The following is a 59,463-nucleotide window of genomic DNA, read 5'->3' as shown; positions in this document are numbered from 1 at the left end:
TAAAGCAAGCAGAATATTATAATAATTGTTAAATTAATATCTAGAATTATATATTTTAATATAATAATTTAAACATTCCAGAAGCAGTAATTTTCTTGCTCCTAATATATACCAAATAATTTATTGATAAGTATGATCTTTCTAAAAAAATAGTCACAAGAATAAGACACATTAATGCAGTCTTTTATAAAAATATTTTTATGGTTTTTCATGGACCTAATTATAATAGTTTTATTATTATATGAACTGTTGATTTTGAAAGTGAGGAAAGTTCACTCTAAAGAAAAATATAGGGAAATAAATCCATCATATCTTTATGTACTACCCATTCATCATCAATACTTTAAAAATTTTCATCATCTAAACTAAGAAATATAATTATATGCATGCAACTTATTACTGAATATTTTTTTCTTATTTTATCCTATAAAAATAAATTTATTTTTTGTTTTATTGTAGCTTTTAGAAAGAAGTATGAAATGTTGAAATAAAATAAATATGTAAATGAATATAATAACGAAAAATTAAATATTTTAATTACATTTCATTTAAAGAAAATCGACGTTTTCAACAAATCATTGCTTTTGAAAGTGAGGAAAGTCCATTGACGCATACCAAAATCATGATTTCTTCACCTAACACAGATAACCATTATTGCATATTAAATTTACATGAAATAACACACACACAAAAAAATAAGTCCATTACTGCTTAAGAATATTTTTAAACTTATTCAAATGCAAGCCATTAAATATCTAGCAATAGCATAAAATAGCTTTTAAAATCAATGGCTCATATTTTTCTCTTAATAAATTATCATTTTCATTAATATATTTCTTTAAAAATGTTTTCCTAATATACATGAAATTACAGTACAAAATCTTTGTAGTATTAAATTCAACTTTAATTATAGCTTAATTATCTTTTCATACAAAGCATATCAAATGGTACATAAAATATAGAAAACATTTTGTAATATTTAAATTTTTATTTTTTCTTTAAAAATTTGTTATATTTAAAATAATTATACTATAATTTAAATCCCCCAAATATATCAAATTCAAGAATAATTAATAGACACGTATAACCAATATCCAGCAAGAATGTGCAGCGTCTTAATGTATATCCAGTTTTGAGTAGTTGAATCAATAATAATTAATATAAATATTTTGATACACATCATTATTTTTGTGGTACTATGTTAAATACAAAATAATAGTAAGACACTAAAGAAACTACAATACTTCAGTTTATTTTAATACCAGCTTTAGAAATAAATGAATGAAAATAGATCTGAAACAGTTTTGAAATGATTAGATCAAACAAGCTACGGAAAATGTGATTGTTATTTGTCATTTTTTTTTCTTTTAACTCTTTTTGCACTGTGGACACTATGAGGTTTTTCTATACCCATTGAGAGTTTGGCCAGGCCTATAATGGGGCAGCAGCTACGTGGTAAGGGATGGGTCTAGGCATATATCTATGACTGTCATGAAAACTTCCAAGGGAGGTCCTGCAGAGTAGACAGATGGCCAAGGCAATTAAGGAATCAGCCTTATCTGCCTTGGCCATCTATCTCACTTTTGGAAGACTGAACTCATGTATATGTATATTTTGAGATTTACATTTAACTTAATATTTTAAATTCAGATTTAAAATTTCAATGAATTAAATAAATAATAAGATAAAGTTAACAAATAAAATAAAAAAAAATATAACATAAAAATAAAACACATATTTCAGAACATAGACTAATACCTATGCTCTGAAATATACATCATTCATATATGTGATTTAAAATATATGGTACGAAGACTCATACACATATACAACATTCATTATATCATTTTATTTTAACTTCAGAATTTTATAAAGTAAATTTATAATAGTTATATAGTAAATTAATTAATTTTATTTTTTATACAGAAATTACTATGAATGAATACAGGATTTCGTCTGTCTTGGAACAAAAATGTACCATTTTTGTAAACTAACTAATTTATTAAAATCACACTCTTAGTAAAACTAGAAACAAACTTCTTTAATCTTCTACTTTCTTTATGAAAGCAAAAGCTCCAACTACCCTATACAATATGCAAAAATAGTGCAGTGCCTGCTTACAGCTTAAAGGAGAACTAGAGGAACCAACACATTGCATGCACATTGTAATTACTCACTGTAACAATTTAACACAGAGAAAGCAAACTATTAACAACAAATTTACTTCCACAAAAATGACATTGCTTTCTCATTTTTTGAATAAAGCAAATCTTGGAAGGGAAATTGCTCTTCCAAGGCCCACAGGGAGAGATCGAGGAGGCAATTCTTGCATGTTACATTTATAAAGTTCATTTTTGTTCTGTGTACCTTTCATTTACATTACATAATTCTAATTAATAAAACAATTTCTTGTTCAATCCTAGAACATTTTGGAAAGAAGATCCAATGTTTTCAAATTTGAATTTACAAATCTTGAAATAAGCAAACATTAGTGAAATCCTACTATGCTATATATTGGGTCACCAAACTACAGGCCGGGTGCTGACATCGCAAGCTGGATCTGGCCTGCAAGGTCAGTTCATCCGGTGCACTGTGCCACAAATGAGCTAAAATATAATTTATATGGTAATATCAGAGATTGTAGATGAACTTACACTTATTTTTTCTACATAAGACCAATTTTGGCATTTTTACTTACTTTCTGATTTTTGCATCTGACAGTAATATAATTTTTGGCTTTTTGCGACTTTGGATATCAGTGCACTTTTTGTGTACCTGCAATGAAGTTTCTCAGAAAAGTAATTACGAGCTTGCTGTAGTGATCGTGTTTGTGTATTGGTAAATAAATATGTTGGTTGTCTTTATCTTTTGTGTATTCAGTGTGTTGTATTGAACAAAATGGTTATCACGCTCATCATTCTTTATCATCTAGCCCACTGTAAACAAAGTTTGGTGACCCTTGCTATATATGATAGTAGTTGTAAGCAGTCCAAGACTGCTTATTTCTATTTTATTATTTTCCTAATGAATTGATGGGCAATTGGATCTTCTAGAGTTAAGCTTAATATACTCTTAAAATGTTTCAAGTTCCAGATGACCAAGGCAGTAAAGCTATTAGTTTGTGCTCTGCTGTTAACAATGGTACTGAATAATAATATATTTATTTTTTAATATATATACATATATATAAATTTAAAAGTATATTAATTATTTTCAGATTAAAATAATAAATAATACTTATTTAAAAATCTTAAAAAAATTATCCTTTCATTGTTGTTTTAAATCATATAGTAACATTATAAATACTATCAAATATGCAATATCATGTTTACATTCTTTTTAACTTAAATATGGCATTCAAGTTCTATATGACTCCAAACAAAATTCTAGTAATATATATAAGTATTTAAAGAGTTCTAACTATTGATATTTTAGATTACACACTCAAATTTTCAATAGTTTGCAAGATCTGTTTAGTACAATCTGTTGAAACTAATAGTGTTTTAGATATTATTTATTGCTTTTAATCATGATTTATGTAAAATATACAAGAAAATGGTATAAAAAATATTTAAAAAAACATATATACAAATTTTAAATTTAATAACAATTACAGTGCAATCATGATTTATACAGAGATTATATTTTTGGAGTGTGTGTGTAGAGATTCATGCAAACTGAAATGAATTATACTGAGAAGAAACACATTTATAAATTTTAGTCATAAACATAATTTTTAAGCATATTTTCTGTAAATATGTTAGTTATCAATAAAATATAAAATAAAAATGGAATTTGTAACTAAAATTTACATGTTTAAAAAGAAAATTTTTTCCCTCATATAAAGTTAAAATTGTATTTTACTACTTTAGAAATAAATCAACTGCAAATGTAAAGTGTGAATTTTGAGTAATAAAATTAACTGCTAAGATTTTATGCCTATATGAAAAGTTAGTCAATTATTTCCTTGTTTTTTTTGTGCAATGAGAATTATCAAAATTTTCTATTAAAAAGATCATTTACTTTTGAAAACACTAAGATTGCATAAATCACAACCGTACTGTATATCAATGATTTAATCATTTATATAAATTAAATTGTACATAAAGACTTATTTTAAAAAAATCAATTACAAAATTTGTAAACAAACACAATTTTGATAAATAAAGTTTCAAAAATCAAATTTTAACTGTTTCTTTCTTCTGGTTTCTTGTAAGGATAATTTATATATTCAAAAATATCTCTCTCACAAGTAACAGGTAATGGTTCACCAGGAACACCTAGTGTAGAAATTAAAGATTATAAAATATTATAAGCATATTTAAAAATAATTTTTTTTAATTACCTGTGGAACCAACAGGTCTTATTGTATATTCATTTAATGTAAAGCCTTCTGCAAGAGCTTTTGCACGCATATCCTGATTGAACAAGTCACTTCCAGTAAAATATAGCACTCCACAATAATACTGATCATGAGGAATAAACCTGCAAAAATTTTATTTCATAAAATAATACTGTTTTATAAGAAAACAAATTCAATTAAATAGATTTTCTTTAATCTTCAAACTTCACGAGAATGGAAAAGAAAAGAGAATGTCTCTTCCAAATAATTTTCAAATTTTTATTATTATTTTCAAATAAGCATCCATACTTAAAAGATAGAGAAAAAGAAAAAAAGAGAAATGCAGATACACTTTCAGTACCTACAGTTAGGTATGCTTTCAAGGCTTTTTAGTGTCACAAAATTCTTAATTAACCACATATAATCTTGTTTTTTTAATTCAAGAAAGAATGGCAAATATTATAACCTTATAAAAGAGATTATTTCAGGTAAGTTTTAAATATACTATACACACAAAGAATATCTATTTGGATTTGATTAACTAAAAATATATACAGTAGAGCGTCATTTATCCGAAAGAATTCCAGTCGGCAAGTTTAAATTTTTGCCAGTGCTGTGGCACTGCAATCTTTGGCTATGTCTTGGGCTACTGAAATATTTTACGTTTTTGATACTAAATTAACTTCTGAAGTATAGCCTAACTTCTGTGTAGCCTAAAAAGGAAGGTCCAGCTGTCTGTACTTTTTTCTAGAACACACTGTAAAAATGGTAATCGTCTGAAAAAAATATATTTTTAGAACGACTTTGTCTTTTAATTTGTAAAAAATAATTTATTCATCTGACGGAAATTCAAATATATCGTTAAAATTCGACACCAGAGGGATATCGGCATAATCTACATTTGTCAGCGCTAATCCACAGTAGATAAAGAGCCAGAAACCCAATGGATAAAGATGAAGCAACAAGACGTCGAACTTTTTAAATATAGGCAGTTGTGTAGCCTAAAAAGGAAGGTCCAGCTGTCTGTACTTTGTTCTAGAACACTCTGTAAAAATGGTAATCGTCTGAAATAAATATATTTTTAGAACAACTTTGTCTTTTAATTTGTAAAAAATAATTTATTCATCTGACGGAAATTCAAATATATCGTTAAAATTCGACACCAGAGGGATATCGGCATAATCTACATTTGTCAGCGCTAATCCACAGTAGATAAAGAGCCAGAAACCCAATGGATAAAGATGAAGCAACAAGACGTCGAACTTTTTAAATATAGGCAGTTGTGTAGCCTAAAAAGGAAGGTCCAGCTGTCTGTACTTTGTTCTAGAACACTCTGTAAAAATGGTAATCGTCTGAAATAAATATATTTTTNCGGTTATCCGAAATATCGATTTTCCGAACAACCCCAGTCCCCAATTGATTCGGATAAACGACGCTCTACTGTATAAGTGATAAATTGTTACTTAGGAAATGAGACTTGTGAATAATGATTTATGTTCTTAAATCTTTAAAAATTAGCTTTATTTCTTGCTGTATAGAAATTAATACTGAAACATTTTTTTTTTGTTGTTAATTTCAGATGGTAGATTGATTAGTTAATAAAATTTTTTGTTATTTTAAAAATAAAATTTTCAATATCCAAAATCAGTAAAATAAATCAAAATAAATACTTCAATGATGATTTCAGATCTAAAAATTCTAACAATTTACAGAAAATTCTGTTACAGTATTTAAAATAGCATTTTATTTTATATTACTATATCAAAACAGTCATTAATAAGTTCATTAATAAATTTGAGATGACAATGAAATATTATTTATATTTATGGTTTATAATTATTTGTTAACTTTATTATTATTATTAAAAAATTTTAGGGGTTTGATTTTTTAATGCTAAACTAATTATTCAACATTTCCCATCTTTACTATTTTTTTTACAATTGTGAAGATAATGGAGTTTTATTTAAATTATTAACAAAATTTAGACAAACTTATTATTAAACTAGAAATCAATAAACCTGATATCAATTCTTCTGTGAAGCTGATTTTCATCTTTACTTTTTAACTGACACACAGCCTAAAAAAAATTAGTAAACAAAAACTAATAGTTTAGTAAATTTTAGCAATAAGCTATAAAATAACAAGCTATTTATTTATACTTACAGTACTTTTAGTTTTTCCTTGATGTATAATATCTGTAATAAACTTGTATTCTTCTAATCTATCAGTAACTGCTTTCAGATAATTATTCTTTAAATAATAATATTTATTAAGAATATTTAAAATATCTAATATAAATATCAATATACAGGTATCCCTCATATAACACAGTACAGTAGTTATGTTCTAAAAAAGTTTAATGTTATGTGAATATGTGCTATACGAAACAAAGGACTAATATAAAGCACAGGGTTATGTTCCAGAAATTAACAAAAGTATACTATTCTTTTTCGTTACTAAAAGAAATATGTTTATTTAAAGCAATTGATAATTTATTTCCAATCAATAATTAACTAAAAATCAGAATTAAAAGTACTATATTACACGTTAATATTAATTTTAGTTAAACGAGAGAATTTACTTTTACAGATGTATTGTCGTCATTTCAGCATTTTGTTGATCTTGATCAGAAGTTTCAGCAACATTTTTATATTTTTTATTTTTATCATAAAAAAATTTTTATGGATGACAAAATAAAAATATATTAATCGAAAATTTGTTCTAAAGGATTGTGTTTGCTCGATCGAGTACCAAGTGACTTTTTCCAGAATTTGTGTTTGAATACCGAATTGTTCAAGTACTGAAATACTGTTGTATTTTGTTTGTTATTTTTACGAATGAAGTAATTATTCAGAGGTAAAAAATTTAATAACACTTACCTAAAAATGTTTAAATAAACTTTACTAAATACAAAGATTAATCTATAAAAAGAAAACACAGTGACAGTCTTAAGGGATAAAGTAAACCTGACAAAAAGCACAAAATAATTTGAAAATTTCAATATTTTAAAATCTGTGGGCAAGTTGAGACAACAAGCGTGCTTACTCAAATAAAAAAAAATATCGAATAACAAAGTTTACACTTAAAAATGATAAAATTTTGTACCGAGGATTTTCAAACAGTGTTAGAGCAAAACTGTATTGTATAAGGCACACCTGTATTTATGTGAAATTTATATAATGATACCAAATATTTACTTCTTGTTTTGATTTTGAAGTAAAATCTGTGTGGGTCAATAAAACATCTACATCTCCACTTTTAGGTGCTCCTATAAATAAAGTAAAAGTATTTTTAATTGAAAATTTACAAAACTTAATTATCTTATGAATAAAATTTGTATATTACCTCTACGATAACTTCCACAGACTGTTACAACATATTTATCATCTAACCGCATTATCTCCTTTTTAACTTTTTTCTAAAATTAATGTTAAATTTTAAATATGTATACCTATTTAAATTATAATAATTTCAATTATCAGTCATAAATACCTCCATCTTCTCCATTTCGGCTCGTGGAATGGATTGTTGAAATTCTTCAAGGTATCTAAAATAAAATTATCAGGCCAACTGAAAGCTATTATAAATATAATACTAATTCTTTAATTACAAGTATTTAGTAAAAAATACTAAAAGATTATTTTCTTACAACTTACTTTAGCCCAATTTTCTGGTGCTTATTTAATTTATGTTCATTTTTTCTTAAATCTAAATAAGAAAAAAAATTATTAGAAAGTACAGACTCCTTCAAAAGCTGGAACTGTTCCACTAACAAACAAGAGACTACGTTCCTTACTTTTACCTGCAAATTTTTATTACATCACAAATGTTTATGGCCTCCTTTAGCAGCCTGCTTCATGTTACCATACAAAAAAAACTAAAAGACAAAACAATTGAGCATTTCAAATTATAATGGCCTAAGTTAAAACATCATTTGAAGCTATATAAATTGCAAATGGTTTAACCATTGCTACATGTGGTATCATATTCATTTTATTCTATCAATATAAGGAAATTATATGAAATTTCCTGTTTAATTTATATGTACAATTTTTAAAGATGTTTTATTTATTTGTGTTGTAATTGCAATTTAATTTTTAAAAGACATCAGTTAAAAATAAAATGTTCTGTAGTTTTGAACAATGTTTTAACTTAGAACATTATAATTTGGAATGCTGAAATTTTTGTCTTATAGTTTTTTGTTCAATAACCTGAAACAAGCTGCTAAAAGAGGCCAAATATGTTTGTGTCGTAAAAAAAAGTCTTCTGGAAAAAGTGAGGAAGGTGGTCTCTTGTTTGTTATTAGAATTATATGATTAAATTTATCATTGTTAATTTTTTACCGTCAATGTTTCTTATTCCTTCATCAACAAATTTCTTTGCTGCTGATGGTCTGGAATATAAATTTTGATAACTATAAACAGCACTATACATATAATTAAATAGCTACAATATATTTTTACTTTAATAAATTTTGTATATTACCCAATTCCTGATACTTTAGTTAATTCAGCAATTGCCTTGTTATCATCATTTGCACGTATCTGGAAATTTAAAGTTTAGAATTAAAATCGGTTAACATGATTTTTGAAGCAAATTCATAAAAAATAGTATTTTACACAATATCACAATAAATTTTATGTATTACACAACTGACAAGGTTTTAAATAAATTTAAACAGGAACATAAAAAGTTTTAATGGCTTTTTAGAAATATCTAACTAATAATATATTTTTTTGTGTATTCTCAAATTATAATAATTTAATTGCCTATATCTTCTATCAAAGATTAAATAAAACAAATTTATATTGAAGAAAGGAAAAATTATTTAAGTAACTGAAAATTGAAATCAATGACACAAACTAATCAATAAGAAACAAAAATCAAATTCATCTATTATCTGTTTTAACTTATAATTTAATTATAATTCTTTTAATTTTAAATTTATTGTGGATATAAATAATATATACTAAGTTACTATATATATAATAAAGAAAGAGTAAAATCTCTCATATCAATTTTTTATTCTACAATTTCTGGAAAAAATAATAGAAATTTTAAAGAATGCCATTTTTAAATTGATGTAATCATAAAACATGCTTACGTCACAATTTAAAATTGTGATTTAATTTAACTTTTATATAATCAAATAATTAATATTAAGTAAAATATAAAAAATGATGATTAACTATTTTATTTTTGATGTTATATTTAATATTCATTTATTTTAATTTAACCTTTTTAAATATTAAATGTTAAAAAATAAGTTTGTTTAATAGAAATACCTTCTCTAGTTTTCGGAGTTTTCCTGTTTCAAGAAATTCATCAATTTTCTTAGCTATTTTACTTCCAATACCATCCTGTAATATGTACTACTAATTAACTTTTTATGTCAAAAGTTGTCAAAGCATTTTGTCAGAAACTTTATTTATTTATTTATACACTTTAAAAAACTTGTCTTAATGGTTATTGTTTAAGAGGAGGTTGCAACATGAAATTAAGAATTTAGTATTTGGTTTATGAGAGTGCAAAGACAGCATTCGAACATGTCTTGATTATAATATTCATAATGTGTTCTCAGGACATTTGTGAAGTGTTATTGTAAGTTATTTGTTAGATTCAAACAATTTAAACCTCTTTACATTAGATATTTTTATACAAAACAGTATTCTCAGGAACACCTCAGCCATTGTAATTGCTTTTTTGATTATGGGCTGCAAACCTATAAATTTCCATTGTCATCCATCTGTCTGTCTTTCCTTAATCTTGAAAACAAAGTTAGATAAATGAAAGATGAGACCAGATATGGAAACCTTAGGGACAGGAGCCCCCAATTAATTATATACGAACTTCTGATGCAAACCGGAAGTCATGTTATTTCAATTCAAAAATTTCCCCCAAAAGGTGTTAGATAGATGATTGGTACAACTCTATTGTTAAAGGAAAAGCATGATGTACAGGGACAAGCCACTACTAATTTCAGGTTGAGAGCATATATTTTAAATTAAATAAATAAAAAATATGATTAAAAATTGTAGTCCAGCATTGTGACGATGTCACAATAAATAACTGGTCATTTGTATAACAGGAATCCTTTACATCATATTGTACATCTAACAAAAGTAGATAGCCAAAATATGACTTCCAAGACTCTAAATGAATATTTTAGAAATATTTTGGTGTTATGCTATAGTACAATGCTTTTCAACTGAGTGCCAAGGCACACTAAGACGCTGCAACAACATTTTAGGAGCATCACAAAATTAATTGATAGAAGAAGGCAATGCAACACTTGGAAAATTTGCTAAGAAAGAGTATCCAGGAGGGCTTTTTATGGTAAAAGGACCTTTAGGGGCTGTCCATAAATTATGTCTGCAGTTTTCTTTCCATAAATTTTTACTCCCCTCTCCCTCTTGTCCCAGTTTCCGTAACCCCCCTCTTTGGAAGTCCAACAAAACTTGATCCCTCTTAAAACCTTTATCACTCTATGAATGATAGATACCATAAGTAGAAATGAAACATACAAGAAATTTTGAAATAAATATAAAAAAATGCATAAAAGGTATAAAATGTAATAAAATAAATGGATGTCCATTGAAACTCAACCCTTTCCCCTTGTCTGACTTGTTGTAACCCCCTCCCTCCCTCCCAGTGTGGATGTCATTTATGGACAGCCCTTTATTTAGGTTTTAGATATGTGAAGAAAACCTGGAACATAACTGGTGAGATGCAAACCAACTAACTACCAGTTGTGGGTTTATTTTTTTACAACAGAAGTGTGGGTTTACTCAAGCCTACAAGGTAATTTAAATATGGGTCTACCTAAGTGCATACAGTATATAATTTTTTAAGACTATACTAAATCTATGTCATCATCATTTTGAATGTTTCTAAAATACATTAAAGAAAAACATTCAAAATGATCATGAGCAATGTAATCTGTATTATATTCAGTCTTAGTAAATGTATTTCATTATTATTATTACCATAGTTAATCAAATATTGCCAAATTATTTAGTTTCTATTTATTATTTTTTAATATCACATGCACATTGACATTAATGCCTATTTTTTAAATATCAATATATCAACTTTTAGTGATTTTTATTATTATTCTTTTTAAGTTTACTATGATCTCTCAGTTAGAATCCACAGTTGAGGTGATACACACTTTGTCATCTTTGCAAACTACTTTGGCCTTGTCCAGCCACTCCTGACCAGGAGTTCCAACTGCCAGAACATGAGCTGAGCACAGACAGGATGGTGGCACCCATGCCATATAAGCGCCCATCCCACCCAGCAGGACCATCGGTCTCAGTCCACCTTCAAAAAAAAGAAAAAAGAACTGTAATATCGTCCAGCGGTCACATAACCACGTCCAACAAGGACAAGCCGCCATCAGATATGGACCTATCCTACCCTATCGGCTCATCCAGAGCGATCTCCTTAGATGACCTCTGTGCTACAACTCCAGCCGAACAGGTCAAATTTCATAGAAGTCTGTCGANATATATAAACATACACACACAACAAAGTTCTTATTTTTTTTAATATACCTTATTACTACAAATTTAAGCAATACTTTTTATTCCAATTTTTAACACAAAATTAGGGTACAACTTAAATTCAAAGCAAATATTTTAACTTCTTATTTCTGCTGATCTCTCACTCCCCAACAATTGGGTCTTTGCTTTATGCTATAAGCATGCGCATAGTATTACAATCATTGATAGCAGTTTATTCGGTGGTTCCCTGTTCGCAATTTTCTGATTTAATCCAGTAGTTGTTTGATAGCAGCTGTGTAGAATCAAATTTTAAATTTTTTTATTACCTATACTCATTAATAATGGAAAAATGTTTTACATATAATTATGAATTCAAAAGAAAAGTTATATTGTGCACTTCAAAAATTGGAAATCGTGCCACCGGTAAAAGATTTGCAATTGACAAAAAGAATGCGCATTGTTGGAGAACCATTGTGGGGGTCGGGGAGCTGTCAAAAATTAGATTACGCAAGTTTGGGATAGGGTCCTACAAAGGAATAGTATTCCTTTGTAGGACCCTATCCCAAGGAATACTACATGCAAGGAATACTATTCCATCCAATCCTGACAATCCTAATTTTGTTTTTGCTTTTTTATACCAGTCCTTATTCCGTTTTGAGTAAATGGATTAGTGATTTTGGATTTTTTCGCCTCCATAAGTCAGAAAGGATAGGAGAATTATTTTTCTGTGTACTGCTTAATAGTACAAATAAGTAAAGACTGATTATATGATTCCATTGGTTTTTTAAATATTGAATTTTTATTAAAAAAATATCTTATTTAATTATCTATGAGTATAAAATTTTTCTTTCAGTCTAATTTGAAAACATATATCAAAAGAATTATCCTCTTGACTAATTTTAAATCAAATACACAAATTTTTTAATCATATAATCAAAAATGTCATCAATTATTTAAAAATTAAATTATTAAATTCTACTGTGCTATCCCAAAAAGCACAAACTTTACCACTGACATAGATGAAATATTGTGTGCAACTCTTCCTTCTTCACCTTTGATGAATATACATATATGAGATCTGTCAGGAAAGTTCATGAACTTTGCAAATAGAAGTCCTTTGTTATTACCTAGAAGCTAGTCAGTTTTGTTGCCTTCAAAGTAGGCCTCTCCTGAGTCTACATACCAAATCCAGTGTTTCTGCCATGAAAAGAATGCTTCCTGAAATGCTTCTTTTGGGATGATGCACACTCATCTAATGAATATCCCTTAATGACATCAAATGATTTAAAATAGTAACTTTTGAGAGAGAGCAGATCTTAATTTAGGAAACAAAAGTAAGTATTCTGGGCCTTAATCTGATGAATATGAAAGTTAGGGAACAGGTGGCGTTGAGTTCTTGGCCAAAAATTCTGTTATCAGCAGTGCATTGTCATAACACTGTTCTCTCCAAGCAGTTGGTCTTTTCTTCCTCACTAAGACATTTCATCACTTCCAGATAGTATTCATGGTGAACAACACCTTCAGAATTGAACAAAACAGTGAGAAAGACACACATGATCTTCACATTCGGCCAAACTTGTCATGCATTTTTGGATCACAGTAAAGATGTTCTCACCCACTCCGATGACTTATGTTTTGTTTCCACATTGTACCCATTAACCTATGTCTCATCCTCAGTAATGATGTTTTCCATGAAATTTTCATCAGACTAGCTCTTCACTCACTTGCACTCACTGAAAGAAAATGATATAACACAATCAACATGTGTTTACATAAATGAATGTAAAACAACAACAAATGAAGACAGAACAAACTGTTTCTGACAGATAGTACATAAAACTTGTCTCTAGAGAGCTGTGCAAGCTGCATTCAGATTCAATTATTGGTTGGGACGTAATTTAAAAAGTTCATGAACTTTCCAGACAGACCTCCTATAGACAAACAAGAAGAGTACCTATGAGCAGTCTATAGTTTGAATCTTGTGCAAATTGATTGTAGTGAAGTTAGAAAAATCTATATTACTGAATTTTATCAACAATTTTATCCTATATAAATGCTATGTAGATAATATATTAAATAAGGAATTATTTGGAATAAGGATAGTAGAAATAAACTTAGCACTATCAATAACAACACATATTGCCTTATCTGAAAAGCAGGGCTGTGGAGTCAGTAAAAAAAAACACTCAACTCTGACTCCAGCAAAATTAAATACTAAATCATTTTATAGGGGGCAGAGGCATTCATAGGGGTTACCCTACTCTGAACTCTGAAAGGAGCCCTGTATTTCAAATACTTTTATAGTTAGTATTTTTAATATCCAACTTACATTAATATTTATTTGTATAAAAAGAATTAATTTTTAACAAACATTTAATAAGAGGAGAAAGGGGAGATATAATTCTACATCTACATATCTTTATTCTACAGCATTTGCACTTCAATTTCACCCTTCAAGAAAAGTTAGTCCAACTAAAAGGTGTGCAATCTAGCTACTCCAGCCCCTTGTTCAGAAAAGAAAAATATATAATCTGATCAATTAGTCTGGCTCATCCAGTAAAATAGAGTACTTATTTAGAGCAGGGATAATAAAGGAATGATTCAAAAATATTCAAATTCAATTGGGTTAATTAAATAAAAAAACTAAATTAAATTTAAAGTGTCTGAGTCGGCACATTTTTCCCGACTCCACAGCCCTGCTGAAAAGCAAACAAAAAAGCTGCAGCTCCATCAACGTACGCTTCCTAGACACAACACACACACACACCCCTAACTGACTTTCCATCCATTATACATCCCAGCAATTTACACAATCCATTTTGCCAGAAACTTTCCATCTTCAGGGCTTTGATCCAAAGGGTACACACACTGTCTCTACCAGATATAGGGAATTGGAGATTAACAGAAACATGATCATAGCATCCTGCCTGGGTTATTACAGAAAAATGCTTATCAACATTATCCACTCACATCAATCTGAAATAAAGAATACAGCTAATAAGAGTTTTACTAAATTTACTTTCTGAACTTTGCATAAAATATTCAATGAATTGGTCAAAACAAAAAAAATCAAGAACTGTATAAAAACAAAATCCAACATTATACAGATTCCTAGGAAATGATAAAGATTATGTACAGTACCAGAGAAGTGAAACGTTGGGATATACAGTATATGATACCTGCTAAACTGAGAACAACTTGCACAGGTTACACTAGCTGGAATTTGGAAAAACATATTTATAAACATTAAATACTGTACAGCACACAACAGGCTTATCAAGAAAGCCATAACAAGCTTCACTAACTAGGATGATGCCAAAATCTTATGAAACCAGGCTAAGGTTATAGGAAAGATCACCTCTTGTTCAAAGACACATACGGCAGAACAGGTAGAGATATTTAAGAAAAAACATTAGGATCATGCTTAAATGCCAGAGATTTAAGCACACTTTCTTCTGCCTGGAAATTTGCTGTAATTTATAATTTATGAATGTATGTATTTTTTATTTTATTTCAAGTTTATGTAAAAATTGCCTTCATTTTATATTTATGTGAAACTGTTTTCAAATTACAGTGGGTGATCGGTTAACGAACAGATCGAATAACGAACAAATCGGATAACAAACACTTTAGCAAAAGATTTTTATGTTCGGACAATGAACACATGATCAGATAACGAACACCTCACAGAACAAACACAAGAAGAAGCGATGTAAAATAATGAATACCGATTGGTCTTCCCATGTCTTCAGGAAACAATTCGAAACTTTTCAGAGTGTGGGAAACATCGACATCAACGCTCAAGCCGGTATACACCAATCGGATAGTATTCCTCCGAACTTTGAAACTCTCCCTTGTAATTCCAGCCTTTTATTTTTCTGACAAAATAATTCTTTTATGTATTCGTTAGACTGTCGGGTAGGCACTCGTTAATTTAAGTTTTGCATCTGTTTTTCTTTTCGAAAGGTGAGAGTATAATAGCAAAGGTGGAGAGTGGGCAGAAGATGCCTAATGTTGCTGGGCAGTATGGCATGAACAGGTCTATTGTAGGCAGCAGTTCAATCTTATTTAAGAAAAATACTGTATAATCCAGAAGACTCAAGCAGCTAAAGGAGTAACAAAAATCAAATCTGAGAAATAAAGAACATCGAAGAGTTCATAATGGAACCCGAAACGGATCTGACGATAGAAGAACGCTAACTCTTGAATGAAGAACACCAAGAATCTCGGCGAGGTATGTTTTCTTCTGAAAAAGAGGATTAATGCCGATACCTGTTATTAAAGATCGTTTGAAGTGGGAGGATGTCAGAACAACGGTCTTAGAATGGCATCTAAACCAGGTTGAGGCTTGAGGATTTCTACAATTGCAATGCTATTAATTACTTATGAAAAATCCTAAAGAAGAGGGAAAAGCAATCGACATTAGACAGATTCTTTAACCATTTCAAACGGAAAAAAAAAATGACTAATAAAAATGCAAGACTGTGTGTATATGTATTTTTATTATTACATATAAATAAACGTAGTAAGAAAGTATATATTTTTTATTTTTGGGGGTCTCCAGAACGAATTAATTAAATTCCCATAGAAACCTATGGTAAATCGATAATCGGTAAACGAACAAAGTCTTGGAACGGATTATGTTCGTTAACCGATCACCCACTGTACTTTTGTGCATTTGAATTTAAACACAAGTTAAATTTGTTCTTTGAATTTCATTGTTCTGTCAATTAAACAATAAGATTCAAGCTCTAAATAAGGGGTTTTGTACTCCCTAAAAATTGTAGACCCCTATATGAGCAGTAAAGTCAAAGGAACTATACCTGTACATGCAACCTTTTGCAAGATACTTGCCTCCAAAGGTCAGTTTTAACATGTATCAGTATACCTCTTCTCTGTGCTCCATGTTGTCAAGACAAGCAATAGTGAGTCTTGACCAATGTGCCTGGATGGGGAGAGCCCCAGTACTGTATAACATCAAGTACTCCATGAACAGTCAAATGGGCTACTCGAAAATGAAATTCAAGTAGGTGTTTAGACAAATGAATTCCGGAGAACAGTTGTGATTGGGTGTGCAGGCAAGTTGTGAGTCTACCTAGGTGATCTTCATCCCGGTCTTTGGCTTCCAGCGGTGTTTTTATTGCCTTTTCCTGCCCTCCCATAGGGATAACTGCATCTGCTTCTTCTCTCTTGGTTCCCTTACTGGCTTCTTTACTTCTCAGGTAGGAGTATTGTTTGATTTTTCTTCTGGTGTGGAGGTCCCTCTAAGCTTGGGGGTGGCATCACCTTTGCGTGGACATTGTTGGCCATAGCCGCCGGGTTCAGTGGCATGCTCATTCTCTGATGAGCTTTGTTTCCTTTCTCTCTTGATGGAATTGGAAAAATTGTGCTCCATCCGCCAGTCTCTTCCCTCAGACCATGTCTACATGGTCTTTTTGGAAGGACAGGGCCCCTCCACCATCTTCATCCAGCCAAACTTTACATGGTCTTCCAACTGCACTTCCCCCATCTGGACCAACTGCAGGATGTCCACTACTTCCGTGCCGGTCTTCTCATTGTGAAATCCCAGGACTCACAGTCTATGGAGTCAGCCCTCTGCATCACAGCCCTAGTGAGGATCCTGGTCCATGGTTGTTTGGTGCCAGACTGTGCTCTAACCACTTACCTCCTGTGCAATGTGGACACGTCCATTGCTGTCCAGCATATATATGCAATCCTTTCAGACACTAATATTCTGGTGATAGAAATATGCCAATTTATGTAGAAGGACAGGGAAACCGTTGTTCCTAGTTCCACTGTTTACTTCTTAGTAGTCAGCGCCGCCCCATTGGAGACAGTCACCCTCTATTACCAGCGATTTTGATGCAAACAGTTTATCCCCCATCTGCATCAGTGCAGCTGCTGTCTTTCCTTCGGTCACTCAGCCATGTCATGCCTTGGCTGCCATAAGTGTATCAAATGTGGTGCAGACAACAATCCCACCAACTGTACTGCCACATTTGGCAGCTGCGTTTGCAGTGGTGGGGACCATAAAGCAGACTCCCTCCGCTGCCCAGCTTACCAGCAAGAGGCTTGCTTGTTAAAACTGAGCATCATACAATGCCGTTTCTACCTAGACACGAAGTGCTCACAAGGTGGCCTACTCAAATCATATGCCCGAGTGACTTCTCTATCCAAGCCAAAACTCAACGAGGCAGCCCCTCGCCATCCCCCTCAGCAAGAGTGTGAGACTGCCTGCATGCTCCCAGGGTCAACTGATGACCTGGACTCTAACTGGATTCTAACTGAGAGATCTGGTGTGACAAGGCTGGAAGCCTTGTCACACCAGATCTCTCAGTTAGAATCCACAGTTGAGGTGATACACACTTTGTCATCTTTGCAAACTACTTTGGCCTTGTCCAGCCACTCCTGACCAGGAGTTCCAACTGCCAGAACATGAGCTGAGCACAGACAGGATGGTGGCACCCATGCCATATAAGCGCCCATCCCACCCAGCAGGACCATCGGTCTCAGTCCACCTTCAAAAAAAAGAAAAAAGAACTGTAATATCGTCCAGCGGTCACATAACCACGTCCAACAAGGACAAGCCGCCATCAGATATGGACCTATCCTACCCTATCGGCTCATCCAGAGCGATCTCCTTAGATGACCTCTGTGCTACAACTCCAGCCGAACAGGTCAAATTTCATAGAAGTCTGTCGACGACCCTACCTACTAATGCCTAACTTCTCTGGAGGCCAGAATACCTTCTGCATAGTGCAATGGAATGCTAGAGGTCTCTAATCCAAATGAGATCTCCTCTTGGCGGCATTTTGGCTCCACAAGACAGATGTTCTCCTCATACAGGAGATGTGGTTGGCACCAGACGCAGCTTTTGCTATACCAGGGTTCTCTCTGTTCCGCCAGGACTCCCCTCAGTCCAGGGCAGGAACCTTCTAACGGTAATTGCCTACCGGTGGCCTGCTTGTCACGTAACACCTAGTGCCGATATCACAGGCACTAAGGTTCAGGAAACCCAGGTTTACATTACAGGGTCCCTCCTCTCCCTCGTTAATGTTTGTGCCTCTCACAGTGTTCTGCCAAGGGTTTCGCTGGATGCTTTCTTATCAGTCGATCGCTGCCTTTGCCTTTGTGGGGATTGGAATGAAGATGGTGGAATGAATGAGAAAATATGAATATTAAATACATATTGAAAATTAAAGCAGACATTACTTTTAGATATGTTGTACATATATAAATAAACAATGAGAAATTTACTTCTACCAAAATAAATTTGACATTTCTCCTTATAAAACTAATTATTAATGAATTATCTATTAAACGTATAATAACAACCTAAAAGAAATTCACAGAAATCCTTATTAGGATAATCTCCTTGAGGAAGCTTTCTGCTCATTTTCCCTTTAATTCTAGCGAATTACTTTAAAAACTCATACAAGCGGCATGACAGGTTCCATTTTTAAAATGTTAACTAACGTTGCCACCTTAATACAAAATTAAATTAAAACACATTTAGATTACTCCTTTTTATTAATATTATTATTTAAATATAAAATTTCCGCGTACTTTTATAATTTATTAATATTTCTGTACACGAGTTTGAAAAATTATTATTGACACGTCTTTATTACAACGAAGAGAAATTGCCGAGAGAGGTCAGTGAGAAGGTCCACGCAACACAAAATGGAGTACGTCAAAACACTGTTCGGTTCCCAAGCTAACGCTAATCAACCAACTGGAGCAGAAACAGTACGTTGAAAATATATTTTGTGTTAATTTAAACAATAATAAAAACCCAACTGATAAATAATATGTAATTTATATACAATGCTCTATTTATTTTTTTAATATTTGCACTTATGATTTAGCATTCTTCACTTTATTTTATATTTTTAGACCGCTTTAAAATGTTTTTTAAGGTAGACCCATATTTTTATGGGTCTACCTTAAAAATTAAATTAAATATCTTTACTAATAGTAAAGTGCTTCATATTCCTTTATATTAAGAGTGAAAAACATTTAAAGAATATTAAAATGAAAATCTGTAGATTACTTGGTAAGTTTTGAACTTTTTAAGACTCTAGATGCAGCTGATAAAATCCTTCAACATTTTGTAACAGTCATATCACTCTGGTAAGTATCGCCATTAAATCGCATGTTGTAAGAATATCAAGCTCAAATTCCCAACCTGTTTCTAATTTTCAAGAAAAAATATATCTAAAATTTCTTAAGCAACAAAAGGGCTCATCAGTGGCCAAGCGGTTATGTCCACGAACACTGGGAGTTCAATCGTGGGTTTGCAATGCACTCAGACGGGCTGGCCACGTGGAGTTTTCCGGGTTTTCTCCACATATGTAATGACTAAATAGGGGCCAGTTTCCCTTAACAAGAAGGTGTCCCCCAGGCAAATCACCCAAGTATTGTGTTGGTATAACAAACAAGCAACGAAAAAGTGGTGTTGGATCTATAATTATTATTCAATTGTTATTTGAGCCTCTTGGACTGTTAACTGCTGGAACAACCTCCTTACATTTTTCCATCTTGTGCCTCTTGCAGCCACCTAAGCAGTACATCCACTCTGTAGATCTCTCTCCAGTGGGATCTATAATTATTAGCAAAAAATTATATAAGTAATAAATATAACATTTCAATATTTTATATTATTGTATGGATACAAGTGATAGAATTAAAATTCTTTGAAAGTTTTCTCTAAATCAGTTTTTATAGAACAAAATTTATTTCATTTGGTTGATACATTTTTATTTTATAAAAATATTTAGCAATCATTAGTTAGCTATTGAATTAAAGTAAATAGTGAAAGTAGTATCTGAAATGAATTATATATTTTAACCTTCTAAAATTCATATGTAATACTTAATATATAAGCTGTAGCTAGTCACAAATTGTTGCCTAAAATGTAACAGTAAAATAAATCAACTCTCCAAGCAAAAAGCAAAATGTACTGAAGAATGAGATATCATGTTACTGTTATTTCATCACCGTTACAAAATGATCACTAGTAATTTCTGTTACTAAATGAATGAAAGAATAGTAATTAAGATTTGATCACCTTAATCACATGTGATAAGATTAAACCATAGAAATTATATGTGATAAAACTACATATTAGTTTTCAAACAAAGATATGTTGGGTAAATAGCATTACATTTTGGTTTAGTTCATCCAAGTGTGAATACATAAAATGTGTTTTTGCTTCTCTTTTATTATTTTAGAGAATACTCATACTTGAAATTTCTTTGACTGAATCTTTGCAAATTTGAGGTATTTAAACACAAGCTTAAAAACAAATGCATAAATTCTAGAGATGTGGAAACTTTCAACAATATGGTGATATGCCATTAAAAAAGGAATTAGAACAAATTAAAAGAAAATGCAACTACTAATTTGCTGCAATGATACATAATTTGACTGCAAAGTTTAATATTTTCAGAAATTTGATTTGAAAGCATTCAGAGAATTTGGGTTATTCTAAAATGAAAGATATAACGCCTGACAAGAGCTCATAAATAGGGTTAAAAAACATAGTGTGATGATTATAAATAAAATTTTCAGTGTAAAGGTGAAAGTTTTGATACTATAGAATGAGCTGGACAAGAACGAATAAAATAAAATGCAATGCAGTGAACTTATAAGAACTATCCTTTTGTGAAATAGAAATATATGAACTTCTGTTAAAAAATTTATGATAAATTTAGATTTAGAACTTAATTTTTATTATTATTCTTTTTAAGTTTACTATAAAGGTTTTCAGTGCACAGCCTACTTAATAAAATATCTGTGCACTGGATGATCATATAAAATTATGTTAATAAGCTAAACGTGACAAAAAGACAATGTGAATGCTGATGTATTCTGGAGAAATCATTAAATTAAGAGTTTATCAAGTAATACTAGATAATACTACTTTTCAATAGCAGAAAGTGTAACAAGATCATATTAGTTCATGGGAATTGATAAAGCCTGTTTCATAATTTCTTTCCATCACAGAAAATAGATGAAAATATGCATTGCAATCACAATTTTTTTTATCAGTAATCATTTATTTAAAATTGTTTTGATAATATACTAAAACTGATTTCTGGATAGATTTTTCCATTTAAAATATGTCAATCAACTGTGCTTTCAGCATATTTCAGCCACTTAGATGATAGTAAAGTCACAAGTTTATTCTGATAATTTATGTTTTAATGTAGCTAACCGAATAAAGTATTAGCAATAGTATAAAGTCTTTTATGAGAGACTTTATTGCCAAAATTTAAAACATATTACAAAATAAAAATAGAACAAAATATCTAAGGATTAAATAGTTAATTTTTTTAATGATTATCATCAAAGAATTCTGTAAGAATTCAATTTAAAATATATTTTGTCAAGTCAGTTTTATAGAATGTAAAAAATAAAACTTAATTTATTAATTTTTATCAGTTGGTTTATTAGCCCAGGAAATATCCATTATTCAAAAAAATTTTTGCTTTAAATACAACCTCACCATAAACTGGAACCATAGAGTCGCAAATCACACCTAAATTCAAACTTTCCAGCAAATAAAAGTCATAAATTATAAAGATCAAACGTTTTCGGCCACTAAATTTATTGGCCTTCCTCAGGAAATACAAACTGAAGAAAACTGTTTTATTTATAGAACATTTTTTCTGTTTGTATTTTAAAGGCTGAAAACGTTCAATCTTTCTAATTTATGACTTTTATTTGCTGGAAAGTTTGAATTTAGGTGTGATTTGCGAATTTTTGCTTTTTAAATACCTATGTAAAAAACACCTGTACTCGAAATTATTCAGTCTCTTGAGATTTCTATCCTTTATTTTATATAAACACATATATTACAAGATCATACACATGCCATAACAAAGCTGACAGAAACTGTATATATAACCCAAAAACAGACAAAGTACATATAATCATTAGCAGTTCATGGTATGTTAAAAAAATTCATCCATCTCAATTTACTGTGATGATGTGATGTTTCTGGGCTTTTGGTGGCTTCATTAGTACAAGTTGTTACTGTTGTGTGAGCACAATTTCAAGGTGCAATATTCCTGAACACGTGTCTGAAAGTTTTAAGCTAGAAGTAGTTTTCTTCCACTAATCAACATGCCACAGGAGAGCACTAATGCATGGCTGTAACTTTAGCAGTGAGAATCATGACAATCACATGCTTAGTTTGCACAGCATGCAATGTATTTTTTTAAATTTAGTATCCAGAAACATCCAATTATTAATTAAAGGTTGAAAAGAATATGATTACGGAAGATGGAACTAGAAAAAAATCCTTTATTCCGAGTTATGGATCTGCTAAAAAGAGGTAAAATTTCATTGATTTGGTGGGACCCAGAGAAAAGATCTGTTGTTCCATGATCTGTTAAAATGAGTTTCTACTGTAATTGTTTTCATATTAAAAAATTTCTTAAAGTATTAGTTTATTCTGTGTTATACTATTTCTGTATTCTGTTTTACAAAAATTTTATAAAATTACAATGTTCAGTTTTATATCTTAATAAAACAGAGATATGCTTTCTAATTTTTAGATATACAACTTCTGCCAAACATAATGAAATTTATTTTATTGTTTACTAGTCTACTTTAGAACTTCGTCATAAAGTTTATCTCTGTATGGAGATGATGACAAATAATGGACAGTCAATGAATGTATATCAATGCAGCTAAATCAAGTGCATTCAAAGATATAATACAACCTTGCCCAAACATGGTACGACTTTAACAAAATTTTACTACATTGCATGCAACATTGTACATTGTATGTTGCCTCAAATGGTTATTTGAGACAATGTACATTGCAAATTTTTATGCAATCTCAGAGACATTTTCCTCTAGTTTCTATTGTGAGAGTTGCATGTAGCTTTGTTAAACCAGCCAATGATGATCTGGTATTGACTGACAACATGCATGACGTCATCTTTGGTTGAAAATGAAGTGAAAACAAACTATTCCTGCATCCATATCGACCAAATTTTCATATATAGTTTTTATCCTCTTCATTTTCTTCATTGATTAAACACATTACAATAATTGCTACTGAGTTGTTTTTCAATCTGAGTCAAAAAGCATGTCTGCCACGATGACAAGTGCACGATTCACAAGAATAAAAACTGGTCATAGTTGGCAGATAATAACACATAAACACCAAAAATCAATTATGAAATGAAAATGTTAGTAATAGTAAAGGTTCAGTATTTCATAACTGCTTTTTGGTGTTGTATGATATGTAAAATTGTGAAACTGTATTGACTAGATGTAAACAACCTGAGTGTTCAATCTAAATCAAATGTAGTATAGGTATCCCTCATATAGCATGATAGTTACATTCTGAAAAAAGTGTCATGTTATATGAATTCATGCTATATAAAACAAAGGACTAATGCATGGGGTTAGGTTCCAAAAATTTAACAAAAATATATATTATATTTTGTTACTAAGAGAAATATGTAGGTATATGAAAGCAATCAATAAAATCACACTTACTAAACCTTTATTGTCCGGTACTTGTAAACTATTCGTAAAAACAAACGTTTTTGGCCTCAGACGAGGTCTTCTTCAGGTTAAAATAATTGGATTCCATTCTTAGAATGAATGTTTAGTTTTAAAATATAATCGAATTCATGTGCATGTTACGTATCATCATCGTTTTGTTGTTCTTCGCATACGTAATGCGAAGAACAACAAAACGATGACGATACGTAACACACGCATTCGATTTTATTCGATTATATTTTAAAACTAAACATTCATTCTAAGAATGGAATCCAATTATTTTAACCTGAAGAAGACCTCGTCTGAGGCCAAAAACATTTGTTTTTACGAATAGTTTACAAGTACCGGACAATAAAGGTTTAGTAAGTGCGATTTTATCAGAATAACGGTATTCAGATTAGAAGATTTTTGAAAGCAATCAATAATTAACTAACAATTACAAATAAAAGTACTGTTAAATGAGAGCATTTTTTTTATTTTAGAGAGTATCATCATCATCTCAGCATTTTGTTGATCTTGATCAGAAACATCAGCAACTAATTCATTTTTTTTAATTATAATTTATGATCATATAATTTAATCATATTTTATGGATGACAAAATAAAAATGTTGTTAATCGAAAATTTGTTCTAGAGGATCATGTTTGTTTAGTCGCATACTGAGCGACTTTTTTCAGAATTTGTGTTTTAATACTGAATTGTTCAAGTTAGGAACTGTTCAAATACTGAGATACTGAGATAATGCTGTATTTCGTTCATCATTTTTACATATGAAGTAATACCTACAGTTAAAAAAAAAAAAGTTAATAACACTTACCTAAAAATGTCTAAATAAACTTTACTAAGTACGAAGATTAATGTATAAAAAGAAAACACAGTGACAGTCTTAAGGGCTAAAGTCTGAAAGCAATGACACCTAGTTGATAGGAAACCTAGGACAAGGAAGAAAAAATTCTATTGGTTTTCATTAAAGTAAACCTTACAAAAGACACAAAACAAATTGAAAATTTTAATATTCTAAAATCTGTTAGCAAATTTGAGACATGTGCTTGCTTGAATTTTAAAAAATATTGAATAACAAAGTTTATACTTTGTTACTCTAGACTTTTTCTTAATTCAAGAAAAATTGTGAAATTTTGTGTGAAGGCTTTCCAAAACTGTGTTGGAGTGAAACTGGAAGTTGTGTTGTATGGAGTATCTTCAATTTTCAAACTGTGTTAGAGCTAAACTGTGTTGAAGTGCTATGTTGTACAAGGGATACCTGTACCTTATAATTTTTGCATGTGAGGCAAATTTCAAATACAGTAGAGCGTCAATTATCCGAAAGAATTCCAGTCGGCAAATTTAAATTTTTGCTAGTGCTGTGGCACTGAAATCTTTGGCTATATCTTGGGCTACTCAAATATTTTACGTTTTTGATACTAAATTAACTCCTGAAGTATAATTTTTTATTGTTTTTATATTTTTCAATATATTTATTTTGTTTGTACAAAATAAAAAACTAATTTTTAACGATACAATAGTCTTTGTTAAGCTTAACATTGATGAAAATTCAACGCAAAGCGACATGCAACGAAGAAAAATTTCAACATTGGATACGTTAAACTATTTTTTCGTACATAATTGATTATTTGAAATATCAGTTATCCGAACAACCCCAGTCCCCAATTGATTCGGATAATTGACGCTCTACTGTACTATTATTATTTCAAAAATGTTGCAGCATGTTCGGGGCCTAATAACAGTTTCAGAAATAGGATAATAGTTACTTAGCATAATAAAACAAGTAAGAACAGACTAGTTATTTCTTCAAAGAATGAAACATGTTTAAATATTTTGTGAGAGATTCCAAGTATACTTGTGCTTCCATTCAACATTGAGAAAAATTTTTTATAATGTATCATTTGACTAAACATTTTTTTAAAGGATAAATAAGTTTATAAGATGTGCATTTTAATAGAATATAGAAATTATAACTGTTATATTTTTTTCAACAAAAATTTTTATCTTTGAGAATCAATTTCAATTTATAGAAAATAATATAAGATAATAGATGTAAGAAACTTTCTGGAGGTGAGTTGAGTTAAACAACTAATCTCCAGAACCAACATTGTAACCAATAAATCAAAAAATTTGGTAATCTGATTAAAAAATGGGCATTTTGAATTTGTTTCAAATTTTCAATTGGTCAACATTTAAATGAAAATGGAAGAATTAATCGAGATAGTGAGTCAGTTCTAGACAATAACTGAATGCACAGTATAATTTTGTGATCTTGCATCAGTTAATCTAGGAAATATATTTGTCAGTACTTTATCTGTCTTGTTCTCTAGATATTTAAAACTTTGAAGTCATGAAATCAAAATCCTAAATTTAATGTAAATGCATGAGAATATGGAAATATATTCTCAATTATTTAGTCATGATTACATTTACTAAGCAGAATTGAAGTGTTTTGTATTATCTCTTAGAAATATTTAATATTAAAATGCACTAATTATAACTTAACAATAATTTTCATAAATAATTAAACTAACCTAATTTTAAATCTAGAACTATATTTTATAATATATATATATCAAATGTTTCATTTTTACATTGTGTATTTTTTTTCAATATAATAATAATAATAATTTTTTTCTTATCATTAAAGATGTCTGAAATAAAAATTTTAAAAAGTAATTTATATTTGAAGTAAAGTAATACAGTATTTGTTAAATTATTAATGCTCTTTTCTATATAACAAAATAACAAATATTTATTATTTAACAACATATTAAATTTATCACTAATCACTAAACAGTATTAAATAATTAAAATTTTAATACAAACAGTAACTTTAATATTTTTACTTTGAAATAAAATTCTAAATTTACATCAGTATTTTTATGTAAACTTGTACTTTGAGATTTTTAAATCATTAAGTTAATTTAAAACAATTTTTTATTTAAACACTTACTCGACTTGCTTATAATCTAAATTGATTTCTAGTTATTTTATTGTCTGTATCACATTTTATATTGAATTTTTATTTTCTGTTATGAATGCATTGGGATTGTTACACAATAGATTATACATAAATCAAATATCATTGTATGATTTTAAAATCTAAAATTAATACAACAAAAGCATCGTGAGATATTTTTGTTCTTTATAATTAAAAATTTTTTTTGTTTCTTTAGGTGGAAAGATTAGTGGAGAGAGTGCAGACTTCTGTATTATTGGAAGATCGACGAGATGCGTGTCGTGCATTGAAAGCACTTTCAAAAGTAAATTTCATAAGTTAAATTTATATTTAAAAAAATTTAGTGTTATTTATATATATATATATATACATAAGTGATTAATATATATTATTGTATATACTTAATCATGTAGTTATTTATATGTTACAACCAGATTGTTAATTTAGCCACTTTACAAAGCATGTGGTCGTTTGATTAAATGTTTCATTTTGTAATAAAGCTAACTAATGTTGTTCAGCTGGATTGTTGTTACATTGCATTTTATAATGTGGCAGGCTACATTTAGCTGTAAAGTGGCAGAAATCTCAGCTTCTTTACTAAAATGTGAATTATTCACTAAGGTTAGGGACAAAAATATTAGGAAGTAAAAAAAACATTGCATAATTGAAATTATCTATGTATAAAGTTGAAAATTGTAAAAAGAGTACAGTATTTGTATTATTTCCTGTTTTTAGGAAATAATTAATTGTTATAAATACTTATATTAACTGTTTATTGGCCATTTAAAATCTTTAAAATCTACTAAGTATTTTTAATATTTCGGTACATTATTATAATTAAAGAATAACTTTTGTAAAATCATTACATAAATAAAGAGAGGTAGTTTGACATACTAAACAGTGCAAAGTTAAATTATAAAAGTGAAAAAACACTTTAAAGTTGCTAAATTCCTTCAATAGTTACAAAATAATATTAAATGTATCAAATGGATACATTATTTATTAATGCAAGATAAACTAGAATGACATTTAGATCCTCAAAGAATTTTTTTTTTAAACATGCTCATCTATTATTGTGACACTGATTTTTCACAGGTTTGCATTAGCATTTTTGCAATTCTTGATCACCAAATAATAATTGATTAATCACACATTCTCCAAGATTTCTTTCTGGTATTTCATCATCATAATGACATTTGATGACTTGTAATTCATACTGACAACCAATTTTTAATCATTTTGGATTTAGTGCCTCTCTTGTAAACTCCATTTCTGAAATCAATAATTTTTCCCTTAATATTTTTGGTATCTAAAGAACCATGATCTATTTTTTGGTACATTAAGAAAAATGCTTTTTCCAATATCTAATAGGGGAAGTTTCTTAGTGGTATCATCAATCATCTTCTCTGCATCCTAGTTAACTCCTTTATGTGATGCTTATGCTTGCTTTTGCATATAAATAAAATTATGTCTAAAGATGACATGAAGAGAGATAGGTATTGTTGTTCTAGATCAAAACAAACAAAATTTATGTAGTCAAGTCAAATTTTTGTAGCCCAAAAAGTAGGCAATACACCAAATGATTTTTTTATGCAAAACTAAAACAAGAGTGGTCCATTTTGGTAGTCAAATCTGGTAACATTCCTTAGTGCTCGAGTGTAAGAATCAGAAGTAAATGTGACAATTAAGTTTATCTAATGGAAATGTTATTCAGTCCTGCAGGATTTGGTTTAGCCTCTTTGTAAAGTATCTGAATGTTAGCTTTATTACAAACAGCACCATTTAATCAGACAGCTAGGTGCTTTGTAAAGCAGCTAAATTAACGATCTTGCTATGGCATGATTACATATATACATCTACATGATTAAGTATATACAATAATAATTAAGAATGCCAAAATAAAATCAATGTTCAAATTTTTAACTTAAAAATTCAAGGACAATAAACCAATAAACTAAAACTAAAATATTCTCAAGCTCCTTAGAAGAAAAATCAGCTCTAGTATCCAAATGTGCTTGAAAAAGTTTTTTGTTTTGGTTGTGTTTATGTCCACTAAAACAGAATATTTTTTATTTAATTTTAGCTTGAACATTGATTAACACTGATTAAAACCTTGGGTTTTAATCAGTGTTAATACTAGAACTGATTACATTTATTATTTAATTTATTACACTTTTTTAATAGCTTTTAATTTAAAATTGGAATTGCTAATATGATGATTAAAAATATATTGATTGGTTTTAATTCTAATTTTATTTCTTAAAATTAAATATAATCAATTCAAACATTTTAATGAAATTTATTTAAGTTGTTACGACATATAAAATTGTCAATAGTGGATATTCACTCACTTCACACATAACTTGACAGACAGCATTAAGATACAAGGACTTTATTATTATTTTATTTTTTAATTATTTTTTTGAACTTGAAATACTTTGTTAATTAAAGCTCTATTGTTTTATATTATCAAATTCACTTTTTATCATTAATTTTGTTACATTGATAGTTTTTAATCCTTCAAATATACTAATTCAAAATCATTGCAATAACTATAAAGAAATCAGAAAATATTGCTATAAAATTTGCTTATTGATTTTTTAATCATTTATATATTCCTTTATTTAATTAGTTTTTATTCTTTTGCATTATGTTTTGTTATTTTTATTATAATAGCAATAATTATTGTGATAAACAACAATATTATTTATTATTATTTTTTCCCTAAATTTCTTATTGTGATAAAGAAAATATAATTTGATAAAGAATTTTAATCAATACAGACATCTGCTTTTTGCCACTCTAATGTAATTTAAAAGTTTTAGTAACTAGATAGTTTCTTTTTGTTAAGTTTTAGGACTACTTTGACAATTAAAACTGATTAAAGCTGATATTTGTGACGTGTGATCTTATTAGTCACTACTGTCAAACTTCAACTTCAACTGTTACTCAATGTCATTTGTCAGAATAACAAAAAAACATTGAAAGACTTTAAAGAATCTAATAAAAATTCAAAAATTTTTAAATTTAATAAAGTATCTTTTAAAAGTTTGTGAAATTATAATAATGAAAATTATGATTAATAATTGATAATTTTGAGGTATACTTCCATTTTAATTATATTTTGTAAAGTTTGTGAAGTTTTTGAAATTATTTTAATTTGCATCACTTAGATGGGATATACTGTCATGTTCTGCATTTGTAGGCTAGATATGATTAGAAATGAGTTAAGAAACCATTGATCTCGATCAGGGGTCACCAAACTACGGCTCGCAGGCTGGATTTGGCCCGGGAGGTCAGTTCATCCAGCCCACTGCCACACTGTACCACAAATGAGCTAAAAGGTAATTATTTATATAGAAATATCATAGATTCTAGATAAACTTACTATGTAGAAAAAATTAAAATAAGTTAAGTAAAATTGCCAAAATTGGTCCAATCTGATTTTTTTCATCCGACGGTAATATAATTTTCAGGAAAATCAGTGAAATAAACAATGCAGTGGTTTTTTGCAACTTTGGATATCAGAACACTTTTTGTGTAAGTACCTACAATGAAGTTTCTAAGGAAAGCGATTACGAGCTTGCTGCAGCAATCGTGTTTGTATTGGTAAATAAATATGTTGATTGTCTCTACTTTTTGTGTATTCAGTGTATTGTATTGAACGAAATGGTTATGCGGACTGTGCTCATCATTCTCTCAGTTATGTGGCCCATTATGAAAAAAGTTTGGTAACCCCTGATCTAGATTAATATAAGAGAAAACAATGAAGTAAGAACTAATTTTTTCTCTAATATTCATCATTTTTGAAAATTTTTCATAGTAAATTGTTACAAATTTTTAATATTTACTTCTTCCTCAAACAGATCTCAGCATCAGTTTTTTATGATAAAGATCCTTTCATACTGTACAGTGCTCTCAACTCTTTTTATATTATATAATAATAGTATTGTGGAAGCCAAAATAAAATTGTATGAAACAATCAACATGAAACGTAGATTAAATAGCAGAATACAATTATTTTAATTTGTTACCCAAAACCAATATCATTGATTATTAATTACTAAACTTGCCATTCTTCAAACTAACATAATAACCAATGTGTACATTGAAATTCTAGGATATTTTTTTGCTATCAACAATTGAAGATCAGGACAATGATGAAGAGATAGTGTACAAGATGACAATGCCTCATATCATTGACTATAAGGAAGAAACTATAATTCCTTCTTTATATCCAATGATGTGAGGCATTGTCATCTTATTACAAGAAATTATAGTTTCTTCCTTGTAATATATTTGGCGTTGTATCTCAGCATATAAAGTTTTACAATCATTGGGCTAAATGTGAACAATTTTCTTGAGGCATGCCACAACATAATTTCCATGGCTGCTGAACAACCAGAACATGAATTGGATTGAAAATGTCTTGTGACAACTGAAAAAGTTGATAAACAAAAGAAAGCCAACAACAACAGAATTTGTCTTCAGCTCCGTTGTTAGTTTCCATAAGAGAAAGCTGGAAAGAAATGGGTGTATCAGAGCTGTGACTGCAGTAAAAGGAAGCTAACACAATTTTAGCTTTAAAATTTACAATCTTTCAAATTTACAAACTTCTGTTATCAAGTAGTTTTTCCCAAGATGTGGAAATACATTTGTTGTGATTACAAATATTAAAAGATTCTTCAGGAAACTTTGACATTTATTATGCTGTTATATCATTTTTATAACACAACAGCAATTTCATTTGCTATGTTATGTGCATGCTATAAGAAGTATATGCTGTAGCACTTGTTATCCAAGCACTTTTACCACAGATGCACAAAACAATTTTATATATAAAACAAAAGCAACTGATAAAGACAATGTCACTCTCTGTTAGTTTTTATATTTATTAATAATATAATAATTATTATATATATTTTTGTCAGATTTAATTTGATCTATATTATACTGATTTTACTTTTTTAAATGTGGCTTATTTAGGGATATTTTTACTTTTTGATAAAACAAAAATTTTCATATGTTTATGTGAATACATATTTTAAAGATAGCTACCATAGTAGTGTGAAAATATTTTTTAAAAATATTTACATAGAGCTGTTAATTGAGCTGTTGGAAAGAATCATGTATTTGTTTAAATTTTTGAACATGTTCTGATAAACATATCTTAAAAATTAGGATTGATTGACACTTAAGGAATATGAAAGTCACACCTTTCCTATGAATATAGTATATAAGGCTAAAAGATCCTGAACATTTCCAGGACTTTGGAATTTTTCATTTGTGGCACGCTAATTCGGCACTTAAAAAACTTTTTGATTTTAGAGATTTTCAGTTTTTGGAATTTTGGATAAAGGATTCTCAACTTGTATATAGGAGCTACTTTTTATTTACTTTGCTTTCTAATTTCTTTTGTTATTTTTCTAGTGAAAAGGTCTTTCAAGACATTTTGAATCTATTTTAGATAACACTAAATCATAATTATTTAAAGATAGTAAATTTATTTCTAAGAGTGTCACTTTACTTTAGATGGATTTTCAGAAACCTACTTGAAAATTTGTTTTGGGGTTAGAAATTAAAATTTATTGCTTTTAACTTGAATGTAGTTGTGAGATTTAACTGTTGGAATGTAGTGTGGTTAGGTCTGAGCATTGGCCTAAGTAAAAGTGACCAGTAGTTTTGCTTTTATGATTTTCATCCTGTTGTCCTTGGAGAGTTTTGTTGGGAGCCTGAATGTCCCACTTTGTAATTAGGTTATTTTGTCAAAAGAGTTGCTTTTCAGTGAAGCAAAGTAAATGTACTTCAGCAAGGAGATTAAAATCACATTCGTTAAGATGGTTAATATGAAATTTATGCTAAAATTTAGACTGTGCTAACTAACATTTGGACATGTTGCTAAGTTTGTAATTAAAAGTTAAAATTGACAGATAATCTATACCATTGCATAATCCATAATTGTTTTAAAATTGCCCTTCAAACATAAATAATCTATAGATTATCTACATGAAATTTCAAATGGGATAAAGTAGGATCAACTTTTATTTTGTCATTAATAAGCAATTGCATAAATGTTACTTTTAATTATTGTGAATGTAATTATTATGATTAAGGATTTGATATTCATTTATAATAGTTTAGAAAATTGATCAATTTATTTTTCCATAAAAATATACAAAATATATTTACTAAAGAGAAAAAAGAACTCACAAACTGCTATTAAATGATTTTATAAATAACTGTTGATATAAATTTTTTATGTAGTCGCATGACCATAATTATCAAAAATTAAAGAGAGTATAAATAAAAAATAAGTAATAATGCATTTAATTATACTTAATAAATTTATTAATTTTATATAACTTTATGTATGAGTAAATACAAAAAAATTAATTTTATATAGAAAGTTTGAAGAAACTAAGTATCTTCAGTTCTGTCATGTCCAATCACCAGGAACAAAACAGTCTTTCTCTGCAGAGATGACCTTTTATTCAGTTAAAATGATCACTGATGACAAGCCAATTAAAACATATACATAATTTTAATTGAGAATAAAATTATTAAAACAGATGTTATAGTTTTCATCGAAGTTTATAAACAACAGATTATTATTTTCTTTTATTAGTTAAAATTACATCTCCTAGTCACAAAAATAGATTAAGATAGAAAATATTTATTATATCTAAATTTACTTTATTTTAATTAAATCGAAAAAAACTCAAAACGATAAATGTTTAAATAAGCACAATAAGTTATTAAAGTATTCAAATATTGCTTAAATGACATTAACAAAGAATTTTAAAGTACAATGAATACAATATATTAAAGGTTACTGTATATTAATTATGAGCTTAATGCATTTATAATTAGTGATACTTTAATCACTGAAATCAAAATATATGTAATTAATCATATTTGAAGGTATTAAAAAGACGAGAGGTGTAAATTAAATAACTAAACTTTCCAAATTATACACGGGAGATATCTATTAGAATATAACTTCATATAAATAAAAATTGCTAAAAACATTTTTAAAGCTTTGAAAACTACAGCTGTTAAAATATAACATTCTCATGTAAGTCATATTTTCAGGTGTTGAATTAGAATACCTGAAAACTAGGATTTACAGTACACGGTAGAATGTAATTTTTAATATTCGTAGTAGATACAAGTAGAAGAAATTTAATATTTAAAAAATTTTATTGTTTAAAATTTTTTCATATTTAAACTCAACAAAATTCATATTAGTGAATAAATAACATTAATATGGAATTAAAGCATTTTTATGGAAAATAATAGAATATCAATTGTCCCATCTGGTCTATGCTGAAAAATTATTGAATCTTTTGTGAAAATGCTCACCAGTGGCCAAGACATCTTCATTCCCTGAACACTGGGAGTTTGGTCGTAGGTTTACGCCTCGTTCGGACGGGCTGGCCACATGGAATTTTCCAGGTTTTCTCCACGTCTGTAATGCCTAAATAGAGGCCAGTTTCCCTTAAAAAGATGTCCTGGAAGGCATTCCCCTAGGCAGATCGCCCAAGTGTTGTGTTGCCATAAATAAACAAACAAAAACAAATTTTCATGAAAAGCTTTATTACAGTATGCAAATTGTATAAGAATAATTATTGAGAACACATAAATTATTTAAATTACTAAATATCTTCAATTTCCTATTTGTGAGCATTATTTTATTAGGAAAAAAAAACATTTTTTATAATTAATCAGTTAACAATTTATAATATATGAAAGAGGAGAAAGATAAATAGAAATTTACTATGGTAAAAACAATAAAAAATAATTTAATATAGAAATGAAATAAAAATTATTAGATTCAGTTTGTTAGTGGGAGTGTTATTGAAAATAATAATACTGTAATTATTTTAAAATAAATTATTATTATTATTTTAATTCTTTAATAGAAATTTCGGTTGGAAGTGGGTGCTCAAGGAATGGATGCTCTTATTAAAATTTTAGAAACAGATAGAAGTGATGCTGAAATTGTTGGCTATGCATTAGATGCTATCTCAAATGTAATCTCTGGTGCTCAAGAAGAAGGTAAGGAAAGAAATGTTTTTTATAATAAGTTTTATTACAGCAAAAAAAATATTAAGGATTTTCAGGGTAAGTCTGTTAATTCAGCACCTACAGGACCAGACTGGATTATCAATAATATCATTTTATTTGATGTTTATATATTTTTGTAAAATTTGATAAATTATATGCAATCTGAATATTGCAGATATTGCTGTACCAGGATTTTCACTACATAGTGCAAATTTCACCACATGGTGAAATTATAGCATACATTGTAGTTTTAAATGCATATTAATCTGACCCTTTAGTAGACAGAAGACTGCAACATGGGAATATAAAATTAAAAGTAGTAGAAGCATTTTAGAAGTGGTGAAATTTTCTTTCAATTTCCAGAGGAATTGCTGCTGTACATTTTGTCAGAACATTCATACTTTTGTATGTTTCTGATTTGTTTACACACACACACAAGTTCTTTCTTTAGTCAGTTTGAAAACGATACAGTGCATAAATATGTTGTGTTGAGATTGATTGAGAGGTGTGCAAAAGTGTTTTAATGAACATGTTATGAAAAATCAATATTTATGATCATGCATATAATAATTTTCTACACAATGTATTTCTTCCAGGATCCTTAGTGCACAATGTTTTTAAACAAATTTTGATTTTAGAATACTATCATTCTAGATTATGTTAGACAATTCTGGATTATCAGCTATTTTTCTCAGAGAAATGCCAACTACTAGATATTTTAACTTATTAGGTACCACATTAACCAACTTCTACTGTGCTAAATGAAATCAGATGACTATTGTTTAATTAAAATATTCATTACAATTAACATAATTTGCCACCTTAACTAGGTGAATCGCTATTTATTGAACATGATTAAATAATTTAGAAATATTTGGAAAAAGTAAGGCATGGAACTGGATTTGAATTTTTATTCTTGATCAGATCTAATCAGTCAATAATTATTTTGCATAATTTGAAAATCTATGTTTGATTTCATGTTAATAAGATGATTAATGTTTGTATTAATTTCAAATAATTCAAAAAGAAAATCAACATATTTTTATTAAAATAAAACTGAAATTTATGAGTTGTAAATTTTAAGAATAAGAAGAGACAACATTCATGCGATTCTAAGTCATACTCTTAAATTTACTGACTCTATATTAATTTAAAACAATTTTTTAGCATAAAAAAATGATGTGCATCAGATCTTTTTATTTGTCAAAAATCATATTTGTGCATTTTTAAGTAAAAAGGAATTTGTATTTATATCAAGCATAGAGTAACAGTTACATTAGAAAGTAGCTGTACCTCAGCACAATAATTAGTTATCTTTATTACATTTTAATCATTAGCTCTAAATATTGATAATATTTTTAAATTGTGTGATTGGTTTTATGTTCAGTTTTTTTATATTATGGATCATTTGGATCATATTGCACTTTTTCATTCAAAAACTTTTGTTTTTAGAGAGACTCTTAGCTTAATAATATATTATTAGGTTGATGAGAATATTATTTTAAGTTATGTGAAACATGTCAAAATTTATGATTAGTTAGTAACTTAGTAGTCACATTAGTTAGTAACTAATGTATGAATAATTATTAGTATGTGATTTATTATAAATGTATTATAACAATATAAGAGGAATATATTTTAATCTTTATTATTTTTCTGGTTATTTTCTTGATCATTCCTTGATCCTATTTTTTTCTATAAATTAATCTTTAGTGACAAAGTAAAATATTCTCCTTTCTTACATTTATATCTGACTCCAATTTTCAAAGATTTTATTCTCAATAGGTATAGCTAATTGACTGTAAACGGGCCTTTAATATTGCAATTATTGATATATACTTACAGGAGTATTCATCAAAGAGTTAAAAGTTATAGAAATTATGGTTAACTGTATAATAAGGTTGGTTAGATATAAAAAATGGGCTTTATTATCTCCAGATGATTTTTTAAATTTATATAAATGATGGATGAACTAGTTATCTATGTAATAAAATATTAATCTATTAACAGAACAAAATTATTATGACATTGTCACATTGCTGGGTTGCAATTTATAATTTACTTAATTTAAATATATGATCTTGATCTCAAATTAGTAGTATCTTGCTCCTGTACATCATACTTTTCCTGACAAGAATAACTGTAATGCCAGTCATCTATGTAACTCCATTCTGGGGAAAATTTTTGAATTGAAATCACATGACTGTGTAATCGTATATCATATAATCATGAATATATCTCACTTTTGTCTATCTAACACCGTTCTCAAGATTAAGGAAGAACAGACAGCAGACAGACAACAGTGGGAATTTATTACAATTTTTTCAAATTGCAGCCCAATTAGAATATTCAGAAATATAAATTTTGAATATTCCAATCCTCTTGAATCCTCTTGAAACCTTCATAATCTTGAATCAATTAATATTCAAAAGAAAGGTCAATTTGTTTGTTTTTGTTTTTAATTATTCATTTCAATCAGATCAATCAGAAATTACCTAGATTTTAGTTAATCTGAATATGAAATAATTTTCCAAATAACAAACAAAAATTGCTATTTTAATAAAGAAATTAATGATTTAATGTTTTTTAATTTTAAGCATCCATTTGCACACTGTTAACATCATTTACATAAAAATATGCATTTTATATTATTTTATATATACTTTTTTCTGTCAATAAATTTTCATATAAATGATATTAACAACAGTTAAATTGATGTTTGCAAGATATTATTGCAGTTGTTTACTGTAGTCTGTTACAGCTGGTAGTCAGTAACAGTTCATTAAAAACATGTCTAACTAAAGTAGATGTTTCGTATTGTTGTGTGTGTGTGTGTGTATTTTGTAACGAGTAACTAAGTTTCACATTAAAAGCTTTATTAGATTTTGTGTTTGTGACCAAACTTAAATAAAAATCATTTTAAACAAATAAAATTTGTTTTATTTGTTTTAGAAATATCTGATAAAAATAATTTTTAGAAAATTTAGCATTTATTAACAATAATATCAACATTTGTCTTTAACCAGTCTAATTGATATTTTTTCTTTAAAGATATTATTCCAGAAAAATCAGATGAAGATTTGGGAATTCAGTTTACAGAAATATATATAAAGAAAACAGAAAATGTAACACTTCTTCTAGAATTATTAGATGTAAGTGTAATAATGCATATCCACATATAACAATAAGTTTAATTCTATAAACATATTTTACAGTGTGTTCAGCTTAACTTGAAATAAGAATCCCTGTCAGAAACCCTTGCTGATATGGGAATTTTTGAATAGTATTCCTTCACAATCTTTAACACTGAACTGAAATATGCCACAACAAGTTGATATGACAATGTGTAGCAAGTTTATTTTTTTGAAATGGGAGGAGTATTATTACATACATTTTAACACTGTTTCAAACCTGAGAAACACTATGAAGTCCACTTTTTTCAGGACTCTTAATTTTTGCACAATTTGCAAAGATCAAAATTTGCATTCAAATTTTATTTATTTCAAACTGACAAACACTGCTGCATTCATTTTTGACTCAACTTCTAATTTTTGTGAATTTTTTGGAACTACACACGCACAAGCATGCATACTTTTTTAAAATTTGTATTATGCAAAAGTATTAGAAATGGAAATAAAAGTATTCCTTATTTTTGTAATGAAATAATACAAATGAAAGTGAAATAAATGCTTGTTCCTTATTAGTGAATACATTAGTCAAATGAAATTCAAATAAATTAGAACAAAATGTATTTTTAAAACTTTTTAAGATCTACTTTGTTTACAAACTGTAGTATTTTATTACAAACATAAGAAATACTTTCATTTCTGTTTCCAATGTCAATGACTTTTTTTTATAATCCAAATGCCAAAAGAAAAAATAGGTAAGCACATGTAAGTTATGAAAAATTTGCAAAAATGAGTAATCAAGTCAAAAAAATGAATGCCACAGTGTCTGTCAGTTTTGGAAAACAATGTGAAAACATTTTACAGCAGTTTTTAATAAATGAAATTTGTATGTAAATTTTTACCTTGCTTCTTTGCAGACACACTACAGTGACATTATTCAACACTTGGCAGATTATTCACCACTTTATTTACCAACTGAATAAAGTGGTGAATAATCTGCCAAGTGTTGAATAATGTCACCGTAGTGTGTCTGTAAAGAAGCAAGGTAAAATCAACAACAACACGGTTTCATCAGAATCAAATGTAAATTTTTAATTTTTGCAAATTATGCAAAAATTAAGTGCCCTGCCAAAAGTGAACTTCATAGTGTTTTCCAGCTTTGAAACAGTGTTAGAATTTATGTAACAATATTCCTTCTTATTTCAAAAATTACCTTCCTACACATTGTCCATACCAATTTGTTGGTGGCATATTTGGATTCAGCATTAAACATTGTGAAGGAATACTATTCAAAAACTCCCATATCAGCAAGGGTTTCTGACAGGGATCTTTGTTTCTCATTAATCTGAACATAATGTATTATATGCATTTTAAATTCCTTTTAAAAAGCTACTACTATTTTCTTGTAGGAGTTTGATTTCAAAGTAAGATGGCCAGCTGTAAAACTTCTAACTGGACTTCTTATTCATAAAGCAAGGGAATTACAAGAAATAATATTAGTTAGTCCAATGGGAGTATCTCGTTTAATGGATCTTTTGTCAGATACAAGAGAAGTTATAAGAAATGATGTAAGAAATTTTATCATTACACAAAAATTGCAAAAATAATTTTGACAGTTTATTGTTTTAATTTAAATATATTATTACAGGCTTTGCTTTTATTAGCCCATTTAACAAAAAGTAATGCTAATATTCAGAAAATTGTAGCATTTGAAAACGCATTTGATAGATTATTAGATACCATAGCTGAAGAAGGAAACAGTGATGGAGGTAAATTGTTTTGATTTTTTAATTGTGTTACTATATATTTCATAAATATTTGTATTAATAAATTTTCTTATATCTAATTTATTAAGAGTGTTCCTGCTACATTAAAATTTTATAAATTTTCAACTTTTACAAGAATTTTTAACATTGAATTTATAAAATCGAAGCTGTAACTGCAAGCAATTCCTTAAGATTTTATACCATATCTAATTTATTAAGAGGTCAGTATAACAGGCTTTTATAAATTTTCAACTTTTTTTTTAAATATGTCATATTATATTCAGATATGATTGATGATATCATCATCATATTGTTCTGAATATACCTCTGAAGTTTCAAGGAGTGTTTCATAACAAAAAAAAAATAGTTATAGTTTAGTATGATCTTTATTTTTATGTCTGCAGAATCATCTGCAGTTCTCTTCAATTTTGACGCTTTCAACTGACTTGATCAGAAACCCTTGGCACAATTCTCTCTGCAATATGCCTGTCTTTTGATCTCTGAAACTCTTGTGTGTGGAAACTGCATGGTTCAATTTGTTGCTCAACTTCTAATGTCACAAATTTTCTTCTAATTTGAATTTCTGTATTTTCTCACAATCATTGTGATTCTGAGCACATCTCATAACCATGCATTTGAAATTTGAGTTGAATGATTTTCTAATTCTCTTGTTTGGCTGCTAAGATGTTGAGTCTCATTTTTCAGCACAATCTACATCCACCATTTTTCTTTCCTAAGAACTGCATAAAAAAAAATATCACATTGGCAATTTGTGAGCAGAGAAGAACAGACTCTATTTTTAAGATGTTGCAATAGTGCTATGTCTATGGCCGTACTGTACACAGGTTGGGAAGAAATTGCTCATGTGTAATACGATCCTTTACTTCCAGAAGTAGAATTATAGTACAACACTTTTCTTTTTAAGAAAAGTGTCGTACTATATTCAGAATAGTGTGATGATGCTGATGATAATAATAATAATAATAATAAAGGATTCTGTCTTATATTTTTGTCTTATGTTGCTCTATTATGTTTTAATAAATAAAATAATCTGTATTAAAACAGATTATTTATTAAAAAATAAACATATGTTCTAGAAGTTGTTTATTTTTTTGTACCAGTATGCATCACAGGGCACATTTTCTCATTCTGCATTTTAAAATGTTTTTTTAATTTTTAATAAAATGCTTATAAATAATTCTAATATTGAATGAAATGTTCTGTTTATTGATTGTTTATATTTAATTGAATTGAAAAACAAATTTTGTTCTTTGTTAAAATAACATGCAATTTCTCAAATTATAAAAAGAAAATTGTTTTGATTACACAGAAATGGTAGAAGATATATGATTTCTCAGTAACTAAATGATACATACTTAAAATTTATCAAATTTATGTCATAATGTATAATAATAAATGATATGCATAAGAAATTAAGTTTTTATTTTATTAAAATCTTTAAATTTTGTTAATAGGTGTGGTAGTTGAAGATTGCATTCTAGTTATGTTGAATTTATTAAAAAATAATACATCCAATCAGAACTTTTTTAAAGAAGGTAGTTATATTCAGCGCCTTACTTCATTTTTTGATCTTCATACTGAAACTACAGAAGAAGATAAAGGATGGACATCACAGAAAGTCACAAATATTCATCTTATGTTACAAGTATTTAAGATCTTTTTAATAAACGATTTTTTATTTCAAACCTAATACTTAGTTTTAGAATTAAAATACTAGTATAATCTGCAAAACAAAGACTTTTAAAACATACTTGTAACTTCTACTTCTTATTTGTTTTTATTTTTAGATAGTTCGAACATTAGTTTCTCCTAATAATCCAGTTCAACAATTACTTTCTTGCCAAAAGACTATGAATCAATGTGGTATGTATTAGTTTTCAATTTTATTCTCAAATATGATACAAATAAATAAAACTAAACTTTTTTATTACTAGAAGAAATGTTATGATCTTTTGTATTTATAAAATAATGATAAAACTTCTATTTGGCTATTCGAGACAATTCAGAAAAAGTTTTAAACACAATTTATAAATTTGCAAATTTTTCATGTGGGAAATGAGAGTATTTTAATTTGAGTCAACACAAAATTCCACTTGTTAAAATAAAATCAGATATTTATGAAATAAAAACAGATTTTCTTTTTTGGTCTTTTTAAAGCTCTTTCAGTTTTTGTAAAAATCAAAACCATAGTTTGTTAAGTGAAACCAACTTGTTCTTACTGCAAGTTCACAACTGTGTAAATAGACAGTGATGTAATGAGTGATTGAACTGTTCAAAATTAAAATAAAAAACAGCAACCAATTTCATTTTAAAACAAGGACTTTCTTGTATTTAAGTGAATTTCCCCAATTATTGTCTATAGGCTTAGTCAACACTCTACTCCATTTTATTGTAATGTTTTTATAGCTATAGTTGTAATATGTTTTCTACTGCAAATTTTCTTGGAACTGTTTTAATTTCCCTCAAACCTTGTTTGTTGGATCAGATATATTCTGCAACCCTGGAAAGTACTTTTGTTTATCTAATAGTCAGATTCAATAATTATACTGTTATAACTTTTACAAGAATATGGGATTTTTATTACTTTTTAATTACTTGATTGATCATGAACATTAGTTGCATTTAATTATATTTTTTCTTTTCAAAATTGCTTCAGTTAGAAACAATTTTCTAAAATTTGTATTTACAGATATCTGGGAATTGATTGGCATAAATGAATTATTGATTATTTTCTTAGTAATTTTTTCAAATTGCATTAAATCAAACCTAGTTGATTATAAAATTTTATTTGGAGTTTGTTTGAGAGGAATAAATAAATGCATCAGACACCTATATTATGACTGACAAATTATAACTTAGCTTCTTTTTTGTAATAAAACTTATTGAGCAAAATCAAGACAATATATTTTGTCCAATACACCAGAGTTAGCTGCCCAACAGCTTGTCTAAGTTTTATGAAATATTTTAATTTTATTTTTGTAGGAAGCTTTGCAACATTGTGTGACCTTGTAGCAGGTTTTGCAGCAGATAACATGCAAGTCTTTGATTGGAAACTATTGTTTGAATAATGATGTGTAGCTAAATTTTTGGCATGAATTAATTGTTTTATTTATACTGGATGGAGCTAATTTTTAGTTTTTTTATTACAGGTAATCCTTGTATAATGTGGTACTTATACAATGTGATTTGAATATAAGATGAAATCATCTGTTTATCTTATTTTGGTAAATGTTTTTTCAGTTACTACAATATAGTTTGCCAATGTAGATTGTGCAATTTCTCCCTAAATGTGAATAGTTTTCTCTGCAGTAATGAAAGATTATTATTTTTCATGGCAATCTTGTTAGAAAAATGTAAAATGTGCAAGCAAGTATGTATAATTTCAGACACTGGAAATTCCCTTTGGCATTTTGTTTGTAAGGTGCATGTTGCTTATAATTTTCTTTTTCATTTGTATTCTTGAAAATAGCATTTAATTAGATAATAAGTGTGGACAAGTCATAACTGTATATCAGTTTTAAGTAATCAAAATCACATTTTACAAATTTTAGTAAGTTTTTGTTTTGTAATTTATGTTTTAAATGAAATCTTCTGAATTAAATAAAACTTATAATATAGATAGAGTTGATATTTAAAGATCATTTTGGAATGTAATCCCACTTTTTACATTTAATGTGAGTCTCACTTAATGCAATTTTTATAATGCAACATTTTTTGTGGAACCTAACTACTGCATTATATGAGGGTTACATGTACTATGAAAAATTAATGAGATTCTGTAAATTGCATATATTCACTAACTTTTTCAATTTTTGTAAATATAGATTACTTTGTTGTAAGCAAAGAACTTTAAAATTTAATATATATGATCGTATTGAAAACATAAATCCATAATTACAATAGAAATTTATATTTGACAACAGAATAAATTTTGCAATGAACTTTTGGAAACCTTCCCCATTTTTAATGCTCGCTCATTATTTGAGACTCCTAGGAGTAAAATAAAAAGAAATCATTGTAATAACTATAATTTTTTAAATTTTTTTATTACAGTGTAATAGAATATGTTATGTATAATTTAGTAAAAAGACATTCTTAAAATCTATATTCTCTTCAACAACTTAGTAGATAGGCCTATACTATAAAAAGACGATGTTATTTATCACTGTATAGTGAAAAGTTTGGAAATGCAGCATGAAGGTTATTCATTCATTAGTGGAGAACTGATCAATACAGTTGAAGATCCATAAATAAATGCTAAATAGTAATTACTATGATAAAACCTGTTTTTTTTTTATATATAGAGCATTATAAGTAGGGTTTCTCATTTCCCAGTTTTTTGCATCCAGGGATTCCAGGAAAAAAGTGAATTGTTTCCTGGGATTCCGGGATATAATTAATTATTTTTTAAGATATAAAATAGATCTTAAAATCGAATGATATAATTATATTTTTCAATTTTTTTAAGTAACTTAATATGTCCTGCAACCTCCAAAATAATAATAATAATAATAATGCTGTGTAAAATATATATAAAAAATTTCTTTTGAATTACATAGAAATTTTCTCAAATAGAAAAAAATTTATTAAAGTTTGTAGGAAACTGCTTACAGCAAAAATGCCTTTGAATTGAGTTGAAAATTTAAACAAAAATATGAACTTATATCAAACTTAGAGGGTAATTTTTGTTTTTTAAATAAAACATAATACAAAATATTATTGTAAATTTTTATAAGATTTTGAAAACCAAAGATGGTCAATACTCTGATCACTCAATCTGGTTATTATTTTAGTAATGAAAAGTCCTGCCACCGAGAATGCACTTTCCAATTTAATTGATGTTAGTGGAATCATCTTTAATGCATTTAAGAGAAGACAGTTGTTATGTTTTCTCACTCTTAGCCTTGAAGATTTCTAGTTTGTTTTTGAGATTGTAGTACTTCTTTTGCTCTCTAGTATTCTTGATTTGTCTACCTTGCTGCTTTAATAGCGACATCAAACTTATATCCCAATAATTCAGCAGTTTGTCTTTAATAATCAGGTTTATGAAGAAAAATTTCATACTTGCATTCTTTGTACTTGTTTGTATCCTTGCCCAATTTGCACAATCTGGAATAATGCAGTTATTGAAGCTACTGGGTATGGTTAAGAATTAAGACAGCATAAGCACAATTATTCCAGATATTACAGGTTCTGAGAAGTAAAGAATTTTCAGAGTCCTGTCACAAATAGGCTAAGTATGAATTATTGACATGCCATAACAAGTAAATTGTTATGGCATAATGTGTGACATGCCATAACAAGTAAAAATTCAAAAAACTAATAAGCAGGCTTAAAATTAATAAAAAATACAAATATATTCTGACAGTTTATGGGTTAATTATACTTTCTATTTGCAAAATTTCCTCAACTTTAACACTTTAACACAAAATAAGAAAAAGTGAATTTTTGAGAAATTTGCAGGATTTCCCAAGATGAGAAGAATTTCCCTGGTTAAAAAACAGCTGAGATCCCATTGGAGAAACCCTAATTACAAGTTTGTTTCGAATGACATACCCTATAATAAGGAATTTCGCATTGATATTCTTGATTACATGTAAGATTCAATAAGGTGTAATGATTTCATCTCTGGCAAACAAAATGCTGTGTTCACCATCGCTGCAATGTCTTAGCACATTGCACTCTTCTAGTTAAAGAATATCTGGCAAAACACCAGATACTTGTACTCCCACAGTCTCCTTTAGTCACCCATCAGTCCTTGTCTGTCCAACTTCTAAGTGAAAGCTCTGCTGAAAGATTGCAGATTCAAATCAACAGAAGAGATGAAAAATGCAGTAGTAATTGCACTGAAAGAAGTAATGCATTTATTTCCCTGAGTGGTCCTTCTCTTCAACACTTGTAGAAGTATAACTGAAGATGTTTATTTTGAGAGTGATTTTCTGTAAATCTTGTACTACTACTACTACTACTACTACTACTGCTAAGGTAAGAGATAGGCTGAACTCAATGGAATAGCCCAAAAGGAATGGGTGATAAATGATAAGTGGAGATGGGGTGGGGAAAGTTGAGGAAGAGAAGGAGGGGAAGTGAGAGAGGTTGGTGTTCATGAGTACTTGATCAGAATTGCTTATTATTTGAAGCATGTTACAACTGAATACATGCACAGAGAGATGTGAGATTACAAATTCATAAAAGTGGCGCATAAGTTACTATTGATGAAGTGGACTGTAGCGGCCACCTAAACAATGAGATACAATGAGAGGAGGTGACCCCCACTATGGGGAGGGAACAAGGATCCCATTTGTTGGAGAGGGGAATCCCTGCCAAGATAGGATACAAACCAGAGGTTATGTATTGTGCTGGCTGGTGGCGGAGTACTCAGATAACTTTGGGTTGCTCACAAAGTCTTTGAAGTTTTGAAAGATGTTTTTGTCCTCAATGAGAGTGTTTAGCTTGCAGGGCCCAATGGTGTCTGCGTTCTTCAATGGTATTCCAGAGTTTGGCACGGTGACAGGGGTGATCTGGGCAGATAAAGATGACATGAATGGGATCTTCATCCTCATTTAAGTTGCAGTGGCACAAGCCATTCCCTTTATTCAGGAACCTGTAGAGGTAGGTCCTGAAGCCACCATGTGCTGTAAGGATTTGAGTCAGTGTGTGGTTTGTGATAAAGTGAGAGTTGTTCATCCTGCGTGAGATGCTCAGCAGAAAGTTGTGGGTGAGACAGCTTGTTGTACTGCAGTCCTACTCCTTCTGCCAGCAGGACATAAGAATGGACCCATGACATTGGAGTTGCAGCATAACTGTTGTGGTTTGTGAAAAGACTTTTTTGGCCAGGTAGTCTGCTCTGTCATTGCTGCTGCTTCCTGTGTGACCCTTTATCCATTGAAAGTTAATGTTGACAGTGCTTTGGATGGAGTAGAGAATCTTTAAACTGTCCTTGATAATAGTGAGACTATGATTCTGTTTACAGACTAGATAGAGGGCTGTGCGACTGTCACTTATAATGTTGATGTTCTTGCTGTGAAACCTGATGATATTATTATGGATATGCCTGAGGGTGTAGAGAATGGCTAATGATTCGATCTGGTTGATAGAACAAGAGGAGTCAAGCCTATAGGCGGCTTGCCAGAATACCCTCTTATTTGGGTCGTCGAGGAATGCTGCTTTACCAATGGCTTCTGTTGTCTTGGGTCCGTCAGTGTAGTTTAGTCTTGTAAAATGGTGGTTTGATTGAAGTTAATATTGAAGACTACTAGTATTGCACTACTGTAGATGTAATAAATTATATTAAAAGTTTGGTTTATTTTTGACTCTACCATATATTAGCTGGCTTTTAACCTGTTTTAATAATAATAAGTATGCTATATTCTGTAAATAGTGTCAATTGTCAGTGCCCTCATTTAAATACAAAAATATTAATTTAAAAAAATATATATTTGTTTTTGTTTTTAGGTTTATTGCAACAACTTTGTAATATTTTGATGGCTAGTGGAGTATCTGCTGATATATTAACAGAGGTAATAATTATAATGTTCAAATTGAATTCATTTTATTAGTATAAATTTTTTCATAATAGTTTGCATTATATATTGAAGATCTTATCAAAATTCTAATAAATAAAATGTGTAGAAAATAATGTGTAACATTTTTTTTAGAATACACTTTTTCATAAATTAGAAGAAACTGTAGTACAGAATTGTTTTTAAACAAATGGATGAAAATGATTATAGCAAAATTTAGTTTTCATAAAAAACAATTGTTTTGTTGTTCATTTTATTTATTATATATAAGATTTTAAGTATAAAATTACATATACAGATGTGCATTCTTATCACATGAAACATTGTTATTTCTTGACAAATTCCAAAGGTCCTTAGAGAATATGTATGTATGACATGTAATGGTACCAAATATCTAATGTAGATGCTACCATTGACTTTATCTAGCATTTATTAAATCAGAAATACGGAAAGTTATCACAAACTACAAGAAATTGTATAATAGAAGAATCTTTAGTGTTGTATTTGTTATCCTAAACATTTCTAAGCTGAAGATACTTTGATTTTTGGTAATTCTACATTATTATAGATGCTGTCCGGAGAATTTATATAGAATAATGGTTTTTCAAAAAATTTTTAAAAAATTCTGTCTAGTCAGACTACCTTGACAACTTTGAATTTGGAAAAGTATAGTAATAATAATATAAAAATTATTGCATTTCTAAATTATTGGTTTTTTTTTTCAAATGACACATTAATTAAAGTTATATAGTGTTGAAGAAATTTAACAAATAGCTTTTTAATTTTATTATTTTAAACATTGAAATTTCAAATCATCAAATTTAGAATTAATAAACAAAACTTTTGGACTAATTTTAATGCATAAATTATATTTACATTGAAAAAACTATTTCAGAATATTAACAGCGTTGCTGAAGTTATTCGTGGGAATCATAATAACCAAGAATATTTTGCATCAGTTACTGCACCTACAAATCCTCCTAGGTAAATACTATTAAAAATTAATATAGTTATTTTATTGAATGTAATTGTTAATTTTACTGTTTTACAGACCTGCAATTGTAGTACTATTGATGTCTATGGTTAATGAAAAACAACCATTTGGACTTCGTTGTGCGGTGTTATATTGTTTTCAGTGTTTTCTATTTAAAAATGAATTGGGTCAGGCACAAATAATCCAAACACTTCTACCCACGACAGCAGACAGTAAATAATTATTACTTAAAAATTTTTTTTTTTGTTGATCCAGATTCAAAAATGTATATGTATTGTATTTTTAAAATTATTGCAGTGACAACAATAACAGCTGGACAACTCCTGTGTGGAGGATTATTCAGCATTGATTCTCTTTCTAATTGGTTTGCATCAGTGGCACTTTCTCATGCTTTAGTTGATAATCCAACTCAGAAAGAACAATTGTTGAGAGTGCAGTTGGCCACAAGTGTTGGAAATCCACCAGTTTCTTTAATGAAACAATGTGCTACTATATTACAGCAGGTAACATTTATTGTGTTCTTCTAAACATTAAGATTTTAGTATTATATGATGATTCAAAATTTAAAAGTTTTATTTAAATGCATTTAAAGTCTGATGCCATATTTAATGAATTACAATCAATTGTGTGTTTTTTTAACAGGGTGGCAAAGTTCAAACAAGGATTGGTTTATTAATGTTAACTAGTACTTGGCTGGCTCACAGCACTCTTTCTGTAACACATTTTTTAAGCATGCCAACAAACATTCCATTTGTATCCTTTAAATTTAATAATTTTTATATTAACTTCAGAAATTTTGTTTATAAATATTTTTTAAAAATTTATTTAATAAGCAAGTTTCCAAAATTAGTTTGTGTATTTTTTTTAATTGTATTAATACATAAAATAATTACAAATCATTTATTTGTTGAGAATTAATTTTGAATTTATTAATTAAGTTGTTTAAAACTGATAGTTGATGCAAATATTAATATAAAATAATGATACAATTACAACTGAAGCTTCTTCTTCAGTATTCTAAATGAAATCGCATGCAAGTTGAAGGTTTCTTTTGTTCTGGTTTGTTTCTTTACAAAAAAAGTATTTATTTTCTTATTTTATAAAATTACTAGCAGACCCGGCCACGCATTGTTGTGGCTCAAAATGTATCTATTATAAATATATAACACTCCTCGCAGGAGGGAATTTCAAAAAATTCCTTCTTAGTGTGCATTCTCTTGATGTACCCTATTAAAATGCAATCAAAAATGCAAAAAACCGCATCTAAAATAGTATAATAGAAGCCGAGTTCTTCACAGTAAGCCTTAATCTTGTTCCTCTCCCCCTCATGGGGGAATTTTGACTTCTATATAATATAAGAACACACGTATTCAAATGCAACATTATGTCAAAATTTGAAAGCAATCGGTGAAGAACTTTTGAAGATTTAAGATTTTGAACAAACGAACATTACATTTTTATTTATATAAATTCAACATTTATGGATGATTTGAAAAAATGGAAATTAAATAGCTTATAATGATGCTTCAATATAAATCATTTTTTTAATTTTAAATCTTTGTTAGATTTATTAGTAAGTATATAATTATATAAACAAAATGTTATCTTTTATTGAAATTAAAATATCAAGTAAGCATTTTCTACTTTTACCTTAACATGTTTGTAAAGTTGACATCACAAGTGGCTTTAGCAGAAGGTGATGAACTAGAGTTGTTAGTACAAGGAATATGTGCCTTTGTACTAGGAATTTGCATTGAATATAATGACGATTCACAACCGAGTTTCACCAGGTGAATACAATACAGAAATATAATTTTTAATTGCCTATTTACAAATACAGTGGGTGATCGGTTAAAGAACATAATCCGTTCCAAGACTTTGTTCGCTATCCGAATTGTTCGTTAACCGATTATCGATTTACCATAGGTTTCTATGGGAATTTAATTAATTCGTTCTGGAGACTCCCCAAAATAAAAAATATATACTTTCTTACTACGTTTATTTATATGTAATAATAAAAATACATACACACACAGTCTTGCATTTTTATTAGTCATTTTTTTTTCCGTTTGAAATGGTTAAAGAATCTGTCTAATGTCGATTGCTTTTCCCTCTTCTTCAGGATTTTTCGTAATTAATAGCATTGCAATTGTAGAAATCCCCAAGCCTCAACCTGGTTTAGATGCCATTCTAAGACCGTTGTTCTGACATCCTCTCACTTCTTCAAACGATCTTTAATAACAGATATCGGCATTAATCCTCTTTTTCAGAAGAAAACATACCTCGCCGAGATTCTTGGTGTTCTTCATTCAAGAGTTCTTAGCGTTCTTCTATCGTCGGATCCGTTTCGGGTTCCATTATGAAATCTTCGATGTTCTTTATTTCTCAGATTTGATTTTTGTTACTCCTTTAGCTGCTTGAGTCTTCTGGATTATACAGTATTTTTCTTAAATAAGATTGAACTGCTGCCTACTGTAAAACTGTTCACGCCATACTGCCCAGCAACATTAGGCATCTTCTGCCCACTCTCCACCTTTGGTATTATACTCTCACCTTTCGAAAAGAAAAACAGACGCAAAACTTAACTTGTGCCTACCCGACAGTCTCGCGAATACATAAAAGAATTATTTTGTCAGAAAAATAAAAGGCTGGAATTACAAGGGAGAATTTCAAAGTTCGGAGAAATACTATCCGATCGGTGTATACCGGCTTGAGCGTTGATGTCGACGTTTCCCACACTCCAAAAAGTTTCGAATTGTTTCCCGAAGACATGGGAAGACCAATCGGTATTCATTATTTTACATCGCTTCTTCTTGTGTTTGTTCTGTGAGGTGTTCGTTATCCGATCATGTGTTCGTTGTTCGAACATAAAAATCTTTCGCTAAAGTGTTCGTTATCCGATCACCCACTGTATTGAAATTTTCTAATTTTTGTGGTAAATATGATCACTTCTTTTTATATTGTATTTTTCTTATATTCAATGTGTCTGTTTTTTTCTTTTTAAATTGTTTATATTCTACAAAATCTTATATATGTATAATAATATATTAAGAATTTTGTATACTTCTGTAATTAGTAATTATTTAATTGCAAAAAGATAATTTTGATGGGCTTTTAACACAGTTTTTAGAATTCTGAGCATAAGATTGTACAGTAGATTTAATTTTTTATTTCCTGTTTAATTCTTCAAATATTCAAATTATTGATATTATTTGTACCCCTATTTACCTGGGTTTAGTGGACTTCTATTCTTCAAAACTTCTGTTATGCAGATTATACAGTAGTTTTAAATTCTTCCTATGACTATCAGCTAAACAAATATCGTGCTTATTTTTGACTCAATTGTTTGTGTCCACGAATATGTGAAATGAAGTTTTTGTGGTTTCTGTTTTAGATGATAATTGATACTTTACATCAAATATTAACATATTGAAAGTGGTATTTCTTTTTCCATAATAGAAAAGAGTAATTAAGAAAATTTTAAAGAAGTAAAGAATAACAGAAATGAATGTATCAAATTAGTTGTGTTGGGAAAACTTGCAAACATCTTGCTTGAGAAGTGTAGATATTATAATGTCACCTGCATTATTTGCAATTTTAAGTACTACTACATTCCAGACTTTTTCTTCTAAATTTCTCTAAATTAATTCATGATTAATTTCAATTATTAAATTTAATACAATATGGTGGTAAATGCTTCTAGTTCTAAATTATTTTTACATAAAAATAGCCTTATAATTAGGCAATTTGTTGGTTGTTTTTGTTTTTGATTACTGTTCTTATATCATACTATTTAACAGATACCTGAGTTAATCAGACAAAGTGACTGTTTTTTATTTAAGTTTTTCTTTCATGCACAGTTTCTTTTTAATTATAGTAATTATTATTACGTTTTTTAACTAAATATTATTTGTTTTCAGTATTATATTTATAATTATATAATAAATATTTGAAACTATTCATTTTTAGTATGTATTAAATATTTAAGAAAATTAATTCAAAATTTATATCTTTACAGAGATGATCTTTGTCAACTTATAGTGAAGCGGGTAGGATTAGATACATTCTTAGACAAATTAAGTATTGTTTCTAAACATGAAAGTTATAGTCGAGCAGCTCAAAATCCATATCTGAAATATAAGGCACCAAATGATGTACTGTTTGATTATGAATTTTGTCGACTGTTTAAATCTTTAGAAGGTAAGAAAAAATTATGCAAATTATTATTAATATTTCTAATTGATATTGATTTAAAAATTTTATCTTGACTGTAGTCATTTAAAAAGCTACATGATAAATTATTTAAAATCCTATTCATAAAATGTGCTAAAACTCAAGACTAGAAAAGAATAAATATGTATACACCTAATTAAAATGAATATTTTTCATTAATTTCTATTTATGAATAACAGATTATAATTTCTATACATTTATATATAAGTAAATTATATTATTCTAATTTGTATAGTTAGATATATTTATTTATTTTTTAAGGATTGATAATCAAAGCAGTACAGCCAAAACCAAAAGATCTGACAAATGGCCCAGAATCAACAATGACACCTGAACAACAAAAACTTCTTCAGCAATACAAAGATGTGATCCGTGATCAAGTAAGGTATTAACATTTAAAATTTTAATAGCCATAATTAGATTATTGTTGACACTTAAATTTAAGTTTTTTTAGGATCAAAAGTTGCATGATACGAAACAACAACTTGAAGAAATAATGACTGAACATAAAATGTGTACAGCACAATTACAAGAAATGTCTTCTTCTATTCAACAATTGCGTGATCAGAATGCACTTTTGAAAGCCCAAAGAAGTAAGTTTTTAATTTAAGAAAGGAAATTGAATAAATTTTTGAAATTTAATGTAATATGATTTTAATAGCTGCAGCAAATAATAGTGGTGAAAGAGCAAACAGTCCAAATTTAGAATTAAATCAAGTAAAACAGGAGCTAGAGGAATTACGTCAGAAGTATGAAAAGATACAAGAAGAATTAAAAGAAAAAAATGAAGTAATATGTAGAATGGTATGTTTGATTTCATAATTTCATAAATACTTACTTAATATATTTATGTATTATTAAATTATCTATAATTGTTTTAGAATGAATCAAAAGATATAGAAAATACATCTGAAGCACAACAAAATGAAAATTCAGAAAGCCAAAAAATGATTGAACAATTAAATAAAGAAATTGAAAGTCTCAAACAGAATGTAGATCATCTAGAAAAAGAATTAAAAGAGGCTCAATCTAAGAACTCTGAAATTGAAGTAATTATAAATTTTAATATTTTTAATTTTCTTGTTTAACTTCATTAGATACATTATTGGAAAATATTTTGTAGAAAGAGTTAAAAGATGTTCAAACAGAAAAGTCAAAGTTAACTTCAGAACAAGAAGATCTTCTAGTCCTACTTACAGAACAAGATACTAAAATTTCTAATTATCAGCAACGATTAAAAGCCTTAGGGCAAGAGGTAATTAAATTTACTGTTTTATATTCAATTTCTTTAGTTTCTTTTTTAAAAAAGTTTTTTCTTTTTTTGCATTCTAGATTGAAGACGACGATGTGCTACATTCTGATGAGGATTGCGGAGGAGAAAATTTTTAAATAATTAAAAAATAAAAAGAAATAAGTAAATAAATCCAACAGGTGAAGCCATCTATGCGAAAATCTTTCAAACAAGTATTTTTTTACATCATTCTGTGACAAATGGAAAAATTTTGATTGTAATTTATATGTTCCGATAGAGAAACATAGTTAAATAGAATGTAACTTTTCTTACCTTTTATATTATTCTTATCCTTTATTTCATAATAGAATCTTGGTTCCTAATTAATACTTTTTGAACTTGTTAAAAAAAGTTGTATTTATAAAAAAAAAACAAATGAAAAATGATAACCAAATGTACAGAAGTTGTTTCATAATTTGAGTGTTGCATTTTATAAAGAAGTTTACCTATACTCTTTACACTGAAGGTATGGTTTAAAAATCAGTTATTATTTTAAAATATTAATTTTCAAAAGCATTTAAAATTCTGCTTTAATTAGTTGATAAATAAAAAAAAAAGTATATATTATAATTTATTGTGATAAATAAATGACTCTTTATTATTTGGTTAAATTTTTAATATTAAAAAATCATTTAAAGGAATTGTCGAATGTATTTTTTATTCATGAACATTTATAATTAATAATTATCAATTTTAAACATTTTACTTTTATACATATTCAGAATATTGAAAAAATTTATATATATAACCGCTTAAACATTAGGTGATATATGTGTATATCACCTAATGTTTACAGCAGAAAAATGAATCTAAAATGACTCATATATTATTTCATTGCGACTCTATTCATATCAAAATCATTTAACTTTCATTTTTAATGTTTTATAAATTTTAAAACGACGTGTCCTGAAAGAAAGTATGCAAATTAGCACAACCTCAGACATCCTTGAACATCAAATCTAGTGCATTACCAGTGGCAGGGTGTACTCAATTCGTAAAGAAATTATTGGGGGGAAATAAAATGATTTAGTAACTTCATTTATATTAAATAATAATTGTAGAAATCAACTCTTCTATCAAAAATATTTTCCTCGTCAATCGTGGAATATTATCGACAACATAGTCGGGTTGAGGGATTATTCCCTGGGCGTAGAACGTTTTCAATAGAAAAGAGATTTTCACACGAAATTCTAACCCCCTCCCCTCTTTGGACGTCCAGCAAAATTCAAATTTCCCGCAAAACCTTTATGCATTATATTATTCATATAGTAATAAACTAAAAATTTGAAGTTCAAACCCTCCCCCTGTTCAACTTTGTCCAATTGTCATAACTCTCCCTTTCACTGTGGACCTCATAAGGCAGTTTTTTCAACCCGTAAATGTTTTTTCCCTGTCAAAATTATAGAGCTTTTTGGGTAGAGTCTGATATGAAGATAGTTTATACATTTTATTACCTTGCCACGTGATTTAAATCACAATCAGATACAGGGAAAAAATTTTGTTTTTGATAAAAGGGCCTGAAGGACGCGAGTAGGAAAGGAGTCAAATGTGTGGCGGAGTTCGGGATGAAGGATGATTGGTTAGTTCCTTAAAATATCGTTCGAAGAGGAAGGGGCATTTTTCTCTTACAGTATCTGATTGATTGGGATTTACAATTATTCAAAAAAAGTTTTCTTCTCTACCTATATAAAGTGTTTTCAGCACATACCATGGAAGGCGGCACAGATTTCTCGTGTAGCGACTAATAATTTCAATATGGAGAGGTGAGATTTTAGAGTAGCATATGAATATATACAAGAAACGATATTATTTTGTGATGGCTGTTTTTGATATTATAGAATGACATTATCTATCCTTATCGCGGCTGTGACTCCGAGCCAAGTAAAAAGTCACATACAGGAATCAGAGTTGCCTATTTTCGGGGATCGATTTTTCGGCCCCAAATCGTTAATTCGACAAATTCCAAAGCAGTTTTCCTGCAATTCGTATAAAATACATTACTTAATTAATTAAACTAATTATCTTAAATATTCTTTTCCGTTAAACGCGCGTATTAACAACGGCCTTAAAAAACGATTTTAAATTAAAACTGCATCTTTATTTATTTACATCACTCGTAATATCCTTCCCATTTCTTAAAAATAATGGAAGAAAACAAACAGCCAGCAATTATTTATTATGATATAGTCACAATGCTCTCGATTTTAGTACTAATTGTCTTTCCCTCGTATATCATACTTTTCCTGTTAGCAATAAACTCGCCCCCCCCCCGGTCATCTAATTAACTCCGTTCGGGGGGGGGATTTTTGACTTGAAATAATGTGTATAGATAATTGTGGCCTCAAAAATTTTAAAAGTTAAATCAGAAAAAAAAAGAATTAATGACAATTTAGGAATAAAATTAGATGCAATTAATTTAATTAAAATTAGATTAATAATTAACGTAATAATGAATAATAAAAAATGACGTAATAATANAAGGGGGGGGGGGGAATTTTTGAATTGAAATAATATGTATAGATAATTGTGGCCTCAAAAATTTTAAAAGTTAAATCAGAAAAAAAAAAAGAATTAATGACAATTTAGTAATAAAATTAGATGCAATTAATTTAATTAAAATTAGATTAATAATTAACGTAATAATGAATAATAAAAAATGACGTAATAATAGATGACGCTTGAAGTGTATGAATATACAAATTAGCCACAGAACTCGAGTGTGGTAGTGCGTAATATTAGTCTGGTGTTTCAGCTGGTTCAAATGAAGTGTTTATTGTGAGTAAATATCCATCACTTTACATTTATAATATTTTAATTATAAAAATAGTCATATTTGGTAAATTGTATTTAGTGTTTCTAAGGCTAAGAAAGTGATGATCTTGAAATTATTAAGCTTGTAAGACATCACTATGATAATTGTGAATTTAAAAGGCAGTTGTAAATATGACAATGTATTTTTATAATTTGTATTCTTATAATATAATCGAGATGAATTAATAATAAGCTCAAAGTCCAAACGGTTAGAAAGTAAAATTTGGTACTTAGAATTTTTCAGTATTTTATAAATGCTTCTTTGATTGTCTTCTTTATCCTTTGGTGTTTTCTGTCTTCGCCCTATGCGGGCTTTCGGAGAAAGGATAAATAGAGCTGTCTTCTCTCGTGGATTGTAAAGTGGTTCGGATAGAGTTTTTATTTTGGTCCAACTCGATGTCTAAAATCCACATTTCGGCCTCGATTTCCTCATTGTATGAGGTAATATCTAAATATTTTAGATTTGATTTCAATGAAGATCTATTGCAATGAATACGTCGCGGGTGTCAGGACTTAGAAAGAAGTCCATCAATTAGCAACTTAACGCAGAAAATCAACAATGTATACAGTACTTCTATAACAATCGAGAGCAAAAAGTATTGTCGAAGAGCGCTAACAATAAATAATCAATTGTTGAAAAAAATGAACTTTCTTCGTACTGTATATATTAATTTCATTTTACTTCTTTTCTAAAGAATTTTTCAATCTCATAAACCGAGAGAAATGTATTTTTACCGGTTTAGGGAGGACAAAAATTTCAACTCTCAATTTATTTCTACGAGTTATTTTAAATAATGAAACTATATCATAAAATGTAACATTCAAAATGTACAAGTTTAAGAAATGTATAAAAGTGGATATTCGTGAATCACATTATTCTATTACATGCAATTAGTTTTGGCGTTCTCGGTGATTTTTTGATTTTCTAATAAAAAGAAAGAGAATGGAGATTTTTTTTGTGTAGGATCTTTGAAAGATGGTCTTCAAATAAGTAGAGAAATAAAAAGGGAGATGAGGATTGGTTTATTTGGTTATGGCAACGCGATCTGTCGAGGAGATGTCTCCCGGGAGGACTATCTACGCGAAATTGGACCCAATTTAAGTGTTATTACCGTGAAAAAAAACCCAGAAAATTCCATGTGGCCAGCTCGTTGGTGAAATACAACCACGCGACCAACTGCATTTGAAAACTTCATTCCGAGAAGGGGTCCGTGATCTTCATTACTTGGAAAAGAGGTACGTGAAACAGAAAAGGTTAAGAAATTTTGCAAGGAGATTTGGGTATTACGGGATCTTTACGGGATGGTTAAAGATCGAGGAGGTGGAAAGATAGAAGAGGCTCCTGTGGCCGAGAGCCCGAGTGGATAAAACCGCTGACAGCTGGTCGCGGGTTCGCGCCTGGCCACGTGGAGTTTTTCGGGTTTCTTCACGTTTGTAACACCTAAATAGGGACACGTTTCCCTTCGAAAGTCCTCCAGAGATGTATACACCCTCGGCAGATTGCCCGTGTGTTGCGTTGATGTAAATAAATAAAACTAGAGTTAATGTATCAGGTAGCCGATAGCTGGCGCTAGAGTCGCTTTGCGGCGGAAAGATGATGATTTATTCAACTGGTTTTGCTGTTTTCAAGCAGTTTTGTAATTTTTTTTTCTAGTTTTTCAAGAAAAAACTTATTCGTAATTACCTTTCTTAGTTTTATATTATGTATAAAGAATGAAAAAGTATATTTTGGTTTTTAGAAAAATTTAATAAGATGATCATTTGAAATTGCAGATGAGGATGTGAATAATATAAATCGAAAATAATTTAATTTATTCACATCCTCATCTGCAATCTATTTAATTAATTCGATTTATTAATTAATGTATTTAGGTTTTAAATAGAAATCTATTTAAAACTGTTATATTGTTACATATTGTGATATAATTATAATAGGAAAACCATAGCTTAACCTATGATACATTTAAATAGCCATAGAAATTTAATCCAGATAAAGACAAACTACGTATTTTTTAAGATAATTTATTAACTTTAATACTACGTAAAGTGTGCTATACAATTTTACTCGATTCAGTATAGTGAGAAATAGTATTTGGAATGAAATAGTTTTGTATTTTTAGCATAAGAAATTATACTTTCTTATGACACTCACATTTGCTCTACATATTTTGGTAATTTATATAATATTCTACACTATCGAAAGTATAATACGAATGGAGATTTATTGATGGTCAACTGACATATGTCCTTCGTTTATATTGGCTTATATATATAAAACTAAAACACCAG

At 28.7% G+C, this 59,463-nt stretch overlaps 2 protein-coding genes and 1 long non-coding RNA gene across 4 annotated transcripts; 2 read left to right on the top strand and 1 right to left on the bottom strand.

The window, feature by feature from the left end:
• Positions 1 to 2,743: 2,743 nt before the first annotated feature.
• LOC111621500 (DNA polymerase beta-like) lies at positions 2,744 to 11,741 on the bottom strand. The gene is made up of 12 exons (XM_023363656.1): positions 11,514 to 11,741; positions 9,628 to 9,714; positions 8,828 to 8,886; positions 8,686 to 8,735; positions 7,999 to 8,050; positions 7,835 to 7,889; positions 7,688 to 7,760; positions 7,540 to 7,610; positions 6,506 to 6,592; positions 6,361 to 6,419; positions 4,346 to 4,485; positions 2,744 to 4,280 (listed from the first exon to the last, which is right to left on the bottom strand). The coding sequence occupies exons 1-12, from the start codon at positions 11,739 to 11,741 to the stop codon at positions 4,186 to 4,188; spliced, it is 1,056 nt and encodes a 351-aa protein (XP_023219424.1). The 3' UTR covers positions 2,744 to 4,185.
• Positions 11,742 to 19,486: 7,745 nt separating this feature from the next.
• LOC111621487 (general vesicular transport factor p115-like) lies at positions 19,487 to 54,462 on the top strand. Of its 2 annotated transcripts, none has more exons than XM_023363644.1 (21): positions 19,487 to 19,596; positions 27,558 to 27,644; positions 35,263 to 35,398; positions 38,459 to 38,559; positions 39,945 to 40,103; positions 40,184 to 40,304; positions 41,777 to 41,967; positions 42,110 to 42,185; positions 47,778 to 47,842; positions 48,741 to 48,829; positions 48,897 to 49,051; positions 49,137 to 49,342; positions 49,482 to 49,592; positions 50,508 to 50,629; positions 52,858 to 53,039; positions 53,334 to 53,452; positions 53,527 to 53,665; positions 53,734 to 53,876; positions 53,954 to 54,121; positions 54,196 to 54,327; positions 54,405 to 54,462. In XM_023363644.1, exons 1-21 carry the CDS (start codon positions 19,531 to 19,533, stop codon positions 54,459 to 54,461), a joined length of 2,625 nt encoding a protein of 874 aa, XP_023219412.1. In that variant the 5' UTR covers positions 19,487 to 19,530; the 3' UTR covers position 54,462. The 2 variants fall into 2 exon arrangements, with proteins under 2 accessions (XP_023219412.1, XP_023219411.1); XM_023363643.1 differs by having other exon boundaries at positions 49,134 to 49,342.
• LOC111621488 lies at positions 30,427 to 31,502 on the top strand. Its single transcript, XR_002756088.1, has 3 exons — positions 30,427 to 30,684; positions 30,817 to 30,880; positions 30,992 to 31,502. It is a non-coding gene; the product is annotated as an uncharacterized LOC111621488 (long non-coding RNA).
• Positions 54,463 to 59,463: the final 5,001 nt, after the last annotated feature.

Source organism: Centruroides sculpturatus, unplaced genomic scaffold (genome assembly GCF_000671375.1).
Source record: "Centruroides sculpturatus isolate CEXI.00-Female unplaced genomic scaffold, Cexi_2.0 scaffold249, whole genome shotgun sequence".
In the NCBI taxonomy this organism is placed as follows: domain Eukaryota; kingdom Metazoa; phylum Arthropoda; class Arachnida; order Scorpiones; family Buthidae; genus Centruroides; species Centruroides sculpturatus.
The sequence above is the reverse complement of the archived record's forward strand: the minus strand, read 5'-3'. Positions and strand labels throughout refer to the sequence as shown.

Coding starts and splice junctions, on each gene's coding strand:
- LOC111621500 (XM_023363656.1), bottom strand. CDS start 11,741: ATGGCGGCTTGTCCTTGTTGGACGTGGTTATGTGACCGCTGGACGATA. Junction 8,051..8,685: donor AGGAATAAGAAACATTGACG/GTAAAAAATTAA, acceptor TTTCTTATTTAG/ATTTAAGAAAAAATGAACAT. Junction 7,890..7,998: donor CACCAGAAAATTGGGCTAAA/GTAAGTTGTAAG, acceptor ATTTTATTTTAG/ATACCTTGAAGAATTTCAAC.
- LOC111621487 (XM_023363643.1), top strand. CDS start 19,531: ATGGAGTACGTCAAAACACTGTTCGGTTCCCAAGCTAACGCTAATCAA. Junction 42,186..47,777: donor AAAGACTATGAATCAATGTG/GTATGTATTAGT, acceptor TTTTGTTTTTAG/GTTTATTGCAACAACTTTGT. Junction 53,666..53,733: donor ACTTTTGAAAGCCCAAAGAA/GTAAGTTTTTAA, acceptor TGATTTTAATAG/CTGCAGCAAATAATAGTGGT.